General features: G+C 44.4%; 1 protein-coding gene and 1 long non-coding RNA gene across 3 annotated transcripts; both read right to left on the reverse strand.

Annotated features, from left to right (window-relative positions):
* Nucleotides 1–34221: 34221 nt before the first annotated feature.
* LOC310763713 lies at nucleotides 34222–55207 on the reverse strand. 2 transcript variants are annotated; one of them, XR_014548771.1, is made up of 5 exons: nucleotides 53777–55207; nucleotides 53266–53359; nucleotides 51759–51926; nucleotides 38486–40226; nucleotides 34222–36869 (listed from the first exon to the last, which is right to left on the reverse strand). It is a non-coding gene; the product is annotated as an uncharacterized lncRNA (long non-coding RNA). The 2 variants fall into 2 exon arrangements; XR_014548772.1 differs by having other exon boundaries at nucleotides 53266–53339; nucleotides 53758–55207.
* Nucleotides 55208–64908: 9701 nt separating this feature from the next.
* Nucleotides 64909–67661, reverse strand: SOX14 (SRY-box transcription factor 14). Its single transcript, XM_083614965.1, has one exon. The coding sequence runs from the start codon at nucleotides 66913–66915 to the stop codon at nucleotides 66193–66195; it is 723 nt and encodes a 240-aa protein (XP_083471091.1). The 5' UTR covers nucleotides 66916–67661; the 3' UTR covers nucleotides 64909–66192.
* Between the last annotated feature and the right edge of the window lie 4428 nt (nucleotides 67662–72089).

Below are 72089 nucleotides of genomic sequence, written 5' to 3' on the forward strand. Positions count from 1 at the left end.
CTAGGACTGCCAGCTACTTAGCTCCAGTTGAGCAAGTTCCCATTCCTTCAACCTGTGGCAGCCCCACAGACTTCTGATAGATAGCCAGTCAGGCTCATAAACTGTTTTGAGCATGCTCAGAGCTGTCTCCTTGAAGCCCACATCTCCTCACAACTTTTAGGTTATTCTAGGAAGTTTTTGAGTAGCTTCGCCATTTTTTGTTTGCTTAGTATATATTTCCTGACAGACAGAGAGAGAGAGCACACAACAATGCACAAAGTGTGATCCTCTTTCTGCAATAAAGGTATCTTTTAAAAAAAAAGTAACCATTTTGGTTTGCTTAGTGGATTGGGGTATATAGTGAACAATGGCTTGTGTATGTGTTGCAATAAATTTTGTATTAACTATGCCCCTGCAGTCACTCATTAAAGCTGCAATACCTGCTGGGCAGGGCAGGGCAGGGCAGGTTGATTTGAGCCATGTGCAATTCTGCAGTACTTTATGTTATTTATTTAATTTTTATACCCCACTCTTGCTCCCAAAGGGCCCCAGTGCAGCAGAGTATTCTCCAGAGTGTTTCCAGAAAAGATGTGTGGATCTGCTTCCAGCCAACCCCTCCTCTAGCTTCCAATCAGAATATCTTGAACGCTGAAAAGAGGGAGATGTTGCTGCTATTGTTTCTTACTTGCTTTCTTGTGAGTTTGTCATTGAATTTCTAAAATGATAAGTCTGGGCTCTGTGCCTGTCTGGATGTCACACTGACTGACACTGCATCCTTCCCCAAACTTGGAAGATACTCTTCCTAATCTCAGACATAACAGGCTGATTATGATTACTCACTGGTGTGATGCACTCTGCACATGAGCAGAAATCATTCGTTCAGATTTTTCAGGACTGAGCCATGCATTGCAAATGTGTTCTGCTGCGCTCTGATGTGCCCTGGCTCAAATTAAGCAATCATTTTTGTCTGTTGGTTGGAATACTTTGTTCTTTCAATTTAGAGAAAAGGTGTTTTGAATAATGAAAAGTTAAACTGATTTTTTGAGAGAGCTGCATACAACAGGAAGCAAGTGTTTCTCACATTTAAAAAGTTGTGTATTTGTTTAGTTTCTTTGGCAATGGATGTGTAAGTCTAATCAATGCCTGAATTAAAAAACTTAAGTCATGTGATATGACTTAATTTCTAAGTAGCAGGTATGGAGTTAATCTCATCCGCTACAGGAGAGGGACTGTGAACAATATCATGGGACAGGTATTTCTAGGAACAAAGTGGGATGCTACATGTTGTTTATGTACAGTAATCTTGTTATATTTAGAGTACCGAAATGTGGTTTTTTGTATGTCAATATGTTTGCTATTGTTTTGCTGTGTTATAATGAAATTGTTATGATATTATAGTTTTGCTATGTTATTATGAAATTGTTATTATGCTATTGCTCTGTTGTGTTATTATGGAATTGTTTTTGTCGTGTTTGTTTGAAATGCCTTCCTGTTTCCTAGTGTAAGCGACTTTGAGCATGATTTTTGTGTGTGGAAAAGTGGCATACAAATTGAATGAATTAATGACTGAATGAAGTTCTCCCCCTGTTCATAGATATGCAGAGAATAATTGGGTTTGTAGTGAGCAGTCAATGGCATTCTGCACATCTGTAATGGCAGACTTTCCTAAAGAAGTGCTGTACAAGTCCTATTGCAGTGGTGTCCAAACTTTTTTCAGAGAGGGCCAGATTTAATGAAGTGAAGGGCCGTGAGGGCCGACCAAAGTTGTTAACCTAACCTTTTTTTAAGATTGTAGAAGTTGTAAGTTGTTGAGCTTTTTTATGATTTTACCCCAAAGTTCTTGGGATTTTTTAGGATTGAAGTTGTTGAGGTTTTTCTAGGATTTTACCCCAGGAAATGAACTGCCACAGGAGCCAGATTAAAAAGACTGACAGGCCGGATTAGGCCCCTGAAACGGACTGGACATTCCTGTCCTATTGTGATGAAAAGGGCAAGGTTTAAATTGTAGATCCAAACTGCAGACCCAAAATGTTATCAGCCATCACTGCTGTGAGGTCCCCCACCCCAGAACTACACAAATCCAATCCCATTTTTTAAAACGTGGGGTCTTTGAACCCCTTTTGGCCTCCTCAGGTATTCTTCAGACATTTTTGGCTGATGAGGAAACCTGTACTTTAGATGAAATCTGGCATTTAAGAACCCCTTCCCACCACAAGCTTAATTAGATCGAAGTCCTTTTACAGCTGGTAGGATAAGCTGTGATAAAATATTATTACAATTGTTGTTTTTGAGTGCAGGCCAGGTCCCATAATGCGCTTGCTGCTCTTGCGTACAAGGGGAGATGAAAAAGAAATATCTTCCTGCTCTGTCCTATATGGCTACCCTCAAAGCCTTGTCAGCCACTCACTGCATTGTTTCCAGAGCTCTGTGTTGCTGTATTGGAGTTGTTCAAGATCAACAACCTACTATTTGGCAACTTTTTAAAGGCATGGACAATAATGGTGGAGAGTAGTAACAAGGGCAAGCTTTTCTGCTTCCCAAGGTAGGTAAAAGCAGCGCAAGAAACAAAGTGTGCCCTGTCCTCCTATCAACAGCTGCTGTTTCCCCCTCAGAATTACCTTGTTATTCTCACAACAATATTGCGCTACTGCAGTTTAGGTGGAGCGATTGTAACAGGTCCAAGGGTCATCCAATGAGCTTCAAACACCAAGTGGGGATTTCAACCTGGTTCTCCCCAGCTCTGTGACCCTCCAGGTGCGGTTAGACAACAACTCCCATCAGTCCCAGCCAGCATGGCCAGTGGCTGAAAATGAGGGGGAAAGCAATTGAGCAACATCAGTGGGGCCAATTGTTTCCCACCCTTGTTCCAACTACTACAGCACAATGTCTCTCCAATTAATTTTGGATGTTCATTTACCAGTTGATTCATGGGGATGTTTTCGGTCAGGAAACACGGCCATGCAGATGCTGCACCTTCCAATTATTGCAGAAAAGATGGATTGCGGGTTTTTTGTCAGTTTTATGCAGTCCTGAATAATTTAGTTGCCCCTCATCATTGTGTACAAAGTGCAAGATCATTCCCTGCCCCTCATTTCTTTAGAGGATGGGATGCATTTTAAAAAAAACAAGTCTTCCCAAAGCTATTGCACCAATCACCTGAAATATTGGTAGTAAAAACAGTTCCGGAAACATGAATCCTTCTCACTAAGGGTTATGCTCTCTATCAGCCATTTATTTCAGTCCAGAGCTTCTAGTAGTTTGTCCCATTCCGCCCCCCAAAAAAGAAAAAAGTACTATTGTCCCTTGCTTGCTTTTTATCACAAGGGAGATTTTGCTTTCTCCAGTTCTCTAAACCTTCCTAGGCTTCCTCTCACCCACCTGCCTCCACCCCTCTCTCTGTATGTTTCTTCTTTCTCTCCCCTCCACACACTCCTTTCTAAGACTGAAAGCAAGGACAGGTCACTTGGCTTTTTAAACATGCATTTGGGAGAAATGTTCTGATACACACACACGTGCGCACACGCACGGACAAAAGACAAAAACACAAAGGGACATTTTTAATTAGAAGCATTTTGTTGTGGTGAGGGTTTTCCCCCCGCCATTATTATTATTATTCTCCTAGGTTTTTAACTTTAGAGAGAGGCTCACAAATACCTCCTCTGGATTCATGCTGCCGGGCTGCTTTATTCTGCAGCAGGAAGGTTTTCAACATGCCGCACAATAGCTTTTGTTTCAGAAGTATAGGGCAACAAGAACCTTGTATGTCAGAGGTCTGTATTATATCCATAACGATAGATTTGGATGGTGGAACGGAGGTTGGGAGAAAAGTGTGAATGAGCGATTTCTCTATTGTACAGTTGGAGGCCTACCAGCAAACACCGGCACAAAAGAAAGCACATCCTTAAGAGCTGAAGCAGACTCAGGATAAATACCCATTTTGCACATAATGGTCCCTATGATTTAACCTTGCACAGCTTCTATGACACCTGCTTTTCAGAACCATTGTTGAAGAACAAGCTGTGCATTGTCTGCTGTATACATACCGAGCCATGCAAGTTAACATTTCTCTCTTTTTAGTTACTTTTGTTCCTACTCTCTCTCTTTTTTAAAGGCAGAAGCTTTATATGAATGAATAGATTCAAACAAACCTGCAGCCTTGATTGCTACCATGTTGGCTCCTCTTTTAGCTGTTCTGTTTTTTTTTTTTTTTTGGTTTTTTTTTAAAGAAATATTTATTGAAGTTTTACAAAAACATAAATACAAGAACACATAATAAAAGAAAAAAGAAAAATAAAGATACAACATATAAAAACACAGAAAAAATAAGGAAAATTAAAAACAATTCCATTTTTCATAACTTAAAACTCATTTGCTTATTTCTTTGACCTCCTCACACCTCCCCTTCTTGTATTCCCATTTAAATAATCAAATCAGCAAATCCTTACCCTCTTTCATTTATCTTAACTCTATATCTTAACATTTTATAACTCTGTATTTTCATCCATTATCAATTCATTTTTGCATATTCTTATTAACTTTGTTGCTAATACCACTTATTTCCAATCCAACATCATTTTAACATTCATTAATTTTACAATGTTTCTGCAGATAATCTTTAAATTTCTTCCAATCTTCTTCCACCAACTCTTCTCCCAGGTCTCGGATTCTGCCAGTCATTTCTGCCAATTCCATAAAGTCCATCACTTTCATCTGCCACTCTTCCAGGGTGGGTAGATCTTGTGTCTTCCAATACTTTGCAATAAGTATTCTTGCTGCTGTTGTTGCACACATAAAGAACGTTCTATCCTTCTTTGACACCAATTGGCCGACTATGCCCAGGAGAAAGGCCTCTGGCTTCTTCAGAAAGGTATATTTAAATACCTTTTTCATTTCATTATAGATCATCTCCCAGAAAGCCTTAATCTTTGGGCACGTCCACCAAAGGTGAAAGAATGTACCTTCATTCTCTTTACATTTCCAACATTTGTTATCGGGCAGATGATATATTTTTGCAAGCTTGACTGGTGTCATGTACCACCTATATATCATTTTCATAATATTCTCTCTCAAGGCATTACATGCCGTAAATTTCATACCGGTGGTCCACAACTTTTCCCAGTCAGCAAACATAATATTATGACCAATGTCTTGTGCCCATTTAATCATAGCAGATTTAACCGTTTCATCCTGCGTATTCCATTTCAACAGCAAGTTATACATTCTTGAAAGTATCTTAGTTTTGGGATCTAACAGTTCTGTTTCCAATTTTGATTTTTCCACCTGGAAGCCAATTTTTTTTATACAAGTTATAGGCCTCTCTTATTTGATAATAATGCAGCCAATCTCGCACTTTATCTTTTAATTTCTCAAAACTCTGCAATTTCAATTTGTCTCCATCTTGTTCCAATATTTCCCAATATTTCGGCCATTTGGCCTCCATATTGAGCTTTTTCTGAGCCTTAGCTTCCATTGGTGACAACTCTTTTAGCTGTTCTGACACACCGTTGCTGGTGGCACAGGAGACACAGAAGACATGTGCGAAGGGTGAAGGGAAATGGACTGCTCCGTGGGCTGTTGTCAGGAGAGGTTGTGGAGGCAGGGGGTCAAAGTCAGCTGTAGGCCACTCACAAAGGTAAGCAGTGTAAGGTGAGGTACTTCTACAAAGTGAGGCACTTCCACAGCTGTTGTTCAGGGCAGTGTCCTGTGGACTGTTCACATGCCTTTGCTAACAATAAAACACGCTGCTCTTTCGCCCCACAAAAATGGCAAGGTATTTTAGTGAAGTCCTGGGATGGGATTCCAGAGTTCTCAGTTGCTCAGTTTCCTGGAGAGGAATTTGAGGTGCTGGTAATCAAGGCTTTTGATCCCTGTCATTCATTTTAAGTCTACAAGTCTATGACATCAGCAGCCCACACTGGAGGCTTCTAAACAATTGGCAACTGCCTGTTTGCATGCAACTGAGTGTGATGCCCCTCTCCCCCCACTACCTCCAGTCCCCCACTTCTGGGGGAAAGTACAAAAATACACCTCCTTAGGAAACTTGGTTCTAAACCTGGGAACGTTGTTGTTGTTGTTTAGTCGTTTAGTCGTGTCCGACTCTTTGTGACCCCATGGACCAGAGCACGCCAGGCACTCCTGTCTTCCTGGGAACATTAGATTGCTTTTAAAGAGTGCATTTTAGGAGAGATGCATGCTAAAATGCTGATTAATTTTCACAATGACTTTTCTTTTTAAAAAATCACAAACTGATGTGGAAAACCGAATTTAACACTGGAAAACTGAGAAATCGAAGCTGGCATGTTGTCCGTCTTTGGCCAGTCAGCCAGAGGCAGATTTAGGGCAGCACAACCAGTTCCTCTGCACTGTGCGCAGCCTAGGAGGTGCCTCAACTATGACATAGTGAAATGAGCAGCACAAAATGTGAGAGGCGGATGGGGGCTCTTCCCCATAATCTCCACTGTCCCCCTTCTAGTTCTTTCCCCCCAAATCAATTTGTTCTTTCTGTGCTTCTTCCCCTAAATTTCTTTTTCTGGTGCCACCGCTGTATGTTCACTATGTTCTCTCTATGAACACGTCTTCAGATTAAGCTCCAGTGACTTCTAGGATCTCACAGGACCATAAGAAGCCACCTTCTTCCAATGTATCGTCTACATTGACTGGCATTGGTTCTGTCCCAGCCCTACCCAGAAGGGGCCATGGGCTGAACATCCAAAGCATGTCCTCTACCATTGGGCTACGGCCCTTCCTTCCTACTCTCAAAACCCCAATTGTTTTTTCATTCGTATCTATCCTGTGAAACAGTAATTGTTTATTCCTTCAGTAATGTCAGCAGTAAAGTACTTCACTTTTGCATTATCTCTGTACTGCCAATTCAGTTTTCTTCCCCGCTGGGTTAGAAATGAAGACCGAACACACAAGTACAGTACTTTATTGTTGTTTGAAATGATTGCTGTTATAAGACAAAGGTGCATAAGAAGAAAGATTCTGGGTTTTTGTCCCGTATGGTATTTTGAAAGGCGGTCAAGGAAAGAGTAGCTTATATTCTGGAGGCTGTAAGTAGGTGTATCAAGGAGCTAGCCTCTTGCATATGACCTTGGGGCTTTTGGAAGGCATTGTTAAGAGCCAGAATGCTGGGGTGCAGCTGAAGTTAGAGGTAGGTTTGCCATACATCAGAAAATTTCTGACATGTTCTGGTTTTCGGGTGCAAAACCGGTGTCAGGGTGGGGGGAATCGGCAAAATGTCAGGCAACGTGATGGAAAAAGCAGTGGAAACAGCTCCAAAAGCTTAAAATCACTATTTGGGAGCTCAACAATTTTGGGGTCTTCCTAAAAAAAAGCTCAACAACTTTGCGGGTGTCAGGAGTTCCAATTTTTTGAAATACTATATGGCAGCCCTCGTTAGAGGTGGTGAGGTTATTGAGGTTAGAGATCATAACGTTAAAGCAATTGAGTCTGTGATGTAAACACCATAATGGAGAATGGCATGAGAACATCCCAGTACACCAACCCTAGTCTAGCTACTTGCTAATTTCCACTTTGATGGGTTGAAGTGTCCTACCCACCGGGGGTGGGGGGCTCATGCAATTTTGTTCATTTCATGATAATTTTGCAATTTTCATTGACAAACTCCTAGATGTTATCAAATGTCTCTGGCAGTTAAAACTATGATGGTTTTAATAATCAATGGCTGCAGAGCATTAAAAAAAATCCAAGGGCTTAAGACTTATTGCTTCCATTTTCTCAGCTTTCTTAAGAAAGAAGGGGTGTTGCAGAAAATGGTCAAATTTATCATTTATAGCAAAATATTAATGTAGCAGCAGGAGAGTTGATGTGGCCATCTATCTATAAGCATTCAGGCTTCAAAGAAAGCATAAACATGAAATTAATGGTTTGTCTACTGTAAGGGACAAATAAATGCAAATTCAGCCTCATTAATATCAAGTGGGTGACTTCTTGGTTTATGGGGTTTGGATTGATTTTGTCAAAGACCAATAGATTTATTAAAAAATGTCTTTTAAATTTAGCATCCATATACCCATTAGTTGAAAGAAATAAAATTCTCAGCAATTGCTCCCACTTCTCCTCCTCTGCTCCCCCCCTTCCTTAGATGTTGTTTTACTTAAATAAAGTTCATGCATTAGAGCTCACTTTCATGCTGAAATATGTCTCTTATAGGAGCTGCTATAAACGTCAGCATTTTCCACAGCATTAGTTTATGGGCCAAGTGAATTTTAATGGCATCGTAATCTCACTGCAATCAATTGTGGTGCAAGGGGGGAGAGCACTGGGAGTGTCCATTAAACAGAGCTTTGCATCACTTTTAATGTTCAGAGTCCTCACCAGTTTGGGAGGCAGTGAGATGGCAGGAAGGTCTCTCTCTCTCTCTCTCTCTCTCTCTCTCTCTCTCTCTCTCTCTCTCTCTCCTTTCAGATCCATTGCCCTGATTTGCAATTGGCTAAACAACCCAGTTTAAGTTTATCCTCCCAACTTTTTAAAAAGGGTTTTAAACAAATTTGTAAATGAAATAGCCTTGCCAAGTTATCACGTTTCAGAAGAAGAGCGGCGATGGATTCCTTACTACTGTGTTTTCAGCCAGGTGCCATAATCATTCCACAGGTTTTCAGCCTGGAGGTTGGACCAATCAAGATTGTAGGGTGGCTACTGGCCAGATGAAGAAAGAAGGACATGGTTTCTGCACCTAAATAGTTGTGTAGAAAAGGGGATTTCAGTAGATGTAGCTTGCATGACCAACTACACCTGCTGAAAGTTCCTCTTGTACATAACTGTTAAAAGTGTTTTCCTTTTTTCCTGAGCACCCTAATCAAAGAACTGTTACCAGAAAAGCTAGTCACTATGGCAAGGTGCAATACTACTGCTTGGCTTTCTAACTTGCTTAAGGCTATTTGTTATGCTGTTATCTTCCAAAACTTGTTCCAGCCAGGCAGTATTAGAGTGCTGTTAGCTGGCTGTTCCTCTCATCTATGGTAACACTAAATAGAAAGTGGTGGGAATACTCTCCTTGAAAAGCTGGATAGGGTTTGAAACTGGCCACGCTAAGTGTGCCACTTGTACTAGCATGAAATGCTCAGAAGACATCAAGAATTAATGCCCATTACTTGCAAGCTTCAAGATGCAGATATTTGTTACTGATGGACCTTTGCATTTGGGCTGATTGTCATTCGGGTTTCAACCACTCTTTCTGCAACAAATCTGAGGGAGGTGCCAAAGGGTCTAGCCATGCTGGACATGGAATATCTACCTGATATTATGGTCCTGCTGGAAAGAGAGGAAGATGATGGAGAAGAATAGGGAGCCATTCCCAATACCACCTGGGAAACTCACAGAAGATCAAGCAAAGCCCAGAAACACTAGATGGGTGCTGATAAACCTGATATTTCCTTGGCTCCTGGTTGCTCTCTGTTTAACTTTGCATTGCTAAAATTATTTTGTATCTTACTTTATGTTTGTTTATTACTGAAAATATAATAAAAAGAAATTACAAAAAAGAGAATTATCATATTTTAAAGTTCAAGCATTCTATATCAAAAAAAAAATTGAACATTTGCTTGATCTTCATTTTGTAATAAATTCTACTTTGTGAGTACCCTCCAAGCTCTACAGTCTCTTTATCAAATAGCAAAGGGGAAAACTGCTAGTATTTCAGCGTTAAGACTGTGACCTTGGAAAGCTTAGATTTTCCTTCTAAAAGAAGTTCAGCATTGCTGACAAAGGATCTACCTTTGTCCCTATTCTACCTCATGTAGCCTGAAAACCCATTTTTCACCAGGAAGAAAGACCACAGATAAAACACAATAAAAGTTATTGTGATGAATTTATACATCTGTTGAGAGTTCCCCACAATACAGCAATGTGAAAAATCTATCCCCTCATATTTCTTATTACCTAAAAGTTCAAACTACTAAAATGCCTTTTTATCCATGGAATCATAGAATTGTAGAGTTGGGTCACCCAGTCCTGCAATGCAAGAATCCCTACACATTGTCCAACCCTCAGGAATTTCTCTCCATACAACCTCAACCACATCAAAAAGACAGCAGGGCCACACATACAACCTGTACACACCATCATGCCCTGCACCAGTCCCACGCCCAGCACTGCCCATATGTCATCATCTGAATGGAGGAGGCCTACTGAAAACAAGAAGGCCATCTCCATAAACCTGAACTCTATTCCAACTCCCCTGGGCAACCTATATGCATGCCCCCCCTACAGTTCTTTTCCCAACAGGTTGACAGCCTTGGAGAAGGAGCTGTGTTGTGTGGGGCAGTGGGGCAGGGTGAGTGTCTGTGGCCCCACTGTCTCTCTCCACATGACTGGAGAGAAATCCCTCAAGAGGGCTTTTATTACTAGCTATTCTGTCAGAACTAGAGAGAACTGTGGACACTTAATCCAGCCTACATAGACTTCAGCCTGTTCATAACAAGACAAACCTCAAATAAATAACCAAAGAACTATGAGAAGAGTGTTACCACCCAGATTGTTAATTTGACACCGGTGCTTTTGATCTGCTCTTTGAATGACAAACAAGGGGTAAATGTGCTTCCTTTTCATCTTCACTCCTACATTTTAAAGGCCCTCAATAATGTTCCCACCAACCAGATAATTTTCATTTGCAACTCTAATTAATCTGTGAATAAATATGCTTTGAGAGGAGGATAGATTTAAATGAGGGCTGTCTTTCCACCTTTAATCTACACACTCTATTCCTCTTGAGAGAAAATAGCTCTCTGCTTGTTCTGTCTTTCCTGAAGTTCACACATTTCTCTCTTCTCTCTTTCTCTCTCTCTTGTCTCTGTCTCCCTCCCTCCCTCTCCCTTTCTTATTATCATAAAATAATGGCTTTAGTAGGTGAATAAAAGGTTAGGCAAGTTTTACAAAAATGGGCGCCTATTCACCCTTGCTACCTTTAATCTACTGCATTCTCCTTCTAATGAGTGCAAATTACCTCAGCTATTTGACAGAGTCTTTATACTGTACAATACTGCCTAGCAAGCCATTCCCAGAAGAGCGTTTTTATATTATTAGTATGAGTATTATCTTTAATCTTTTGTCGTGTGAAAAATGAGGACAACATGAAGCTCGACACAAAGCAGAAAGCAGCAGAGATGAACCATGTTGGCCTCAGGATATATATATAATGGAATGATTTGCCCTCAAGGACCAATACAGCAGAAAGTTTGACATGTCAGCCCAGCACACGAAAGTGAGGTAAATTTGAATAAATTATAAAATGGCAAGAGGGGTCAAGTTGGAAATCTGCCCTGGTTCAAAATCAGGCTATTCCTGAAGCAGTGGATTTGGGGAAACTGAAGATGAATACAATATATATAATATAAAAGTGACCCAGTTCTGTATTTGGTAATAGTGCTCTGCTTCCATGGGCTTTTTTTGTGTAAAATCTGTGTTTTGTGATGGTACTTACTGGTACAGAGTACAATCACCTTTGTTTGGTTGCTCATGAGATCCATTTTGTGCTGCCACCCACATCAGTATCAAGATATCAGAACCAGCACCTCACTTTTTTAACCGCAACAACAAAACAACAACAACAAAGCAATGTGGAAGAGTCAAGGCAAAGCAGATTCACACATGCATGTTCATCACTTGAGGATGTGGGACAGCCTTTGAAGATGGTTCGGAAACATCAGCCGGTACAGAATTTGGCAGCCAGGTTGCTCACCAGGGCAAGCCAGTTTGAGCAGATAGCCCCAATCCTGGCCCATCTGCACTGGCTGCCAATTAGTTTCCAGACCTAATCCAAAGTGCTGGTTTTGACCTATAAAGCCTTAAACAGCTTAGGAACACAATACCTCAAGGACCACCTCTCCCCATATGAACTGACCCGGACCTTGTGATCATCATCTGAGGTCCTTCTTCATATGCCTCCTCTGTGAGAGGTCGGAAGCGCAGCAACACCAGAACAGGCCTTTTCTGCAGTGGCTGCCCATTTGTGGAATGCTCTTCCCAGAGAGGCTAGCCTGGAGCCTTTGTTGCATATCTAGGGCCTTTTAAACTGGTGTGTGTGTGTGTGTGTGTGTCATTATTGTAGGCATTTTTGCGTTTTTCTATTGTAAACCACCCTGCGATCTTTGAAGGAAGGGTGGTATAAAAATTTTTATTAATGAATTAATAATTTCTCACAAAGTCCCAATCTGTGGAAGATTTAAAATGGCATCTTAAAGCCTCCTGCAGGTAAATTTGTGAGTAGTGCGGCCCCTGAGACAGTGCTCAATGCTCACTTTGCTGAGGGCTCCAGAAAACCTGGAGCTTGCCCTTTGTCTGAATATAAAAATAAGAGAGAGAGTTGTGACAATTATGCCCTCACACCGTGTCCATGGGGAACCTCTGGCCTGCAGGTTTAACTAGGCCTGCCAGACCTCTTGATTTGGCCCACACGGCCATTTTGGACAAGCTATGACCACCCAGTACATCTTAAACATCAGGCACAGGAAGTTTAAGCTGTGGCTGCAAGGGAAGAATTAGGGATGGACTCCAAGGCTTAGATTCGTCCTTTGCAGCCACACCTTGAATTTGGCAGTTTTGGTACTTTTTCTGTTATCCGGCCTTTGACTGGAATTGGATCCACTTGGGAATGATCAGGAGCTCGCAAGTGGATCTGATCCATGTCAAAGGCAGGGCAACAGAAAAGGTGCCAAATTCACAAAGCAGTGAATTCAGGACGCAGTTCCAAAGGCAAAATCAGGAATGGACTCAAATACTTAAGTGTGCACTCCTCATTCTTCCTTTGCAACCATGGCTTGAGGTTTCTCACGCCTAGTGTCATATGACATTAGGTGAGCGGCAGGTGAGCAGCCCTGCCTCCCTGTCAATGTGGCCGGCAGAAGGTTGGACACCTTTGGGTGCAGCCCCAACCCTCAGCTGGAAGACATTCCCTGTCCCTGTCATACACTTTATGAGCAACAAACCCAGGTACAATGGTGTCTAGGTGATACATTTATTTATCACTGCCCATATGCAACTTGTGTTCGTATTTGCATATGACACAATCCAACTTTCTCCTTTTGGCTAAATGAGGCTATATGCCAAGCCACTCCGATCATTCTTCTCTAATAACAAGTTGCTTCGGGCCCTTGCTTTATCCATTATATTATACACCTTCCATTTTCAAAATTTGCCACTTATTATTCTTTGCTCCAAGAATGTCTCATATCCAGAGCTGGCTTTGTTTCATTCTTATTATACACAACATCTATGTTCAAGGTTGCCAGTTATTTCATTATTCAGGCAGGCACTTCCCCCCCATCCTTTTATCTTTTCAAAATAGCCTCGTTCAAGGTCTTATATTCTTTGTTCCCCCCCCCCAAGTTTTGCCATTTCTTTTTCTTAGAAAAACATTTTCCCTTGCTTCACATTCATGTAGAATTGTCATTCAATTCTCTTCCTCAGAGCACCTATCCACAAGGAACGCAGGGCAGCCTCAATGTCCATCCTTTGCTTCTGGTATTTGAAAAGAAACAAAGCTCTTTTTTTCACCCTTTTTGGAGTTGTTAGCAATTTACTGAGTTACAAAACAGATGACAAAACAGTCTTCCAATTAGTGAATTCTTTGTGAAGAATTTAGTCAATGTTAAGAGCAAAGCTCTGCCCGACAGCATGGAAGGTAACAAAAGGAACTGAGAATTTAGACCCCGTATATAGCACTGAAAAGTCCCAATGAATGCAACAATCTTGTTGGGTGGGCAGAATATGCCACTCTAGCTTCTCAACAGGCAGGTTACTGTTGCATACTGGAAGCTAGAGGGTGAGGCACCAGGGAGGTCAGTGCAGTGCAAATGTAGAAGCCTTCCTGCCAGTGTGTTTGCACTGTGCTGACTTCCCCACAGCCTTACCCCTCCTAGTAAGCAAAATAATCCCACCTGCTAGGGAGGCAAGGGAGTGGCTCTGCCCCACCCAGTGAGCCTCATCTGGCAACATGGCTTACTCCTAGGTAAGTGGGAATTTCAGCCTGATTGGATTTTTATATATCAATTTCTTTGCTCATGCGACCCTAACTGACATTTAAGATTTGCATGATCAGAGACCCTGCTCCTGCACAGAGAATGATAATAGTTATAGAATACTTTCCCCAGAGATATTCAGCTGGTACCTTCCTAACTACCTTTGGGGAGCCAGGCTAAGATAATTTTATTCTCTTAAGCTTCTAATGGATAACTGACTAATCTGACTGTTTTTGTGTTCTGTGATTTGTAATATATATATTTTATAGTTGCAATGTAAATATTAATTTTTGAATTTTCTCTTCTATGTGTTAACCATCTTCCAAGCATTAAATCTTGTGTGAAGCTGTATTAATTATAGATGTAAAAAGAAGTAGTAGAGGAAAGAATCTATTATGTATCTTCTCAAACAAGGTGAAACCTTTAAAATCTTGTATGGCAAATTAGATGAGTATATGCAGACACATCCCTTCCTAATTTCAAATCAGTTGAATACAGGCATAGGCAAACTCAGCCCTCTAGATGCTTTAGGACTACAACTCCCATGATCCCTAGCTAACAGGACCAGCAGTCAGGGATGATGGGAATTGTAGTCCCAAAACATCTGGAGGGCTGAGTTTGGCTATGCCTGGTCTAATACCTGCCTAACCTTTCTATATTTTGTTTATTTAGCTTTATGTTATTGGAGACATGCAGTATTTGGATCACAATAAATTTGGATTAATAGGATTTTCTATTGACAAGGGTCAATCCTATTAAATAGGATTTTCTATTGACAAGAGTTTACTGACATAGAACTACACAAGTGTCACATTAAACTCGGGTGACTAAGGGCTTCACTTTCCCCAACAGCAAAGGACTTGAATTTTGTTTGTGTGCCTCCACCTCCCTAGGAGATGGAAGACTTGGAGTGGAAAGTATAGGACACTGCAAGTCCCACCAGCTCCATCCTTGTCACCTGTATGTTCAGGAGAACATCTGCAAAGAGATTGAGCTAGCAGACCACACAACAATAGAGGTGGAGACAATGTGTGTGATACCAGCCTCCCATTGATAAGTTGGTTTTATTCATGAAAAGCACCCTGGGAAACCTACTTATTCTGGCTCTGGAAGGGAGCCATATTCAACTAAGTTAGGCTCAGAGTAGACCCGCTGAAATTAATTGCACCTAAGCTAGTCACGCCCATTAATTTCAATGGGTTGTATCCCATGCTGCACCAGTGGGGTTCTGCTGACACAAGGGGACTTCCATTTCCTCTCCTCTAAATATGCCCCTCCAAATCTTCTCTGGAGGATCCCACAACCTCCCACACCTGATTTTGAGGGTGTGCAAGGGGCTGGGGAGGACAGGAAAGGAAGTTCTGTTGCACACATGGATGTCTATTGTGCCAGCGGAGCTGCGGTGTTGGTTATGGCCCAAGGGATCTGCTCTGAGTAGGACTAGTGTTGTGTTTGAATGCTCCACTTTTTAACTTACTGTTAAAACATCCCTGCATGTAGAATATTAGATGTGAGGGAGAAGGGCTATAGGCTAAGCTTCTGCCTCTGACAGGTTAGTTTTCTATGTTCAGGGATCTTTTGGGAGAGGGCAGCGTGCTGCCTTTGCATTGTGGGGGCCTCATCTACAAGTGGTGCATATGGTTCTCTACTGCTTGTGAGAACTTTGGCCTTTGGATATCAAATAGGTGAAGCAGCTAATGAGGATTCTGTTGCATATGGTGAAATCTTGTTGAAACATCACAGAAAATCATACCAATTTTCAGCGTAAGCCTAGCATAAGCCCTATGGTAGTAAGGGCAAAAAATGACACAAAATTCACAATTGTGCTCTGTATATATCTCTACCCATACATTGTTTTATATGACCAAGAAGAGAATATAGCCAATAACTCTTTCAGGCTGAGACGGCATGTTAGAACCTTGTTCTTTGTTTGAATTTAAGTCCAATATTGTGGAGATTATGCCTCATCCACTTGTTTATGATGGCCCTCATTGCTCTTGCACCCGAATTGGAGTGCTGCCACAGGGAATGTGGCTTGTTTTATTTTTAATCTTTTCTTCCTTTCTCCACCCACCCCCACCCCTTTTAATTTCTGTTTGCCAGGTTTGGTCGTAGCACAAGGACATAGGGAAAGACATTCTTTCAATTCTTTGGGCATTGTGGCCGACTGAAATGGAAAGCAAGACAAAGCCGCAGAAGAAAAGCTTATTATGGGCAGCCTAGTTGGAAGAAAATGAATCACCTAAGCAGATAGATTTCAATGATCTTGGGCAAGCTATGTTCTTTCTTCTGCATCTAATTGTTCAAGAAAATGTTTAGCTACTGCATAATGTGATCCATAATGGAAGTTATATGAAATAACTAAAAAACGTTTATTCAAGGGTCTGCTTCTGAAAGTATAGCCATAATGCACTTCTTCCAGGGGTTTAATAGAATTTCCTCTGATGGAAATTGGATGGATAATAAATTCTCCTAACATGCATTTTAAAAAATGAAATGTATGTTACCTAGAAGGGTTCCCTACTCATTCAGCAGAGGCACAGCTGTAGAGTAAGCAGAAATAGGAAGAAGCTAGCAATTTTTAAGCTAGGCTCCTGGTTAGATTTCTTCCCATAATTTTCAATGTATTATTCGTTATACTAGTTTTGCTAAGATGCAAATCATGTCGCTGGGATCCAGAAATAATACACTGTAGTCTAGACTCAACTAACAGATACTGTCCATGACTTAACTGCACCACTGTCAATCCTATCAATGGTGTGGTGGCAAGTTCTATGCATCGAATAAGCAGATTATCACTGATGATATCAAAGTCATCCTTTTGTCAAACTTTTAACCATCTATAAAAGATCAAAACATAAGCATTATGCTCTGCTATTACAAATGCTTTAAGTAGTGGGAAGTAGAGTACTTAAGCATCGTAATCTACATAATAGTCAACAGAAATCAACAATAACACTCGTTTTGATATGCAGGTTTGCTTGCATTTTGTGTGTTTGTGAAAAACTATTCATAGTAAAATAAAGGCTGATTGTGAAAATATATTTTAATGACAAAAGGAAAGAAAGAATATAAAGCAAGTGCACTCTGCACTGCTTTTCTGTCCTATTACCTCTAGGTTATGTGCTCTCCATTCATAAATGCAGTATCGATGGAGCCAAGGAAGAAAGGAGTGTGATTGTGGAGGTAGAGAAGGCAAATCAGTAGCCCAGTTCAGTTCACAATTTAATCCTCTCTTATAGGTGTTTTGCAAAGGAGAAGGCTCCATTGAAAGAATGTTACACATCACTGCATGGTGTGTCATTGGACCTAACATGGATGCTCCAGGGACACCATCCCTGACTGCTGCATCACAATAGGAATGCCTATGTAGACATCTGTGATTTTTGTTATCTCGTGTTACACTGAAGGAACAAGGAACCTGTGACACTCCAGATGGACTCCAACTCCTATTAGCTCCCACCAGTGTGGTCCAACAACATATGGAGGGCCACAGGTTCCACACCCAACTGAGTTTACGAATGGATGGATTCCTATCTCTGGGGCACATACATGTTTCCTAAGCACCACTTTATGGAGCGTTTCTGCTCTGACTATTTTTCAGTTCAGTTCTCCCTACAAGTTTTATGGGGTAATTGCTATCCACGCTATCAAGGGCAGATGATTAAACTTGCCCTTTAGAAGCACTTTAGAATAAAGTCCTATTGACCTAGTCACATAAGACGAATGGTTGGCTTGATGTCTGAGGGGCAGAGAGACCCCACCAGTGCTGACTTGCATATACATAGTTAATTAAATAAGTGCAAATTTGAAGCCAGATGAGGCGAGCTGATAGAAAGCAAGGGGGAAAGACAAAGAGAGAAACAATAAAAATGTCAATTTAAGGTCTGCCATGTAGAATCTGCACAGCTCCTTAGTTGATCAATCTCCATTAATTTTCAGTAACCAGGTACTTGCACATTTGTTCCCACTTGTAGCATTGATCAATGTTTCTCCATCCCTGGGTGCTGTTTACATGTGCCTTTTTTTTCTTTCTTTTTTTGCATTGTGAACATACGCAACGCACGCTCACCAAAGCAGGCCTCTGCTTGCCATTCAATGGTGCTCTTTTTGTAGGAACTATAGAAACCATTTGAAGGCAAAGTGGTGATTATGGCCTTTGTTTTCCCCCATCTTGTTTCCCTGGAACCTTGGCTTGGCCATTCACTGTCAGCTTCTCCTCAGGTTGCTTCCTCCATTATCTCTTCCCCCGCCTCCCTTCAGAAGGTCAGTTAGAAATGAAGCTTCTATTATCTGCAATCTGCCACCAGCTCTAAGCTGGATCCCCTTCTATGCACTGAGGCCTAGTCAAGCATGAAGGAAAATAATTTTGCCCAATCTCTTTGCTCTAACGCACACCGTCCTTCTTGCTATCTTCCCCACAACTCCCCACCAATCTAAAGGGGGAAAGGCCCATTCCACAATGAAAGCACAACAAGATAAAAATCTGTTAGGTGCTGCTCTAAATGTGATTCCAGCTTTCAATACACCTCCTTTCAAATATCACCATAACCACTGTTTATCCTATTTCTGGGTGTGTGTGTTTTTAAGACTCAAACCTGTTAGTTGATGATTACCCATGTTCAATATAATTGCAATGGGTATAGGAAAGAGGACTTGATTAATTTCTCCCCATGCATTATGCATTGCTTTACTACTCCCCCTTTCTCTGAAGCTTTATTATGTATATTTCTTGAATATTGTCACCTGTCCTCTCATTTCAGGGAAAGCTTTCTCCAATAAGTATCCATTTTAAAAAAAAACTTGATCCTTAATCCGCTGTGAGCACATGAGGGCTTGTTTGTACCAGGAAATAAATGTTCAGAAGATGGGAGAACAAGTATCTATATATTATGAAATGAATATAGCGGTGGCAGCATTTTTTGAACTAGACCAAACTAAGTTGCATTGCTTGCACACTGGGGGAAAAAGCAGAAACAGAGCTTAGGAAGTTCATTTTTAAAAGGAAGTGGTTTCAATTTCAACATGTCCCCAAAAAAGGGATCTAATTCCAGTTCATGCTTTGTCCCTTTACAAAATGAGCTAGTTTGGTTCACCTTCCATTCCCAGTTCAAGTTAATCTAAATGAGCCTCAGCAGAAAACAAAAAAACCTGTCAGCATTCAGAATGTTACAATTTTCAGTGTTAAAGTATAAAACACACTGAAGAAAACATAAAAATCCACACAGCTGAATGTGAGGTGTTTGATTCATTTACTCCAACAATTATGATCTTTAAGCTTAAAGGCTTAAAGGCCCAAGAGGATAAAATGGGGGGAAATGAACTATAAATCATTAAAACTTCTACCCAAAATCAAACTTGATTCATCTTCAAGGCACCTGGCAATTATAGGAAGCATACCTCAGATATTTCTGAACTACTTCAGTGAATTTAGTTAAACCAAACAAGTTCACTCCAAGCACTGAACAGAAGTGACAAGAAGAATCGCTGTTTAAGTGAAGAGTTGTAATGCAATATGATACCCTTTGGGCTTTTAAACACTCCAGAATTAATACGGAACTACTGTTGACGGGCTGCTCAACAGTGAATGAACTATCTCAGAAGGTGGTGGACTCTCCTTCAATGGAGGTTTTTAAACAGAGTTGGGGTGGCCATCTTTAGCTGTAACTCCTGCATTGCAGGGAGCAGGACTAGATAACCCTCAAGATCCCTTCCAGCTCTACAGTTCTTTGATTCTATGGGATGAAATGCCAAAGCTGGAAGGCAAAAGCGGTGATCTACTCCGCACTCTTTCCAGCAGAGCTTCCAAACTGAAGAAGCAACTGAGTCTTCATTTTTAGAATGATACACTGTTTCATGACCTCTTTTAAACAGTTGTAGCACAACAAATATATATATATATGGGGGGAGCAGAGATGGAGCAAATAATTTTCTACATGGTTAAGTTGTGCCCCTCATGTTAAGATCTCAAGGGGGGGGCGAGGATAACAGCATATGTCAGGCATGTCCAAAATCCAGCATATGTATATGAACATGCCCAGAAGATACGCATAAAATCTGTATTGAATGAGTTGCATCTTCAGTATTCATTAACAGAATTAGAACAGATATCATTTAATCTGTGTAGGGTAAGATGCCACTGATTCTCGGGGGGGTTGAATTCTATTCTAAAGTGGTACCGATCAGTCTAATTGGCACTTTATTAATCACACATGACCATGCCTTCTCTGAAATATGTTGGCTAAGATCTATGCCCCATTTCTTTTTAAAAGCAAAGGGTGGATTATTTTGCTTATTTAGTCAGGCAGTTTCATACTGCCTAATCAGCCACGCCCTCTGCGTGGTTTACAATACAAATCAAGAAAATACAAATATGATCAACAGTACTAAAACAATTGATGTATACGAACAATGCCAGCATAAAATTCTCCAATAAAACAGCTTAAAACCATTAAGCAGCATTTTCAAAGCAAGACAAAATCATTCTGAGAACTAAATGCAGGAGAAGCCAACATGATGCCCTCCAGATGTTGAACTACAACTGCCATCATCTCTGACCACCCATATTGGCTGGGGATGATGGGATTTGGAGTCCAATAACATATGGAGGGCATCAACATGTTAGCTATCCCTAACTTAAAACCATGGAATTTAAGAAGCCCAGAAGAGGAGAAAAAAATCTTCACCTGGGCTGTTTTGCATTGGTGCCAGGGAGAACGTTCCATAACTGGTGGTGTGTGACCATAAAAAAGGCTCTCTTCTAAGTAACCAACCATCTCACCTCCTTACATGGGGGAACCTGGAGAACTGCTTCTGGTGGAGATCTCAAAATCCAGGAACGATTCAACAGGAGGATGTACACTTTACTAACACATACGGTAGTTTGTATTTTGATAATTATTGTGTATGTACTGCCTTTATTTTAGTCTGTAAACTGCAGGACGGCTACCTTCATGTGCCACTTGGCCACAAAGCTCACTGGATCACTTTGCGCCAGTTACTGTCTCTCAGCATTGCCTTCCTCACCGGGCTGTTGTAAGGAAAGAGTATGAGGGGGTCATGTGCACTGTCTGAACCACTCTGAGGAAGATCAGGATTAAAATGGAGTAAATAAAGTAAAATATTTAACCCCTAACTAAAGAAGGCTGGGGACACTTTGTCCATTGTGTTCTCCACACTATCTCTGCATAGGATACTTTATATATATTGTAATGTAAAAAGAGATGGTGTAATCAATGGTATCAAATAGTATGGGAAACAGTCTTATTAGAAAAACTAACCAAGAAACTGAAACTGACACGGGGACAAATAGAAGAAGACGCCTTCACCCTGGTATATTTAGCCTTTATCACATACACAACCCAACAAGACAACAACAAGAACTCGCCAACAGCGTATAAATCAATCTGGCTACCATGATCCAAAAACACACACCCACACACCCCACTCACACATAAAAACAAATTTCACTACAGTCAATCAAAGACAACCAGCCACACCCTAGGCCACCCCAACCACACTCACCACCAAAGAAAAATGACAAACAAATAGTAAAGAGAACCCACACAAGTGACGCTGACACAAAACCCCACACATACACTAAGTAGAAGAATAGAAGCATTGCCACCCAACCCCAACCCCACTCAACATTCCCCCCTCCACCTCGTTGCCCTGTTTCTTCCTAAACTAGCATTGTGTGTAACACTAACGTCTCACAACAAATGACATTGAACTGTAGAAAACGCAACTTGAAAAAAGAGACAATGCACGTATTTTTGTAAACTAAGAAATATTTAATAAAAAATATACACTGGGAAAAATAAAAAAGAGATGATGTACGTGCTTCTTAAAAGAAGGTATGATGGTGGTGGTGGTGATGTGAGGTAGTGGGCAGAGAGAAAGTTGTTATTGTTGTTGTTACTCCCATCAACTTATATACAGTGGTACCTTGGGTTACATACGCTTCAGGTTACAGACTCCGCTAACCCAGAAATAGTGCTTCAAGTTAAGAAATTTGCTTCAGGATGAGAACAAAAATCGTGCTGCAGAGGCACAGCAGCAGCAGGAGGCCCCATTAGCTAAAATGGTGCTTCAGGTTAAGAACAGTTTCAGGTTAAGAACAGACCTCCGGAACAAATTAAGTACTTAACCCGAGGTACCACTGTACCACTTAACTTCATGGTCTCTAAGTTGGACTTGGACCAGTGAGTCCTGGGTTCAGATTCCTGCTCACCTATGGAGTTCATAGTATTTTCCTGGGCAAAGCACCATCTCTTAGCCTGCAGCTCTCTTCTAACACCGCAGTCCTTACGCCAGCCCATTTATTGCCAAGTGTTCAAGGGAGCCTGTTGACCTTGCATCACAGCCAGGTATTATTTAAGCTCTTCTGAAGGAGGAGAGCTCTATAAAGCTAGAAGGAGATTATAATATTCCAGAGGGAGTTTCTGTGCATAAAATGAAAATAAACCTAACAGAAGGATTACAAAACCAAACATGGAACATTACATGAAGCAATAATTACCTCCTATTATTTCTCCGCACTCACCAAAACAGCTATTTAGGCAAACAAAGGAGCAAAGAAAGGAAGAAACCAGCATTGAAAGTTGTTTTATCTCAATTAATCCAGGCTTCTTTGATAAGTCTGTAATAGGATCAAAAATTTGGCATCAAAAAAGGGCAGAATGTCTGTGGAAAAACCTTTTTGCATAAAGGGTTTGGGTGTTTTGCTTTTTTGCATAGGTCTCCAAGATGATGGCTTGGCTACCTATCAAGTGATATCCTAACTTGGTTGCAAATATGGGGGGGGGGGGAGCGAAGAAGAAGAAGAAGAAGAAGAAGAAGAAGAAGAAGAAGAAGAAGAAGATGGTGATACAGTGCTTTTTGCAGAGAGCTAACTTAATGGATATTCAAAATACTCATGGTGTTATGGCTACAAAATTTGGACACACAAGCCTTTTTGCAGGTCTGAGGGCACAGACTGACTGCTTACTGCCATTTAAGCCATTCCAGGAGCCATTTTCGGCTAAAAAGCAGAGTGCAAATACTAAAGAAATAAATAAACATTATCAAAAGAAAGAAATATTAGTGGGAGTATCTTTCATATGAACCTTTCTGAGCATTGAGGTCTGCAGCCATTGGTGTGGCTTGCTCACAATTATTTCTTTTTTACAATGGGGTGGTGGCACCTCACTCTGCCTCACTCTGCCTCATCTTAGGGCCGGCCTGGTAAAGGCCGAGGGACTGCCATTTGTTAAGGGTGCTGAGAGTTGTTAGGAGACCCATATTGTCCTCACAGTTACAATCTGCAGAGATCACAGAGAAAAGGGGTGGATTGTTAAACTGAGCATTAGGGGTATAGGGGTCTTTGGGTCTTCTAACAACTCCCAGCTCCTAACAACTCAAGCACTGTGAACCTGGCTGTTAGAAAATTGGCAACCAGTGCATCTCGCTCAGCTGTGGAGTAACATGCTGCCAATAATCTGCACCTGTGAGCTGAGCTGTCTGGCTGCTGTGTGTTGCAATAGTTGAAGCTTCCACACCAGACACAAGGGCAGCCCCATATAAAGCACATTACAGTACTAAAATATTGAGGTTATGGGCCACAGTGGTCAGGCTGCTGCTGTCCAGTAACAGTCACAGCTTGCATACCAGCCAGAGGTGGTAAAAAAAAATACTCCTGGCCACAGTGGTCACTTGGGCCTCTACTGACATAGATGGAGCTAGGAGCACCCCCATATTGCTTGCATGCTCCTTCATTCTGGGATTGAATCAGGAGCTGGGATGGCTTTTGTAATTCTGGGACTGTCTCTGGAAAACTGGGACACTTGGAAGGCCTGTATAGAGGAGGGGGTGGCAGGCAGGCACATTTGCCCTGGGCCTCGGAGGGCTAAGCCAGCCAGGGGACCTTGCCTGGAACTGGCTGCTTTTTTGTTTGAGTTTATAACTTTACTGGGTGCCAAATGCAGAGGCAGGAAGGGTCATGACCAGCCCATGTGACCCTGCAGACTCCCTCACATGTATGGGGAGGGTCATCTGAATCCTCTGTTGTACTGCAGAGTGTTTTCTGCAGTATTTGCTTCTGTACAGTGTACACTAATCAAGTGTCCCTGTTGCTCTCAATATAGCACAGTAACTGTAGTGCAGTAGTGTTATTGTATGTTTATAGCTGGCGGGTGGTTGAACCTCTCTTTCTTTTTCCAGTAGCTGGCTGAGTTGTTCCCAAGAATGTATTCCCTGTGGAGATCTCACAGTTATATGCCAGCGACTCTTCCTATTCTTAGCAATAATATGAATTGAAATGAAATATCGGCAGCCCATCTTATCCGGCATATCTGTATTTCAGATCTGTATTTTTGAAAAGAATATTGAAAAACATAATACCAAGCCTTCGGTAACCTGCTCCACTTTATTATACAGACCGCACGAGTTTTCCATTTTTTATTGAATTGGCCACTCAGTCATACTAAACATGGCAGGAAAATAAAGAAAATAAAATGAACCAATAAATAAAGTCAGAGTGCCCAGGGCTTTCGTACACTGAAGCTCAGTGGAGTGATCTTCAAAGTTTATCAGAGAGCAGATTAAAATAACACTGTGCAATGAGACAGAAAATAAGATGTTAAAGCAAGCACACTATGGACATTCAGAGCAAAGCCCAGCCTGTCCTCGTGCGAGGAGACTAGGGTCCACCCAACAGCACACCTTTTCCCTAAGAGAGTAATAGCCTATCTACAAGTGATTTGTTATGTTCCCCTAAATGGTCAGCTGGGTCCTGTGGCCAGGTATAAATACAAACTAAATAATGAAATCACCTCAGAGAGGTAGATGAGTCTGTTGCCTTCAGCTCTCACCAGAAGGCTGTTTAGTATGTTGCAAAAGTGGAAGAGTTTAGCTTGCCGTGACATCTTATTTTCTGTTCTACTGCACAGTGTTATTTTAACAAGGACACTGTGCTCTCTGATAAACCTAAAGGGACCTAATACTTACTAATATCTTGCATTTAAATGTGTGGGTGGGTTGAAGAGAAGCAGAGAGGGTAAGGTGCAGCTGCTTATTACTAAACTAACTTTGACTCCTAAGGACTTTGATTTGCAGTTTGTGCTGTTCTTCGACGTTTAAGAACCAGGGACAGCTCCAGGATTAGGGAATGGAAAGGGAGAAAGAGAAAGCCTTGGCAAAGGCCATTCTGTGTGTCCCTCCTGTACCGTTGGTTCATGGGGGTTCGACCAGGAGGGACTTACTTTGTCAAGACTGTTGAGCATGCTACCTGACACCAAGTGACTTCCGCTGCCATCTTTGTTTCCCACATGAATCAATTCCAATTCCAATTCCAATTAAACTTTTTATTGCACTAGCCATAGGCTATGGCATCATTCAGAAGGAGAATAAAAGAAAAAAAAGAAACCAACAATAACCATAAAAATTATCTGGCACAAACATACAATAAAACCACGGTAAAGGTAAAGCTAAAGGGACCCCTGACATTTAGGTCCAGTCGTGGCCAACTCTGGGGTTGCAGCGCTCATCTCACTTTATTGGCTGAGGGAGCCGGCGTACAGCTTCCGGGTCATGTGGCCAGCATGACTAAGCCGCTTCTGGCAAACCAGAGCAGCGCACGGAAACGCCATTTACCTTCCCGCCGGAGCGGTACCTATTTATCTACTTGCACTTTGACGTGCTTTCAAACTGCTAGGTGGGCAGGAGCAGGGACCGAGTAACAGGAGCAGGGATTCGAACCGCCTACCTTCTGATTGGCAAGTCCTAGGCTCTGTGTTTTAACCCACAGTGCCACCCGCGTCCCTCAAAACCATGGTCACAGCTACTAAAATTATTTGTTGCATTAAATAGAATAGCAGAAGATTCTCAGGTAAGATGTGCCAAATTAAATATCCAAATCCCCTTTGCAGTTGACCACTATTTTGTCTAGTTCCTTCCTCCTTATCTTCTTAGCTGCCAGCGCATAGAGTGCTACTTTATAAGTAACAAAGTCGTCGGTGTCACTCAGCAGCCATTTCACCCTTTCCACCCTATTCAAATGTGTTCCATTCATAAACAGGGGTTTTATAAATCAGTCTCTTGGGTCTATATATAACGGGCACTGCAATAAATAATGGCACAGGTCCTCGACACAGGGTTGTCCCCACAGACAGTGTCTCTCTTCGTAATATACTTTGCTGTACCGTCCATCCAACACCACCAAGGGCATCGACTGGAGTCGTAGTTCTGTAAAAGCGATTCTTAGTACAACAAGTGGGAGCTTTGTCAGGTATCTGGCTCGGGCATACTCCGTTTTGATAAGTGGGAACCATGGTGAGTTCTTGGTAGAAGCAATCATGGTTAGATCCCTTTCTGCATCAGACCTAAAGAGACAGTCTCTTAAGTGCCTCTTATCCACCTTCATGGTCACCTGAAGATCTTGTAATTGCCATGAATCAATGAGTTATTCCAGAACACTGACTAAAAATGGCTACCATCACAAAACCATAGTAGACCTCATTGGTGACCACCATGTTTTTTTGTGGCAGCAGTCATTTTACTTACCTATTGATTGATTTAGCCACAATGTCTACAGAACAACTTGACTTGCAGTGCATTGGGGAGCAATGAAGGTTTTGGTCAGAAACTGCTTGGTGCCAGAGTACTGTAAAAAATGTATTTTGGTTTTTTTTAAAGATCCCAATCCAAAAGATCATTTGTGGCTTATAGGCGAGACAGAGCCTGTAGAAGAGTGGGCAAGCATAGGGTTGCTCTTAAAAGTGATGGCTGGCATATGTGGCCAAGGGCCAGTCGGGGAGCAGATTCTATATTGTATTTGTTTTGGCCTTTAGATCAGGCATATCCAACATGGTGCCCTCTATATGGTGTTGGGCTACATCTCCCATCAACTCTGACCATTGGACATGCTGGCTGGGGCTGGTGGGAACTGAATTCCAACAGCATCTGAAGGGCACCAGATTTGCTACCCCTATCTTAAGCAATAACTGGTAAGATCTAATGGATAGCCTGAGTGAAGAAAAAGAAGGGGGGGAAGCACCCACCCTCTTTCATAATATTTTTATTTAATTTCATGGTACAGGAGATAAATTTGAGAAAACAATTATTACAACAGTAAACAACAAATAACTTGTCCTGATAAAATTGCAGACTATTATCATGCCATGGACCTCTTTCATGATGCTTGGATTTCTGTCATGTGAAGCAAAGGTGTGTCGTTCACTGGGTCATACAGAGATGTGACAAGAAGATTTCACACCAGTCTACCGTCATCTCATCCTGCAGTTCTGTCTGACCACACATTCTGCCAAGAATGTTTGCTTCCCATTTTCCAGCTCATTCTGGAATAACTTCCATTTTCCACTTTGAAATGCTTATGCAAAGGAGTATGTTGAAATGTTGGTGGTAATTTGGAAGCTGAATGCAACAGTTTGGCATGTCAAAATGCAAGAGGGTTTGTCTGTCAGTAAAAATACCTTCAACCCTCTGTTGTGGATGGTTTACAAAGGACAGGTAGATTATCAGAAGCATAACTGAGGGGGTCTATGCTGTGTCACATGGTTTCACTCTGTGCCTCTGTAAGATGAATCTATCTGTAGGAGAAAGGAAGGAGTAGGTCTCCCCAGGTTCACTCCAATACAGCATGCCTGTGGAACTTCTTCACCCATCACCTTAGTGAGGAATACGGGATGCTATTGCATTTATTATAATAACCCTACAGGAAACATGTTTGTGTGTTTTTCCCTCAAAAGCTAAATGCTAGCCAGTCACAGACTGATAGTATATGGCAATCTCTTTAAGTGTCCATCAAAGAAAAAAAATTAATATTAATGACAAATCAAATAGCATCAGTGAGAATCACTCTGGTGTGACAAGCTCAATTTCTAGCCTATGGTGTCTTCCAGTTCAACATATTAAAATTGGGCTGACCTTCCTAACCCTATCTGTGAGATCTGCCTGGTGGGATGAATAATAGAAAAGCATTAGGGTCACCCAGATTTTAGGGGTCACCAATCCAGTGTGACTAGCAGCTTTTAAGAGGGGCATTGGTTCCTGTATGCACTGTGCAGACTCACTGGATCCCATCACAAATCTTGAGCTATTTCTAAACCTCAATTTCCCCAAAGGATAACCCAAAGGATAGCCAAGGTGCAGGCCTTCTTTGACTTGTCCAAGGAGAACTGCCCTATTTCCCTCTCCCATGACCAGTCCTTCACATGATCAAAAATCCCATGGTGATTTTACGGTATTGTGATACACACACACCAAGTTACACAACACCTTTGAGCAAGACAAAATGCTGGCTTTCCCTATCACAAATTCCTGGGTGATAAGATGATTCTGTGTGACACTTTTCTCACTCATTCCTAATTCCCTAATCATATGATTCTTAATGGCACCCAGTTAATAATAATAATAATAATAATAATAATAATAATAATAATAATAATTTACTTTGGAGAAGTCACATAGAGCATCTCTGTAACAGCTTCAGGGTAGCTAATTTATGGATGACAGCCATAATTTTCCATTAACATCACAATCCTGTTCACTTTTATTCAGGAGCAGAGCTGTCTTTCCCATTGGGTTTACTGGCGTGTTGCGCCAGGGCGCCAACCTCTCAGGGGCACCCCAGTGAGTGGGGGAGCTGCACTGCTTTGCCAGCCCCCTCCCCTTTCCCTCCTGCATGCCCGCCAGCTGCGCCAACCATATGGCTGGCAGGCGTGCAGCTTGCCTCCCAAGCCTCTGCGGGAGGAGAGCAATCTCCGCAGAGGCTTAGGAAAAGGTTGACAACTCTGGGAAATGGGGGTGGAGTGCCGTATGGATCTTTGCACCACGGCACCGGATATGCTTAAGACGGCCCTGTTTGGGAAGAAAACCCTTTTTATATAGTGGGGTTTACTCCATATTACCTGTGCATAGGATTGCAGACTTAGGAAGCTACCAGGAAATGACCTTGATCATTTTTGGGCCATGGACTACATACTAGAGGAGTCACCAATGCTTACCAATTCTCTAATGACTAGTGAACCAGTTTGCAAACACAGTATCTTAAAGGTTATAGTCCCTTGCTGCTTTGAGTATAAAAATTATTGAACATAATTTTTCTGTGGCTTTTCTACGTGATTCACATCTGAAGTCTATTCCTTTGAATAAAATCTTCTCAGGGTTCCCTTATCCCTTATTTGAAGCTCCATTTCAAAGCAACAAGAGTTTTGCTGGCGTCCATATCTAGTGGGATGAAAAGCAGTTCAAAGTCATTTCCCCGTCTTTCCTCCGCCACCCCCCTTACGCAACTGGCAGAATCATGTATCATAATAGCACAGCACTAGATTTAAACTGGCCTCTGAGCTGTAGCAAAGTCAGGGCACAATCCACCCAACGTTAAGCACTTTTCAGTTTCATGGGTTTCCGTGGGACTTAAAAGCTCTTCAACTTTGGCTCTGTATTTCTTGTTGTAGGCAAAGCCCTAGGCTGTGGCACTTATTTTATTGAGAGCATGTACTGCTAGTGAAAGGCAGCAGTATCTTCATTATGGTAACTGCTGAGGGACCTTACAGAGCATGTTAGGCAAGGAATCCAAATTGCTATTGTGTGTTAAACAGGTAACGTATGTTCCCCTTGTTGCAAATAATGGTCTAAAATGTGGTTATATTCCTGTTTTGAGCAGCTGAAAGGCCTAGATACCCATGTTTCAATGCTTTAGTAAATCTTATGTTCTGTTTTTAAATATAGTTATCAGGATGCATTGTTTCTTCCTATAACTAATGCATTCTTTGTTTCATTAGATGGAGCAACACTTTGTTACTCCATCCTACATTGTACCTCAAACATATGTACATACCCACTGAGTTCAGACCCTCCAAGTGCCCCTATTTTCCAGGGACAGTCCCAGATTTACGGAAGCAGTTTTGGTTTCTGATTTGATCCCAGAATGGCCCACTTTTCCTTAGGACATCCTTATTTTCATCAGAGAAATATTGAAGTGTATGCAGTTATGTGCCCCCCTGAGTCAAGGAGATAAGTAACTATAAAACCTTTAGAAGACATCTGGAGGCAGCCCTGTATAGGGAAGTTTTTTAATGTTTAATGTTTTATTACGTTTTTATATATGTTGGAAGCCACCCAGAGTGGCTGGGGAAACCTGGTCAAATGGGTTGAATAATAATAATAATCATCATCATCATCATCATCATTATAATCATAATCATAATCATAATAATAGAAGAAGAACAGGACTCCCAGTTTTCATTGGAGAAATGTTGGAGGGTATGTGAGTCTGTTGCATGCATTTGATGAAGCAGCGTATTGCCGAAGAAAGCTCAACCCACAGTAATCTTTATTTGTCTATTTCAGGGCATGTTTTCTCCAGACCTGGCATTAGCTCCCAACATACTGGGGTGTTTGATACTGGCCCACACACCCTGGCAAGGCCCTACAAGATTCAGGCTATGACTGGCCAACCAGTCTCTGTTATGACATATGCCCCCTGGCTTCTGTCACTGCTCAGTCTCATGAGCAAGTCTCATGAGCAAGCCAGCTTTCCTAGCAGTAGGACTCTGATGGACCAGGAGCTGCTCAGTGCCTCAGTTACCCAGGTGACACTCTAGTCCCTGTCAAGGGACAGGGAAGGGCTGGCCGTCACCCCACTCCTTCACACTCACCAGTGACAGGGCTCCTCAGCCCATTGTAGCCCTAGCACCACCACACCAGGGTAAGTCTGTTTGTACATGTGGGGAGAGGGAGGCTGGTGATTGTAGTAGTGTCATCACCAATGGGAGACCTAAATGGTTGGTGGGGGGGGCTATAGGGTCAGCCTGATTAGGAGCCTTTTCTCACCCTCTCCTCCTCACCCCATCCACTGACTGAAGATATAGCAAGACTCAGTCAGACCAAAATCTGACTATCTAGACTAGTATCCCCAAGTAAATGCCTCCAGGCACCCCACAAACACCGACATCATCAAGCCACAATGGGCAACCTTACAGATCAGGGCCAATTCAGTGAGTCTGGTGCCCTCATTGTGGATTTACCTCCCAAAAACAGTTTGTAAGGCCCATTCTGTCTTGAGTGTCAGGAAAAAAATGGTGAAACATCAGTGTCAGGGAACTGCCATCGGAGCCAAGAGTGGAGGTAAGGCTCCCCAACGATGCAGGAGAAGGGACCAGCAGGGAGAGAGAGAACACTTCCTTTGGGGAAGGAAATCGGCGTGACACCAGGAAGAAAGAGGAGCAGGGAAGGACTTCGGAGACATGGCTCCAAGACTCTTCCACAGAGGCCAGCGGGGAGAGCCCAGGACCTCCGCTGGCCACGCCCACTCTGCGCAGAAGACTTCCATGCAGGGAAGCTAGGCGGAGACTTGACGTCAAGCAGCTTTTATGTTGGAAGAAGTTCAGGAAACACCCACTGACGGATTCTGCCAGTGACTGACACAGCCACGGAGAAAGGGCTGTCCAGCCAGGGAAAGGTTTAGCCAGACAACATTGCCTAGAGCAGCAGCCCCCTTACGCACGAGCAACCCCAATTCCCTTTACAATCAGCATCATGGTTGTTGTTGTATATTGGCAATAACCAAGCCCTTCAGCTGTAGTTTTGACCTCAATTGTAACTTTGCTTGTTTTTTTAAGCTATTCATCTTTGTTGATCAATGTCACTCTGTGTTCCCTTTTTAGTGTTTTGTGCCGTTTAATAATAATCGAAGGAAATAATGACAACAGTTTTTAATGACTTCAGGCTCTCCAGAGAAGGGTTTTGTTCAGCCATGTAACAGGGTTAAAGTTTCCAAATTAAACAAATAAATACAGCTTTTCAAGTCTGACGATTTGCTCTTAATGCAGGACTTCTGGGGCTCACAATGAACAACAGGGCTCAAAGAAGACGTGTTTGAGAGTTAAGGTCAGCGCAGTACTCAACTCAGTGATAGATGTGGCAGGGTTTTGTTTTGTTTTTTCCCTTCTGGACTTCCACAATTCCTTATTAACACTGGTATGTTCCTGCCAGATTTCACCACCAGCTCCCATATTTACAAAGAGGACACAAGTAAAATGCGTACAGTTCTATACATCTCTTTGTGTGGGGAACAGGAACTCATTTAAAAATTATGATTTCACTATATGATTGGGATCTGCAAGAAAATGTTGTAGCATGGAATGATGGTGTTCAGTGTTCCTGCCAGCTAGACAACCATGTCCTTTTCCAGGATACACCATTCCATTCTCCCCAACTCATCCCAACCCATTCCAGGAGTCATTCAGTATTCATGGAACAGAGGGACCATCAGAAATAGAGGGAATGTTTGTGTTCCCTGGATTTTAGCAATGTTACAAAGCTGTGATTGAGCTAATCTTCTCCCTGTATTCCTGTACACCCAGTGAATGAGCTAATCTTCTATTCTGTTTCTGCACACCTTGCACTGGAGGTAAACTGAAACCTGTAAAGCAAGAGCCAGGATGCAGCATGTCATCCATTTTAGCACAATCTGGGCTGGGCTGAAAGTGAAAAAGCTCTTGTGATGTCATGATTACATTTGCCAGCCTTTCATGCCCCTCAGGAAGAAGGCAAAAGCATTGAGGCTGGAACCAGCCCAAATTAACATGGGTATCTTGAGATGAACTAAAAGCCCCTCATCTTTCAATTACAAGGGGCTGTTTATCCTCACTGAATGAAGCAAATAGGATGCAGGTACACTTAGGGCAATGGGTAGCGCAAGCACATACATCCTTAGGACAATGGACCTCCTTGGCAACAAAGGGGAAGCAGTTGCTAGGGGCACTAAAACCTTACAAGTTGATCTCCACTTTCTCTCTTCTCTGTAGTGGTCTCCTCCCAGAGAGTGTCCCTCCTGAGCAACAGTGCATGAGCTACGACTCGCCCCCCCCCAACCCACTGCAAACAGAAGAAACAGAAGACAGATAATGCTCGATAAACCACTAGGAGGGAGTGAGGAGGGAACTTAATGTGAAACGGCCTCCCAAGAGCTGCTTTCCCTGCGTAGGGAAGCACCAGGTGGATTAACCTTTCGTATATGCAGAAATAAGGGATGAATAATTGAGCAGCTCTTCAGAAGCGTCAAGTCCCCCATGCCACCATCCTGTATCATCCCAGTGCATGCAGCTCAGTTTATGAAACCCCTTCAGCGACACCTTTTCATTGGAGCGCATGCAGGGTGGGGAAGGAGTAGGGCAAGCACTGCTCCCTTGACCTGTCGTACCTATCAATATGCACGACCCGATACTTCGGTTTCACATTGCCATTTTTTTTAAAACAGACCAGCGCTCTGGGTTAGGCGTGCCACAGCTCATTTCACTGCAGCCAGCTATAGAACTGTGGGATTTTTGAACACTCAGCTTTCCTGTAGCTGAGCAATCACATCAAAACCGAGGTAGGGAACTTTTTTTATCCCAACCCAAGGTCCACTTTCTCTCGTAGAGAACATCCCAGGAGCCACATGTCTGTGCTAAAAAAAAAGGTGGCAAAACTGAATGGAGTAATAGATGTGATTCTTACAGTATAAACTTACATGTTTGTGCACAGCCCTCTCTCCATCTAGGCATGCTAGAGGCATCATCACAGTTCAAGAACACATCTGAGAGGCCTGGCAAAAGCACTCAATAATGGTGTGTAGCAGAGTTGTCCTGGAAAGGGGCATGGCCTAGCAAGAGTTCTGGGGGCCACAGAGAGACTTGGAGGGCCACATTTAACCACTAGACCCGAGGTTCCCCACCCCTGCATTATGTCATGTGAGGTCTGTATTTGGTATCTTAGAGATCTGCTGGTTTAATCACCGCATGATCTTTCATAGGTAACAGGCTCCTTCATCAAGCCACCTTGGAGTGACATAAATACTCATGCATGGATGTTTATGGAAGTATATCTTTATTTATCAAGGTGAAATAAAGAAGATACAGTGGTACCTCGGGTTAAGTACTTAATTCGTTCCGGAGTTCCGTACTTAACCTGAAACTGTTCTTAACCTGAAGCACCACTTTAGCTAATGGGGCCTCCTGCTGCTGCCGCGCCGCCGGAGCACAAGTTCTGTTCTCATCCTGAAGCAAAGTTCTTAACTTGAAGCACTATTTCTGGGTTAGCGGAGTCTGTAACCTGAAGCGTATGTAACCTGAAGCGTATGTAACCCGAGGTACCACTGTATATGAAAAGAGTACACATCTAAATGGGAGACAACTGGCTTTTGCTGGTGACCATGACCAGTAGTCCTCATTTGAGTGAGCATATTTGTTAAATAATTTCAGAGTTGAAGCCTCTTGCAGCAATTTATTTATTTACTTATATTAAATTCCTATACCTCTTTATGATGAAGTTTGCCATCTGCCATTTCTAAAACTTTGATTATTATTATTATTTAAAAAACCTGCTAGCCAATTAACTGGGTCCCCCCTTTTAGTTGATCAAAAGTTTAAAATTTAACCAGTTAAACATTGCAGCTGCTATTGTCCAACTAGACTATTTGGCAGGGGTGGAATTGGGAGGAAGAGTTTTGCTACACTTCTGGTCCTTCCTTGAAGATTAGTTCCACAAGGTTGTGTTGGGGAACTTGTGCTCAAGCACTTTGGCCATTAGCTTTCTGCTGGTCCGTAGCAATAACTTGTCCCCCCTGTTATTAAACATCTGCATGGAACCACTGAAATTGATCATCCAAGGATTTAAAGTGCATTTTCACTAACATGCAAATGGCACACAACTCTCTCTCTTGGTTTTTCTAATACCAAGGAAGGTGCTGATGTTCTGGATCAATGCTTGGAGGTAGTAGTGGGCTAACAAACGAAGGGTTCATCCAGATAAGAAAGAGATGCTCCTGATAAGGAAGGGGGGACTGTAGAACAACATTATTTTAGAAGGGATATTACTCCCCTTACAGAAGGAGGTTCACACTGTGGGATCGCTTCTGGACTTGGCTTGGCATGTCTGCAGTGGCCACTGTGTCCAGGAATGCCTTTGTCAACTGTGCCCATTCCGGAGGAGGTTAGATATGGCCATTGTAACACATACCTTCATTACATCCATGTTGGATTATTGCAGCACACACACTTTTGAAAACTCTCCAGACATTCCAGCCAGTCCAGAATAGATGTTGGTGCATGGGGCCATGTTACACTACTCCTGCAATAGCCACACAATTCAGAGCATTAAAGCCTTGCATGACTTAGATCCAGAATATTGCCTCCTTTATATAATTTGTCCACTCCCTGAGATAAGAAGTCCCACTTAGAGCAGAAGCACATTTAGAATGGGTTGAGGGCAGGGGTGCTAACTTGTATAAAAAAATTGGGGGGCCCAGCTAAGCCACACCCCGCATAATTGAATAGCAATGACCTTCCACTTTGCAGATCCTCGGCTCCCTGAAATATCTTATTGGGGGGCAAAGGAACCTTGGCCCCTAGGAGTTGGCTCCTATGGTTGAGGGGGCGAGCCTTCTTAGTGACTGCCCCCAGATTATGGAACGCTTAGCCCCATAAAGTATGGTTGACTCCCTGCCTCATTGTTTTTCATTGGATGTCCACTTTATTCTATTAGGCTTTTATGGTAATGGGAGGTATTCAACTAGTTTTATTTAGAACAGACCCACTGAAACTAATGAACATGTTTAAGACTATATATTTCTGTGGGTCTGAGTAAAACCTAATTGAATTCCAGTTTTATGCTGGCTTTTAACCACTGATCCTGTCTCCTTGGTTGACTGTTAAGTAATGCTTTAATTCAATTGTATTTGTAAAATTAAATTTTGAAAGGTGCCTTGAGTGGTACTTTTGAACCGTAAGTGGGGCAGGGAATCAAATAAATGTGTTTTTTTTATTTAAAAAAAGCACCATTGTATTCTTGTTGTAGTGGTGGTGATGTCTATTGGTATAATAATGGGAAGTCATAAAACATCCGAGGCCATTTCCCACCAGCCACAGCACGTTCCATTATGACTCTCACTGCAGACACAGATATGCAAACATGGGCAGCTCCTGTCTGGAAGGCAGGATGGCCTGTTTATAAGGAGTGGGTACATAATGTGATATTTGCTGCTTGACTGAACTCTGCATAACCACATGCCTTTTCATTGAGATTTGAATAAAGCTGCAGCCATTTTTTCAATCCAAAACTTTTTTAAAAAAAATCTCAAAGCTAAAATTTGCCTTGCCTCTATAATCCCAAATCCGCACGAGACTGACTATCCCCACAATAGTAGGAATTCTCAGAGATAAGGGCAGAGAAAAGCTGTCCCAAGCATGGTGCGGCGCTGGAGAGCTATATTTCATGAACCAGCCCAGAGTTCTGAAACTGATGTCCTGCACTATACTGTATTTGTTTTATTTGCTTCTGGGCAAATAGATGATTGAAAATGTAGAGTGCCATGTGATTTAATGTAGTGTAATCCCCCTTCAGCAACCTCATGGCATGAAAAAAAACAACAACAGAAGGCAGTAATGAGGTAGAGGCTTCTAAAGTGCAAACATCCCACCTCTCTATTGGAATATGCATCCATCTTTTCATTTCAAAATTTGTGCATACAAATATTAAAGCAACAGGACATCAATTAATCAGGCAGATGACAAGATCGCCGGGCTATTGACATCACCTTTGCAAAAACATTAAACTTGTTCATTGTCATGAACATTTCACCAATTGTTCCCCAGCAGATCTTGTTGCTCTTTTGTCAGATTTGGTTTCTCTTCATCAGTCAGAAATGTGTCCTTTGTGATGCAGCTGCCACATGTTTCAGGCGGACACGTCCAATGTTATGGAAGACAGTTTTTATGTGACTCTCTCAAGCGGCATTGCTGTTAATGCCCCTACTTGCTATGGCCACGAGATGGCACCATAATACTGTTGTGTCTCCTCCAGCGGAGTAGGGGTTAGGAGCAATAGAGCATCCCCCACCACCACCAAGTCAAGCAGAGAGGGAGGGTGTTCCTGTAACAAGAAACATGGTGTTACTGAGGCATAAGGGGCAAAGGAACTAGCCTGTTGTCCTGGTGCAGTACACACTGGTGCAGCCGCACATTTCACATGAGCACCTTGCCATGCGGAGCAATCCCCAGTTGGTAGCATGCAATCCTGTCCACCATTCATTCATCCACATCAGGGAAAGTGTCTCCAATTGGGATAGCCAGATGCAGAAGTCCCTACATTTTCAATAATTGTGTAGAAGAGAGAATTGCAGCAAGCGCAGCCTGCAAGTGATACCTACTGCAGTAGGTCTCAAATTTCAGTGGCGTCCCTGTGGGGTGCCAGAATCTGATGCCCACCCTGCCTCTTGTCTTCCATTCTACATCATAGTTGTGGCATCCCCAAAGCTCCACGCCCAGTACAACCAAACTGGTTGTATTACCCCTAAATCCACCTCTGGCTACTGCAAGGAGCTGAGTATGTTTAGCCTGGAAAAGAGGAGACTAAGAGGAGATGTGATAGCCATCTTTAAATATCTAAGGGGCTGTCACATGGAAGAGGGAACAAGCTTGCTTTCTCCTGCTCTGGAGGGTAGGACTCGAACCAATGGCTTCAAGTTACAAGAAAGGAGATTCTGACTGAACATCAGGAAAATCTTTCGAAGAGCTGTTCAACAGTTGAACAGACTCCCACAAGGGGTGGTCGTCTCTCCTTCCTTGGAGGTTTTTAAGCAGAGGTTGGATGGCCACCTGTCATGGATGCTTTAGCTGAGATTCCTGCATTGCAGGGGGTTGGACTAGATGGCCCCTGGAGCTCATTCTATGGTTCTATGACTCCCATCCTCCCTGACCATTGGGCTGTACTGGCTGGGACTGATGGGAGTTAGACCAGCAACAACAGGAGGGCAGCACATTGGGTGCCCTGCCCCTTCATCTGGAGGGCGCCATGTTGGTGAAAGCTGCATCAGGACCTAAGGTTGTGCTGGGTCAAACGATGACCAGCCTTGCCTTTGCAACAGCAGCCACACATTGCCCACTGGTAAGAACGGTCTTCCATTCTAGTTTGTCCTCACAATCAAGGCTTATTCATAGGTAGCCCACCTCTGAATTTCCATTTAGCTACCATGGCTAATAAGAGGGCCTTCCATGGAAGTGGCTGAGATGCAGCAGATAGGAGGAGCTCATGATGGGTGGAAGCAAGTGAAGATGTGGGAGAAACAGCTTGACAGGGTGGGTGGGACTTGCAGCATCTACACCTTTTGGAACAGCAGTCGGACTAGGGATAGAAACACCTGGCAGGTTTGTTTCTCTCAGTTTCTCATTTCTTCCAGCCTTAAATTCAGTTCTCCACATTTCTGCAGCAATTTATGGATTATTATTTTTATTGTCATGAAAATTATTCAGCATTTTAATGTGAATTTCTCCTAATAAGCACAGTTTATTACTGTGTTTTGACTGGTGTGAAGGTTTTTACAAGCAATTTCTCCCAATGCTATGCATACTTCTATGTTAATTTCATACAACCATATCATACATCAATAATACATCGATTTCTATGCTTATTTTCCAAAAAAAAATACGCAACTTTGTACATGTTGTTTGCATGGAGAACATTGCACTGCACGATTCGGATATACGTACGAATTTGGACGGATGCCTGAAATAAGTTTTTCAGAAGGCAATGTGATCCTTGGGCTGAAACAGGCTCCCCACTGCTGCTCTACAGAAATAAAGAAAAGTATTAGCCCATCTCGTGCATACATCCAACCTGAAGAGGATGGATCTGCTCCTTGCACTCACACACGTGCCAGTTGCCAAATTACAGCTTGATAGTGGCTCTCTCCATGCTTGGTGTGGTCATGTTCCTGTGCCTTGTAAATAATGATGTGCAGAAGCAAGAGACTGGAATTACATTCCTCCAGACACCCATTCAACAAGGGAAAGAATAAGGCACACTCGCTGTAATGCTATGCATTAAAAAGCACTTAGGCTGCTCAAACCAGAATTAGAATAGCACATAAACACTGTTGCCAGAGTCTCAATGGGACTCTGGAGTTCAAATGGGAGCTCTAGCATATCCACAGGGACTACATCAGGTGACAAGCGGAGTGGGGAATAGAGACCTTGGTGTATAATGATGTATTTGATACATGCAGAATCACCCTTCTGCTGTCATAATGGTTACAGGGAGACATGCTCAACTGTCATTGACTGGCCGGATGCCAAGGAGCAGTGGGAGGTGCCAGCTGGGGAACACCTCCCCCCAAGGGAATCCCCAGGGAAGAAGGCTCCGAGTTAGGGGATTGGTGGTGGGATGACTGGTTGGGGGAGAAGAGGGGGCAGACTGGAAGGAGGAGGTGTTGGAAGCTGAAGACGCAACAGGGTATAGTGAGCAGGAAGAGTATGTGCTAGACAGCAGTCCAGAATCAGAGGCAGAAGCAGAGGCTGCAAAGGGGGACCAAGAGGCAGAGATGAGTCAGGCTGATGAAGAAGCCAGAGGGTTCTCCCCCTCCTGCTGTGACCAGCTCCCCTCTCCCCTGGTCTCCCAGAACCAGAAGAGGTATGAAGAGATGGGAGCAGGGACAGGCACAGCGGCGGAGTCTCTGATTACTTGGGAAGAACCTGGGAGAGGAGGAGACTTACCGGTAAGCAACTGTTGGGAAGGCAGAGATCTTCAGTCTCCACAACTTCCTGATTGGGGCAAGATCTACCAGGACAAATTGCTGTGCTCTCTAGGCTTAGCCTCCTGAGCTGACCATGTTTCCTTCTTTAAAGAGGTTAACTTCACTGACTCTGTGTGATTTATTGCCAGCCTGCTCCTGACTCCCACTCCTGACATCAACTGTATATGTTCTCCATAAACCAGACTCTTTCCCACTGGCCCTGCTCACCCAGGTAAATAGAAGCAGGCATGCAGACGCCCAGAGAGATGGAAAAGGGCTATAGCTCAGCAGCAGAGCATTTCCCTCTCTCCCATTTCACTCCCCAGCCATTGCAGGTAGTACTGGGAATGAAGCTTCTGTCTGAAACTCTCCAGAGAGCCACTGCTAACTGGGGTTGCTAGCCTCTGACCCTCCACATGTTGCTGACCATTGGTCATACTACCTGGGGCTAGAGGGGGTTGTATTCCAACAATGCCTGGAGGGCCACAGGCTGGCAACTTCCGGTATTGATGGTATTGAACTGGATGAACGAGGGGACTGATTCCGCTCACCTTTCCTTTCATCCGATAATCCCACACCGAGAGTCAACTACAGCATAGGCAGACTGCTAACAAAGCTGCTTGAGTTGAGCAGGCTACTGAGTAGAGCTGCTCCACCTCTCTTGGAGAGCAGCCAGTTCTTCTGCAGAATGAACTCTTTCTAGGTACATTTATTTTAAGCTGAAGACAAAAACAGAAAGGAAAAAAAAACAAAAGCAGAAAATACTGGAAAATGTACAGGAAAAAAGGAATGTGCATTTCTAAACTTGAAGAATCATAGAATTGTAGAGTTGGAGAAACCCCAGGGATCTTCTGCTCCGAGCCACTGCAATACAGGGATCTCAGCTGAAGCATCCATGACAGATGGCCAGCCAACCTCTGCTTAAAAACCTCCAAGGAAGGAAAGTCCACAACCTCCCAAGGGAGACCGTTCCACTGTCAAACAGTTCTTACTTAGAAGAAACTGGAAAGCAGTTGAAAATCCTCCATCACCCTATTCGTCCCTCGATAGCTGTATTTTCTTAGATGGTTAGACATTTGTCAGTCAATTTGAAGAATATCGCTTTAAAAAATAGACACTTCTATACTTGGTTCCTACTTTTCCAAGCCCACTCACCTGCTGATTCATTTAAAGAAACTGGGCACAAGACTCCATGCAGATGACCAGGGCAACGATGGACATTGATTTGTTTGTCCATGATGACACTGGGACCTGGCGGTATGGTCAACAAGCTGAAATGTTGCACAAGTTCAAATTTGGGGGAGAGAATCAGGATTCAACTTTGAAATTTTAAAACATTCCAGTTTTGTTTTTGAAATACAGATCTTAAGGAAAACCTGAAGGCTTTGTTGATAAGTTTTAAGACCGCAACATTAAAATGTCAGCTTCCCAAATTCAGGGCTTGTACTCCAGCCATCAACTATGATTTCAGAGAATATCAGACATTCATTGCTGGATGACATGCACAGTGTGTGGTGGGCTATGAACATGCTGCTTGTATCGCTAATGAAGTAAGAATCCAGCATGCTAATGCAAAAAAACAACAACAGAGGGCCATCAAAATGTCTGCATCACACACAGGCCTGTAAGAGAGGTGATGAAAAAGCAGGACATGCAGAGTTCTTGAACAAATGCAGCTGGCTGGATGAACACTGCTTTAAACTGGCTGCTGCAAAGCCAAATCCTAAGGATTTGCATACAGAAAATGGATCTAAATAAAGCCATTAAATGAGAGCATTACCCAACAACTAAGGCAGTCATAGCTAGATTCAGCACACTTGGTTTTATTTTTAGAGGAAAAGGAAAAGCTGTGGGGGTCCACCTTGCCACAGAAAGTTAAACTGCAGAAACCATCAATATTAATAAGGCATCTGTTAATGAGATGTTACTACAGGATGTCTTTAGCTCATGAGGTGTATGGAAGCAAAAAGGCAGATAATATTACTGATTGCATGTGTACGGTTGAAGTATCCTACAAACTGGGGTGCATAAAACTGTTTCCCCCAAAAGTACAGGACAAAGGGGGACTAAATCATGGGCTGATTTTCAAGATCCCCTTTTTGATTGATATTACTGCTTTGTTGTCATTGTATTCCACCACATCCCTCACAAAAAAAGTTTAACCCTGCTGCACTTTTATATATATATATTGTTTGAAGGCTGCTTACACATATAATTTGGTCCATTGGGAATACATAGTGGGTGTAACAACATATACTCAATGAACAGCTCTTAGCAAGGGGCTTCGTAAGACCCAATGATCAGTGGTTTGTATGCTCAAGTGGTCTGGACTTCCATTAAAAATAAAATCAGTGACTCCACTGATCTCTGGTGCTTGGGGAAGGCCTCCCAGGCTTCAAACAAAGCTTGGGGGAAGACATCATTAAGTAACTTCTCCCATGGGGCATATTCAGATTAGGAAGCCCTGGCAGCCAGGGAGGCTGCAGAGGGCTCAGAAAAATGTTCCATGAATAGAAAAACTCCCATGTGAACCTGCCCTGTGAACATAACTTTGGCCAACAAGATGGTGCCAACACCTTAATAGAGGGAGGAATCCTACTGAATTAAGTCTCCATTCAGCCCTACCTGCCAATCAACCGATCTTTTCAACTGAACTGTATAGATGCCATGAAATGTTGTATGTTCAGTAAAGCCCAAATATGATCAATCCATGGGGTGTGGGTGTGGGGAGAAAAACAGACACACACCCCACAGCCACTTCACAAGAATAAAGTAGGCCCAACCCAACACTCACCAAAATCCTAAAGGAATTCTAAAGTGCCCTGTGAAAGAGGCAGGGAAATGGAAGTTGTTTTTTTGCAGTGGAATTTTAAAAACTGAGAAAACAGAGGACAGATTTCAGCACAGCGCTGCTAGTATTCTTGTCTATGAACATCTCTTTAACTTCCCTCCATTTAAGACTGAAAACATTTTCCAGCAGTTTCCAGAGAAAGTTCCAGCTTCCTGAGGATTTGCATTTGATTCCTGCTTTGTATAAATTTTGATGACACAGAGATGAAAAGACTGCTTAAGCTCTGGGGTTAAGAGAGTGGATGAAGCAGAGTTATGTTATCTGGGGTCAATTTATTAATCTACAGTTAACATGCTCTGATGTCCCAATGCTAAGCGCAGTTAGTTTGAAAGCCTTCCTCGTTTTAATTAAACACACTTGAAATATAAGTGTACTATAAGCCTTGGATGAAGTATTATAAACAGTGCCATTTTTCTAGAAAAAGAGGTGCCGGAAATCACCATGAACGTCTCCCTTGTTCTCTTATAATGGCAATGGGGCCAGAACTGAGTTCCAGTCAGTTCTGGCTGGAGGAAAAGCCCTGATTATAAATGATCTACAAAGCAATCAGGTGGCATTCAGCAGTATTGGAAATCAAAACACATTGTAGCTCTTCAGAAGTTGTTAGATTCCAATTCCCATCATCTATGACCATTGGCCCTGCTGTCTGAGGCTCTTGTGAGCTCCCCCCTCCCTCTCTCACACACACAAACACTCTTCCCAAACTGCATCCTATCAAGTTCTTATTCTGGAAAGGGAGATGATTCCTTCTATCATCAAGTTAGCACTTGCATCTTTCGGGTATGTAATGGAATGATGTGGAAAGAAGAAATGTGAGGCTGAGACAGCTGCCAGTAACATGAAGCAACTGAAGAAAAGGAGATAAAACTATAGAACCATCGCCTAGCTATGCCAATCATTTGCCACCAGGCATTTGGAGTATGGACCAAATATTGTGCCCATTATGATCTGCAGCTGTGAAGCCCTATTGGCAACAGGGTTGTGTAGTGGTAAGTGTCAGAAAAGGACCTGGGAGACCAGGGTTCAAAATCCCACTTGGCCATGAAGCTCACTGGGTGACCTTGGGCCAGTCGCTGCCTCTCAGCCAAACCCACCTCACAGCCAGATGCACTGACCACTTAGACCTTCTCATGAGCATGGGCTGGCCCAGTATTTTCTGTGCTGCAGCATGCTCCACTTGTGCACTGAGGTTGTGTGACTGGAGCATTCCCCAGCAGTGATAGGAGCAAGGCAGCCTGTACAATTCTTTGTTTGCCCTCAAATAAAATGACTGGGGGAGAATATCTGCTACATCCAATTCAATGAAAGAATACGCTTGCAATTATTTCCAAACTGTGGAAGAGGGAGAGAGGATACATTCCACCCGCTTGGCAAGAAAAAGAGCATTATTACCATCGCCCACCCTGATCCTTTATAACAGAAGAAACAGGCTGAATTGTTATCACTGAAGAAGTCCACATATGTTCACACAAGGGACAAAAAGCCATCCTGAAGATAGATCATGTAGCAAAAAATGAAGGTCAGCAAAATTAGAAATGTCCTCAGCTTGAGGCCATGGTTGTCCTCACTGCTCTCTCAGAATCTGCATCTGATCACTGAGGAAGTTAAAAAGAGAGAGAAATGGGACTCAATTGTCACAGCCATTTGTCTAGGTTAGGGTCTCTCAGACTGATGAGCCTGCTTTTCAAACTTCCCCAAGGGCTTGTCGTATTCCATTTTACGTTAATGCAGTTTTGACTCCCAAAGTTTATTTATTTGTTTGTTTGTTTATGAATTTATATACCGCCCTATACCCAGAGGTCTCAGGGCAGTTCACAGAATAAAATCAATAAATAAAACCACAAAATGCATAATCAAAATAAAAACAACAACCCAATAATCACCCCTCTCAGGCAGTTGTCTTTCCATCTCTGTGAAATACCACATCTAGGGGGCAGCGCATTCCAGTCTACTCCTCCTGCTTTAAGAAGAGCACTTCTGCATCAGACCAAAGGCCTATCTAGCTCAGCATGCGGTCCAAAGTGGGCCAACCAGATGCCTATGAGAAGCCAGCAGGCAGGGCATGAGCTCTCAACTCCCATAACGTGGCCAATGGTCAGGGATGCTGGGAGACATGGTCCACACACATCTGGAGAGCCAAAGGTTCCCCATCTCTGAGATAGAGCAGTGACCAACATTGGGTGAAATCCCATTTGGGCATTCTATTTATTTGGTGGGCTTCAACTTTAATTCATCCACATTCATCGTTCTGTAAAGGGAGAACATCCAGGCCCTGCAGTGATATCATAATGAGAGGTCCCCAAAGTGTCCCGGCTCCCAAACTCCCTGAAAAAGTATTAACAAACCAGGAAATTATCCCCAGCTCTGCAATTAAACTGTATCTCTCCAAGAAATCTCAGTTCCCATTTGGTATTCAGAGTGAGAAAAGAGAGTAACATTGCCTTTTGTTCCCCTCAGAAAAGGTAAATTGGACAAACTAAAGTGTGCTTCCTGACAACCTTTTTGTTGAGCGTTCATCCTGAAAGGACATTATTAGATGACATTGGCAGTTTTGTGAGTATTCCTCCTGATTAGTTTGTGAGGAGGTTAGACAATTTTGTGTCGAGCCAGTCTCATCCCACACTTCACAGCACCATTTGCTCATCCCTTTCCCTTTTGCAAAAAGTTTAATATGTGGGGGGAAGGAGGTTTCTTGGATAAGACCACCAGATCAAGTCTAATTGTGTATCTTGAATTTGCCAGTATGTGACAGAATCCCACAGCAAAACTGCTTTTTTAAAGAGGCTTATACAAATTTAATAAATAATAATAAAAGAGAAGTTTGTGGAGGAGAGAGCTGGTAGATGATTATAGACCATGACAGCTATGCTGTGCCTTCACAGCTGCAGACAGCATTGTTTCTGAATACCAGTTGCTGGAAACCACAGGAGGAGAGTCCTCTTATGCTCAAATCCTGCTTGTAGGGTTTCCACAGGCATCTGGTGGGCCACTGTGAGAACAGGATGATGATGAAGAAGAAGAGTTTGGATTTGATATCCCGCTTTATCACTACCCAAAGGAGTCTCAAAGCAGCTCACAATCTCCTTTCCCTTCCTCCCCCGCAACAAACACTCTGTGAGGTGAGTGGGGCTGAGAGACTTCAGAAAAGTGTGACTAGCCCAAGGTCACCCAGCAACTGCATGTGGAGGAGCGGAGACGCGAACCCGGTTCACCAGATTATGAGTCTACTGCTCTTAACCACTACACCACACTGGCTCTCAACCTGTTTGTTGAGATGCTGGACTAGATGGGCCATTGGCCTGATCCAGCAGGCTTTTCTGTTCTTGGCAGTGGAAATGTCCTAAATCAATGGTGAAGTCCCAGATGGAATCAGTCCAAAGATTTGTAGGGAACAGATGACCATTTCGCCTGGAATGGAAGTACAGAGTAGGTGCTATAAACTGCTGAGGAGGCTGGCCAACTCAAGCCTCTTGCTTTCTTTTCCTCCTTCTTGTTCCTTGTAATTACTTTCCATAATAAAATCACCCTTTGATGTAATATAATTGCCTTAAAGTGTTGCTAGTTAATGGAGTGAGGAATTGAGAGAGACCGGTCAACTTGGGGGGGCGGAATCTCACTCTCTGTAAAGATGGCATTTGTTTGCTTTCTGATTCTTCTTGTGCACCTCAGGTTGGGGGGCAGAACAGTTGTGGAAAGACCAAGCCGATGAAGGCTCCTGTGTGGGGAGCCACTGTGCCAATCTGGGAACCATCAAGTTCAGGGATTGCTTCACAAAACTGCTGCAAGGATATTGAATCATAAATGTGGGGACTTCTATATATTAAGGCTGGTGTGTGACTGTTGTTGTTTTTTGTTTCGCTTTTTAAGAGAGGGAAAATCATGTGAAGGGGTGGTTAAGATGGTGATCATTTCTTCCTACGCTAGTATTGCTGCTGCTCATAGTGGGGGCGATGGGCTGGATCCAGAACTGTCCTTCTGCAAATGTCCTTTCTTCCATTCACGGAAGGGACTGGGATCTAGTGAGGGCTGCCACTGGTGGAAGGAGAAGGTAGCCATTTTCATTTGATTTGCTTCCCTCCTGCGCAACCACCGACACAACTCCTCCCACACGGTTTTTGGAGAATCCTCCAGTTCTCCAGAGGAGATTTTGAGGGAGGTCCAGGGGCTGCAGGAAGAAGGCAGAAGCAGCAAATATTGCTTCTCCCTCCCAGAGCAGAGTTCCACACATGGGAACTTTGGATCCGCCATCACAACAATAGCAGCAGCAGAAAGCCATTAACGGGTGCACACTTTACAGGTGTGTCTTACAAAAAGACACATCACTGCCCTGAGGAGTTTACACTCTTAAAAAAAAATGCCAGTTCATTTTTATTTACAGTCTAAAATTCAACACAAGTGAGGGAACAGAAGAAGAGGTTGGGGAAACAGGGGAAAAGTGCATGAGCACTTCAGTTACATAAACTTGGGCTTAGCAAGGCATTTGCCACACAGAGATGGTTCTGTGTGTCATTGAAAGGGCAGAAATTTGTTAGCAATGTTAGTTATTATCTGTGTAGATTTATTCCCAAGAGGGCAATAAAACCATTAACATCTCAGTGATTTGGAATAGTACGACAAATATCACTCCTTTTTCCTTCCTCTTTTCTAGTGAACCTCAGAGCCAGACATCCCTGACATTGTATTGATTGCTATCAACAAACAAAGAGTCTCTCTAATACATATGAAGTCCAAGGTAATAATCTTCTTTTGATACTTGACAGCATACCTACTCACTGGAAAAGGCACACACACACTGAGCTATGCCATAAGTTTCATTCAAAATTCCCCTTTGGGATTCTCTGCCTTAGTTGCCAGAATTACTTGGAGGACTGCTGCTCCGGTTTGGGCCAGTTCTGATAACCACCAAGTCCCGGTGACAATTTTAACAATCATGGAACTTCAAAATGATTTGCTCACTTTTACCCTCCCTGGCCTTCTCCTCGCCTGTCTCTCTTTTACAATCTGACTTAAACATTGAGAAATGCATTAAATGAACAGAAACTACAGAAGAGGAAAGCAGAAAACATATTGTCCTAGTGTATGGTCTGAAGGTACATGAGGCTACCACTGAACCGCTCAGTGCCTGTATGGGCAGCCACCCAGGAACCCCCTGTACACTGTCTCAGGTCAGACAAGTCCCATGTTGAAAGAAAGGAGGGGTATAAATAAAATTAAGCTGCCTTAGACTGAGTCAAACCATTGGTTCATTGAGTGCAGTGCAATCTAATCTGAGTGCAGTAGCTGTCTGGGTCTCAGTAACTCAGTAACTGGGTCTCAGTAACTCAGTCCTGCTACCTGAGATCCAATCTCAAAATACTAGGGAGTGAACCTGGAGCTTCCTAATTGCAAGGCACATATTATACCACTAAGCTTTGGCTCTTTCCCTGCAAATGCATGCTTTGACATCCTCAAATGAAGAATACACCAACAGGCTCTGCCAAAAAACATCACTCCATTGTTCCCTATCTCCATCAATCAATACAAGTAGAAGGGCAGACATCATCTCCAGTTATATTGATTGGGCTACAGGTAAGAAAAGTCCCTCTCCATGTTCTAGAGCAGGCGTCACCAACATGGAGCCCTTGAGTACAGATGTTCCCCCAAGAGACCTTCCCTGGTGCTCACAGGGTCCCCTCCCCCTTCCTTCGCCTTGTAGCCAATCAAATAGGTTTGGGGAAATGATTGGTTGTTGAGGATGCCTGTCGACAACAGTTTCTCTGGTTTGCAAATGGGTCCAAGAGCCCAAAAAGGTTGGTGATTCCAGTTCTGGAATAATCAAAGCCTTAGTTAAGACGGAGATCATTATTATACCTCCTCTAGCAACTACTCACGGGTCTACAGGGAGAGCTGCCTTGCCATTTCAGCGCCCTGACAAAAAGAGGAAAAATATAGCCTACAATTCGTCATGTTTTCCTGTCTAGGCAACCCACAAAAATGAGATCAAGTATACGTTGGCTGTCGCTGAGCACATCTGGAGAACAAAAACTATCTGACATTCCACACAAAGGCCCCTACTGCTCACTTTGCCAATGTGACCATGCAAATTCAGCTGAGCAAAAGGCCATTTATCAAACAAAGCAAAACCTATACCATTGGAAACAGGTTTGTTCAAGAAGCCAGCCCAGAAAATGCACCACTAAAATGTTCCCATTCTACAGGACGTTTGCTCAGAAACATTTGCCTCCTCGCATGTGCCCAATTAATGCTTCCATTTCTCTCCCTGATTTTGAATCTTGTTTCTGTAATTATTTTTGGCTAATTTAGATGTTACTACTGACAATCAGATTAGCTTGGCCAGAGGCTGTTGGATTTAATTGTGGTGAGGTTATTACCAGTTTGGATTATTTTGGAAACCAAATCTGAATAAGAAAAACTTGAATAGCTTCGGGGATAGGCAGGTGCAAAGACAGACACAGTAACATAAATCATGTATTCTTCTGAAGTTGGTCTTCTGCGCTAACATTGCTTTCATTACAATACTTGAAATCTCATTTCTAAAAAAATTTTAAAGCTGCAGAAAAAACCTGCAATCAAAACTTCAATAATATTTTAACAATCAATTCCATAATTCTGCTGTAACCCATATAAGTGTCTTAAAGAAATACGGTAAGTCTGACTGGATGCAAAGGGGTTTACTTCTGACTAGATACATATAATGATTTCACTGTTAATGAAGCTTTTGTTCAAATGATTGATCACTTGGAAGAATAATCCAGTTCCCTCTCACATACTCCCCTCCCTTGCCCATTTGTGGGTGCCCTTCATCACTAACGCATGTTCCCCATCAATGGCCATCCTACATGCAGAGAACTGCACCCAAGGGAAGATTGCATGTACCCGATAGCACAAGTACACAGGGCTAGCCCTAACATTAGGCAAAGTGAAGCAGCTGCAAATGCTGCAGGGTGAGGGGAGTTGAAATCTGTAGAAAGGGTCCCCGTGTTCGATAAAACGTTGACTTAGCACATCTCGTGTTCCTAGCACCACCACTCTCCGAGGATGCAGAAATGAGGAATGAGAAAACATTGGCATGGTGAGGCTCTCTATTCATAGTAGACTCCCCTGATGAATAAAAGCAAGGAACAGATCAACCCCCACTGCCCCCCACGCCTGTTGCTGTGGAACCAGGCTTGTACCCATGAGCTATCATTTCAAAATCCCTGTCAACAGAGAGCAGCAATCAGGCACCATCCTCCGTCACCAGATGTCAAAGATGATATGGCTGAAGGGAAGCAAGAGGCCTGTCAAGCACCATAGGATGGATTCTGAAATCTCAAAAGCTCATCAACATTGTCATGGATTCAGAGGCTGAAAGTCGTTTGCCCTCCGCTGTCCCAAGACAAACTCCTGCAATGGCACTGGGACTGGAGAGAAGAGAGTAGAAGCTCGCACCACACCTTCCAGTCCTGAACTACTCATGGAAGATGAGGGAACACTGAGGAAGCCTTGACACCAGACTCCATGGATCAGGTAAAGGAACTGTATGCTGGTGCCAGATCCTGAGAGCTCTCAGAAGCAGGACCGGCCTCTGCAGGGTCCCCTCGCTCATTGGATGAGGAACTCAGGGGCCGGGAGCTCTGTCCTCTGTTTTCCTTCCTTTTCTCATCCACACACATGTACAAGTTTACTTCGTGGGCTAATAACAACTGCTACTGCTGCTATAACCAGGGTGCAAAAATCCAGGTTCTCCATTGGCACTAGTACCTCCTTTATTTAAAATATTTTTATGCAAGGTCCTTTCACCATGGCTTACAGTCAAAACCATAACAAAATACAGCAAAACAGCATTATCAATGAAACCAGATTAAAAAGAAAAGAAACAAAACAAAAAAAAATCAGCCTGGCAACTGACAACTGGGATGCTGTAGCGTTTAGGAAGCAAGTTACTCCCCCTCCCTGGCTCCATGACAAACAGTCACTAGCTCTTACATTTTGCAAAATAAAAAAATCATTCCTGATATTAAAAACAAACAAGCATCTTGACAGTAAAACCTTCTTATGATCACAAAGTGCTGCCTTCCTTTGCCTCCTATGTATTTTTTGAAACCATTTCAACCTATTCTATCCCTTGTTTGTGAAATGCATACATCTAAGATTTCCCTTAAGAAGCACTTGAATCAATAAGGATGCCAATACTGTTTTGATTTTCTGGATGAAACCTCTACTGGTGGGGCAGCCTCAGACTTCATGCCTTTCCCAAATGTCCACCGTTCATGAGAATTTCAGAAGTGGTGGGAGTGATCACAGCAAAGGGTACAGTATAAATTCTGAACAAATACAAAGGGTTGTGATATGTCATTTGCTCTCCAAAGGTCAATCTTCCCTTGCTGGGTTGGCTCAGGAGAGAAAAGCAATTGTCATTGTCATTCATTTTTGTTCACTGACCATTTGATGGGCATGTCGCAGACAATCTCTGCCAGATTAGGAATAGTTCTTTGCTCTCTAATATCTTCTATGCCCCTGTGAACTAATTCCTCATTAATCATAGGAGGTATCAGGGTACCAGTCAGACTGCAGGGACACGTTTATTTGGGCATGTGTGATGCTATATTATACATTCCTGAATAAATAATGCTTTGGTTCAATAGTTTCATTGTTTGTCCTTGAACAGATCAAAATTCTGGCCAAGCCAAATGCCTTGCCAGGATGTTCAGTATAACACTGAAGAGAATAAGTAATGATGGACTGTCCTAAAGTGACCTTTAATAGCAAGAAGGGTGTGCACAGGTCCACATCATATAACCTTTCGGGAGGACCCCAAGAAACCCCAGTCACCAAATGATAAAGTTAGGCCCCAAAAGAGCAGCAGGTTGGCCTAGTTTTACTCACGGGTGCTAAAAGGGCAGGGCAGGATGATCTGGAGAGTGAAAAGTAACAGGAAGTCACCCAAAGCACTCTTTAATCTAAAGAGGATGGAAGAGTCAGGGGCGGGAGAAAGAGAGAGAGAGCATGAGGAGGGGAAGTTTTTCTCCATTCCACACAATTTCCCTCCTCCAGCTGTTCAGGAAACAGCTGAGCAGTGGTTTCAAGTGAGAGCTAGTAGGAAATGCACCAGGGGCCAAATTTGGCCTGCAAACCATCACTTCTGCACCCCTGCTTAGGCAGTGATATTCTACTGCACAATATTTCCCCTCACACTAGTGAGAAAGAAGGCATGAGACTTTAAGGTTTTCTTATCTTGCAAGTATCATTTCTTTGCTCTAAGCCAGCAAGGCATATCAAGACTTTTCAAGGAAGAAGACTAAAAATCAGAATCATTTTCAGATTCTGGAGTGATGTACAAGACGAGACAAGGTGTCAAACTGGCCATAATGGGAACAGTCTATAACAACTTACTAAATTAATGATTTCTAGTGCTTACCTTTCCTGGTAAAATTCCAGAGTTCAAGATGGGCTCCCAGGGTTGAAGCTTTAGAGGCATCAGGACAAGACAAGGAGACGTAAGAAGGTTCTCCAGAAAGGAGGGTCCCAGAGGTTAGTTCTCATACAGCTAAGACAAGCAGGAGTTGACAAGGGATGAGATGCAGGGCTGAGACAGAGAGCAAGGGAACAACAACCCAGGTTAAAAAGAAAGCAAGAACATATGTGTATAGCCAGTGAGATGCATGATTCCTACATCCAGCAGACACTTATGACCCATAGCAGCTCACCAGAGAAGGCAACTTGAACTAGCCAGTAAGGAATGTGGTCAAACCCAACAAGAATCAATTGCCATAAACTAGGTCACTTGCATAAAACAACTGTAAGGGACCAGTAACCTGACAAACAATATGCAGATGGCTTCAAGAACACCCAGTTTATACAGAATTGAAAGAACCCACAAACATTGTGACTGGGATCTTCAACCCACAGAGTCTCCATTTGCAATGTTGAATTTACTTGGAGGTCTAAGGCTGCAACTTATGGAAAGAATCTCATGTGAGAAGCATGTGTGCAAGTGTGATACAAACACTCTGATTTAACTATTCATTTGTTTTGTGCTGCCCTCACGTTGATCCTTCATGTATACAGTATCCATGTACGGGTCTCAATAAGCTGACAGGGCCCTTCTCACATTACCCAGTGGTTGCCACTGGATGTGCATAAAGCTTTGAGCTGTGGCCAAAGCTTTGAGCTGTGGTCTCACTGGTGTGCCTACGTACATATTTCTGCATGTTCCCATTTAACTTTCTCGAGAGGAAACAAACATTTCACATGCACATCTGAAGTGTAGGGCTCAATCCAGCCAAAGTTAGGTCCCTCTGATTTCAAAGAGAGAGATTTAAGCAGGTGCATAACTCTCTCATCAACCTCCATGTACACTCAATACATATAAAGCACATGGCTTCCCCCAAAGAACCCTGGGAACTGTAGTTTGTTAAGATTGCTGGGAATTGTAGCTCTGCAAGGGGGACGCGGGTGGCACTGTGGGTTAAACCACAGAGCCTAGGACTTGCCGATCAGAAGGTCGGTGGTTCGAATCCCCATGACAGGGTGAGCTCCCGTTGCTTGGTCCCTGCTCCTGCCAACCTAGCAGTTCGAAAGCACGTCAAAGTGCAAGTAGATGGTGAGAAGGTAAACGAAGTTTCCATGTGCTGCTCTGGTTTGCCAGAAGCAGCTTAGTCATGCTGGCCACATGACCCGGAAGCTGTACGTCGGCTCCCTCGGCCAATAAAGCGAGATGAGCGCTGCAACCCCAGAGTCGGGCACGACTGGACCCAACAGTCAGGGCTCCCTTTACCCTTACCTTTAAGGGGTAAACTACAGTTTCTGGGATTCTTTGGGGGTGCTTTAAGTGTACAGTATGAACACGGTCTCAGTGTATTATAAAAGTGCTTAATTTGGGCAGGTTTGTATCTGTGATGTGTGAAGCAGCTCTGTTACAATACCTTCAGGTGGATTCCCAAGCAAAATTCAGGACAGGCAATCTGATGAAGCTGGCTTTGCAGTGTTTTGTGTGGCTCTGCAAATGGAATAAGTGAACTGGCTTTGCAGTGTTTTGTGTGGCTCTGCAAATGGAATAAGTGAAGTGATTACATGACCAGTCCAAAGCATTTTGCTGCCTGCACCAAGTCACCAAATGGCTGGCGCACACACACACATACACCTCATGCTCGGACAAACACTTTGAAAAATCTTGCTGCCCTGTTCAGTCATCGATTCCTGCTTTCAGCTGTGCCCCCTCAATTTCACCCCCAAAGCAGCCTGCTTCACCTTGCCACACTGCAGGGCCAGCCCTGTGTGATCATAACGAAAGGAAACACATCAAATAAAGAAGCATATACCCTGCACTGGAGCAACTTCTAGATATTCTGGGACAAATGCAGCAGAGAAACAGCCAGAGGGAAAGCATTTGAAAGATGCTAGAATGATTTACTCACCAGTCCTGGGAGCTGGCACAGTTCTGCGTGACCAAAGCTTCTTGTGGCAAGGCAGAGAATTCCAAAAGCGTCTCGGGGGGGGGGGGAGAACTCAAGACAGAGAGAGGCCGGACTCAGTTTCAGCAAATTGAGCACTTCCACGCAACCCAAGATAATAATAATAATAAAAATTAAGAATCAACTCAAATGCGACTGAAACGTGTAATTATGCAAAACTGCTTTAAATGGGCATTTGTTCAAAAGCGGTGGGCTTTAAAAGATTAATAAAATTAAAGACTCTGCAGCAGCGTTTCAGTTCCCAACCCAAATGGGTCTCTGGAGCCCCTCTGGGAGCTCATGGCAATGGATGGGCAAACTCCCACTGATTGAAATGAGGCTGGTTAGGAAGGGCAAGGCTTTTGTGTGCTCATGCGCTTGCTTTAGAAACCCTCTGCCAAAGTCAAGCACAAAACCCACATTTTGATAATACCATTTAAGAAAAAGAACTATAGTTTGCTGGTGCCAATCTTTCTGATTTCTACTGCTGCTTGCCTTCCAAATGCATTAACTTCCAGCATTTTGGGGTTTCTTCTTTTGCTAACCTTAGTATTGTATGAAATGATCGTGCACAGGGGAGGTGCATGGATGGGCTCAAACCACTACATGCAGCTCCCATTCAGACCCTGATCTCTTTCTGGGTATACATTTCAACAAGAACAATCTCTGTCACGTTGCTCATGTCATGGTTTTAAGAATATTTAGAGCATTTTACAAGTATGTTATTTAGATGTATATTTCTGAAAGACCGAAAAGGAAACATAAGTTGTGAAATAGACACTCTTTTGCTGGAAGTAAAAAAATATATGGAGACACAAGCTGGGCACAATCACTTAAAATTAATCAAACCTAAAGATTTAATCCTGTGACGACTTACCTGGGAGTAAGTCACAGTGGATACAGTGGAACTTATTTCTGAGTGTACATCCAAACAGTGGGACTTATTTACAAGTAAAATGGAACTTTGTGTAAATGGGTTTTTTTAAAAAAGTATTTTGTAAACCACCCAGAAGCCTGTCCTGGCAGGAAGTCATATATGCATTAATAATGATGGGAGTATTTAGTTTTGTGCCACAATTCTATAAGCGCTTACCTGGGAGTAAGTGTCTCTGATTTTGATAGGGCTTACTTCTGACATAGATAGGATTGCACTGTAAGTTTCCTTGATTCCATTGAGACACAGAGCCCAAGTCTATACAGCTTGACTCAGAAGTAAATCCTACTGAGTTGAATGGGACTTAGTCATACTTAAGGGTACACAGGATTGTACACTTAATTATCGCTAGCTTTTTTCTGGGTTTTACCCTGTTTGTTTTTGTCCAATTTAAAACGTCTAGTTTTCCTACTCCCCATTTCCCCCCCCCCAGCTTTTAAAATATATTTATACACATACAAGAACAACCCATTAATTACAAGTAGCCTGAATTCGTAACTCCCCCCATCCCCACCCCTGCTGGTGAATAATCCCACTTCCTTTCCTGAAACCTCTCACCTGAGTAAGCCTGCCAGAGTCAAACACTGGAGAAAAGCCCTTTAAAGCACTCCATATCTTGACCAAATGTGCAGACGCTAAAGATAAGAATGAGCTTTTCTATAATGGTCTTGCTTGACTTTAATGTTAGGATGTTCCGCTGATGGGAAGAAAGGGGTTGGCCTTGCATTCTTTAATACTATTTACAAAGAGCAAAGTGTCTCTCTCTTTCTCAATTCCTCCCACCCTAACCCAGCTAAAATCTCTTACCGATTTTAAAACCAGATGGGACTATTCTTATGAGACTCTAATCTGATCTTTTCTTTCTAAATGGAAAAAAAATACTTTCGTTTCTTTCATTAACGATTAAATATGCACATTTACATTGTGTTGACTGCAGTATAGATGTTGTGTTTAATGATGAAAATAAACACAATATAAATATACTGGGTGATTATTCAGAGTTAGTCACACTCAGAGTTGACTCACTGGCATGAATGGACACTCAAGTTCACTGATTTTAATGTCAGGATATGCATAACACCGGATATCACCCAATGTATATGCGTATAAAATGGTTGTGCAAATATAAACAACGCAATCCCATTGTGTGTGTGTATAATACTGTACTGTACTATATATTTGAATACTAATCTTACATTTACAATATAAATGCATGATGCATATTAATCAAGTCTATTATCAACAAAACGAATGTTATGGGGTGCTTATACCATACATATTTCTATATTGAGAATGAGTATTGGTAAATGTGAATCAGTTCCATAAACAGTATATGAATGAATGCAACTGATTCAATTTCAGCCTTGCTCATTCTCTCTAGAGGGGGGAATGTGTGTTTGTGTGTGTTAGTTTCCCCTAGGGTGGAAATGGTCTCATCTTTACCTACTTCAGCCCATGATTTTTATTTTTTTTTAAGTGGGAACTTCATTGTATATTCTGGAAAAGTATATTGGTTGGGAAGCTTTAACAGAGCTAAGGAGTATGTGCAAGGAGTGAGAAACTAAATTGATGGATGGATGGTTAAATGAATATAAATGAACTGATACCTTTACAGGAAAATAACATTTCTTTTCTTTTTTTTATTCTATAGATCAGTGGGTTTTGTATCTGTAATTCTTTCATATCAGCAAAGAGGAAATAAACTCCCATGTAAATCATTTCCCCCCACCTGGAAGCATATTAAAACCGTGCCATTTTTTTTTCTTTTAAGCAGTGGCCCCCTCCCCCACCATTTGCTTATCAGTTCATCCACCATTACATTTTAAATGAAATTGCAAGGAACCCCCCTCCCTTTCCCTCCCCTAAATTCTAGGCTGATGTAGGAAAGTCACAAGCATACTTTTCTTGCTTTAGAATACTGACCTAGATTCAATTACAGATAGACCAGGAAGGGAGGGTGACACCTTACCGTTCCTCTTTTAAAAATTAGAGGTGGGGGGGTGGGAAGGGAAATGCCTCTTCCGCCTATACCACATACGACAATTCCCCACCCTGCAAAACGCACCCCAAATGGAGAAGCAATCTGTTTATTTCGTGACAGGGGCTTGGTCCAAACCGGGGTGAAACACACCGCGGTGTTCCTATGCGGGAATCCTGGGGAAGGAGCGATTCTATCATCCTATCGTGCGCTTCGCTCTCCGACTCTCGCGGTGGGTCCTGCCGGAGCGTCGTGGGGAGGGAGATGCAAGCGGTGCCTACAAGAAAAGAGCCACACTGGCTTGACAGCTACCGCCAAACAAATATCAGCCTCATTACACTAAAAAAAAAAACCTCTTTTTTTGAGCAGCCAGAAGGACGCTTTGAAGCCCAGGATTTGGAAACTGCTTTTCCTCTCACTGTCTCCCCACCCGCGCTCCGCCCGAGCCTCGCTTCCTCTGAAATACTTACAAGGAGGGGACAACGCTGTGATCCTTGCTTATTGACTTTTATCACTAAATTAGGCATATAAATGACCTGAAAGCGGTGGCTGCCGTATTAAATTAAAAGGGGAGGGGGGAATAAAGAACAATTACCCCCCTCTCTCTTCTTTTTTTTCTTTCCCCCCCTCCCCTCCCCACCCCCTCCATCCTCCCTGCTCTGATCTCAGCCTGAAAGGAGGCCTGGGCGAGATAAGGAGAGATTGGATTCCTCTTCCAGAGCAGCTCTGCTGCTTAAATAAAATAGACCAGAGAGAGAGAGAGGGAGAGGTTTTGCATCTCCGGTCCATCCGGATGAGATACAGCGGCGCGGGGGGGGGGCGGATCTAAATGAAATGTCTGGCGGTTTGTTAGAACGCTTTTTAAACTTCTTTTTAAAATTAATAAAAATAAAAGCAATGAAGTGGGGGAAGCATTTTGGGCGGTGAAGCCAACGCTTCTCCCGTCGAAATATATCCGCCTTTTTGCACGTTTTTTAAAGAAGCGCATCTCCGTTTGAAGGCACACAAATGATCCAGAGCTTCTCAGCATCAAGAGCCGCTCCAGGCATCCGGGACTTCCTCTTCCACCTTCTCTGCATGGCCAAAGAGAGGTGATGGGAGTCTGTCTGCCATGGGGTACCCCCTGGCTGCTAAGCAAGGTAGGATTGCTGGAAGGGGGACTGAGAGAGAGAGAGAGAGAGAATGAGAGAGGCAGGCTTGGTTATTTCAAAGAGCCAGAGATCTGGCCAGCTTTAGGAAGCGATGTTCAGGGGCGCGGGAATTGGGGGTGAGAGAGAATATAATCTTAATATTCAGCTCAATGGAGTATCCTTATAATTTATAGCCACCAAGATAAGGCTGGAGGATATAATAATAATAATAATACAGTAATAATAAATCGGAAGGCGTCTCTTCTCTTTCTCCTCCGCTCTCCCCCTCCCCACCAGCCCCACAACCCCACTCCCAACCCTCGGTATTGAATTGCACCTTGGGCAACAGTGCAGAGTCCAGAATCTTAACTTCGCTCAACATATGTTTCCAGCAGATAAGTAAACAATCTGGACGTGAAATGAAAATTTTAATTAATGCAGTAATGCTATTACACCTCAAGTGTGCAAATCCCATTGCATTGCAGTGTGACAATGGGCTGGGCGGGGGGGAGGGGGCGGACCACAAAGCCCAGACAAGGGAGCGCACGCGAGCCCCATCCGGAGATGAGCGCTCGACGCTTTTGCGCCGGAGTGCCAGTTGGGTGCAGACGACGACGCTGGAATCCGGCGTGCACGTTCGTTCCTCTTTCCCTCTCCTTGGCGCCGCCTGATCCCTTTCTTTCTCTCTCTCTCTCTCCTTCCACGCCCGTTAGGAGCTTCTCTTTCCGTGCGCGGGTTTAAAATTTGGCAACAGCAGCAGTCTTTCATTCCCGGCCCCTTTTAGTCTCTCAAACTTTTTGGAATGTGATCTTCCCCTCCTCGGAACTTGCACGTTATTTCTTGCTTAGCTGGTTCAAAGGAGGCGTGCTCGGCCCTAATGAAGTATATTGGGTGATTTGTCCTAATAAAAAAAAATTAAGAAAAATAAAAAGAAGAAAGCACGATTGGCTCTTGCCTTTGATGTGCTTATAAAACAGACCGAACCGAAGCCGAAGCGTGTGAAAGAAGAAAGAAAGGAAGATGCTATTAAAACACAAACGTTTTAAAAGGCAGATGAAGACCTAGCAGGAGAAACCGTAAACTCCAGAGAGATCAAACGCCTCTGCAGCTTGCGTGGGGACCGCATCGCTCCCGAATTGAAAAGTAAACGACTGGCCGGCAAGGCTTAACCGATTCCCACGGGATCTGCGGGGAAGGGCCTCCACCCACCCACCCCAGGGCCCCAGTCTGAGAATCTCCTCCATCCCGGCTACGGGGTCGCCTCTGCGTCCCCTTCCCTCATTTTCGCGCCCATCCCCTTCGAGGACTGGAAGCTGTGCCACTAAAACTTTGCTTCTCCATTCTCCACCCGCTTCTCAACCCATCTGTCTCCCTTGCTGTTATTTTTCTCTTCCTCAACCATCTCCTCCGTCCCAACAATCTCCCCTCTCGAGTGGTAGGAAGGCCACCAGTCTGGCCTTCTTGAAACCGACGGCCAAGGACTTGAACCCATTTCAATCTCCTGACCTTTGCGATTAACTAGCCCACTTCCGTTGGTCTAGTCAATTTCACAAACCCAGAATTTCACACACACACACCAACTTTTCCCTTGCATTTCTTTTTTAAGAAATCCCAAAGGGAGCCTAACGAAGCCAGCTTGGCGCATCGCCTCGCCAAGGAAAGGCCTTGGAGGAGTTGTGGGCCAGAGTTCCTCCTTGGGCTGAAGGGTCCCTGGTGCTCCTGGGAGGTTGCGCTGCTTTGGCGCAGCTCGTCCACGTCGCCAGGCGTCGCTTTCCACCCCACACATCCTCCTCCACCCCAGCCCTCCCCACGAGACTCCTGCAGGCAGCATGCGAGCTCCCACTTAGCTCGGAGGCAGCAGCTGCCCGGAATCTGCGTCGATCGCGGTCTGGCGATGCGGCGGAGAACGTGTTCTTACCTGCGCAACTTTTCCTCCGCCGCTTTGAAGCTGCTCCGCCAGATGTTCCGTACAAGATGCAGCTCGATAAGCGACGGCTCGCTGAGTCTGCCGAGCTGACAGCTCCAAATCGAGAGCCCCTTTCGGCAAGGAGGGGCGGCGGCGCGGGTGCATTCGTTTTGGGGTTATTTCTCGGAGTCTCGTTTCCAGAAGAGTCTCCATCTTCTTCCTCCTCCCCCCACCTTTTTTTTTTTTTTTTTTGTTCTAGACATTGACGTTGCTTACAAAATACTTTCATGGGCTAGAGAATGAAGATGATGTTACTGATTTCCCGGTTCCCTTTTTTAAAAAAACAACAGCAAGCAAAAACCCAGTACAATGAAGGAAATTTAGCCAGAAGGAGACGGAGGGAGGGGGGCAGGGATTAAAAAATATATTTTAAAAACCGCACTGTCAAATCACAACCTGGGATCTGTTTGATCTCCCAGAGTCCCTTTGAATGGCTTTGATAGTCCTCGGCGGCGAATTTCCGCCCTTATTATCACCAATCAGCAGAAATCAGTAATAGCTCTCCGAGACTTCTTAATGTGTCCTTTCAAAGGAAACTTTCCAGCACGTCCGTGGCCTTGCTCGTTTAATCCCCTCCGCAGCAAAGTTGGCCAAGAATCCAGCGTTTCCATCTGCAACTAAATGAGGGGGCGCTTCTTTTACGCGCGCGCACCCCCCCCCCCACTTTCCCCCTGGCTGGAGTTTGAGAGGGGTGGCCTTTGGAGAGGATTAGGAAAAAGTATAAATAGTGGGAGTCAGTGAAGTTTACAGCTAGCTAAGAATAGCTTCTTTCCTTCCTGAAAGGAGGGAAATGGATTAAGAACTTCCAGCCCCGCCCGCCTTCAAAGGGGAGCTTATTTGAAATCAATGATTTGTGGACGAAGAAGACCAGATCCTCAGTCCACTTCATCAAGGTTGCTTGAATATATAGCGCGATCTTCTAACACCGCAATCCATAATCGTTGAGACCTAGAGAGGATTTTGCTGCCCGTTAGAATGGGCTGCGCATTGGACCTTGACGGTGTAACCCTAAACGTGTTTACTCGGGAGTAAATCCCGCTGCGTTCAAGCGGATTTGCTCCCAGGTTCGCGTCCATTGGCAGCCTATTTCCGCTCAGCCAGATTGCTCGCAAGCAAACAGGTTTGAGGATCGGGTGCCACTCCCCCTGCTGTCAATCGGGCTGGCCTTTCACTCCTCAACTCCCTTACTGGGAAGGGAGGGCCCGTTGGTTTCAGCGGGACTGCCTTCCAAAGAATCACACTGAGATCTCTTTGGGAAGACAGGGGAGGGTGTACCAATCGGCTTAAGCGTAGCGTGTCCACTTGTTGAGCGACCTCATTGTTCCCAAACCCCAAAGTTGAGTAGCGGTTCAAAACTCCAGCACCAGCAAGGTATGCGCACCTTCGCCCAGCAGAATCCTAGGCCGATCATTAAAAATGAAATAAAATCTCTCCGCATGATTCCCCAATCTCCCTCCTCTCCAGCTGTGTGGGTCCATCTCCATCATCTCTCCAGCTGACCAGTAGGGGCTGGGCACGCTGAGCACCCCAGACAACCCAATCTGAGAGAGAGAGAGAGAGAGAGAGAGAGAGAGAGGGAAACTGAGGGGTAAATGGGATCCTCTTGCCTTCCCCTGCTCTTTGGGAAGCGCACGGAAGGCGTGGTGTCTCCTAACCCCCGCAGCCTTTTGTTTAATGATTTTATTGAGAGAAGGAGACAGTTGTGGCGAAACAGGTTTGACAAGGAGTTCGTTCTTTCGCTTTAGGGAATAGTTCTGGCGCGCTCTCTCTCGCCTTCTTTTGCAATTCTTTTGACATCAAAGTCGGTAATCGGTTCATTTCGGTGTCATGGCGATTATTTAATATTTTTATCTCTGCACGCATAAAAATAGCTACACGCACCTGCAAACGAAGGAGCCGGATAGAGGTGGTAATTTGGCGGAGGAATGAGGAAATGTTGCAAGGGGCGGGGCGAGGGAGACAAGCGATGAAGTTTCAAGACAGTCCTAAAGTTTTGCCCTGTTGGCATTCGTCTGGATTTCTGTTGAGAGGAAAGTAATCACACAAACTTCCGCGAGTCGATTTCTGTGGCGTCTAGAACACAAATAAGGATAACAATGCGCAAACTTTCGAATCACACAGGACTCTTCGTAGAGCAGAGTGGAAACTATCCAGCATCAACTCGGCAAAATCGTTAGATTGCAGTAAATATGGGCAGGAGCTGTATATTCCGTGGAGCTCCTGGTGTTGGGTTAACCTTAAAAATACATAATAAAATAGAAGGGGTGACCTGGGGTGCTGAAGTATTTAGCAGCTCTAGCTCCGTGTGGGCATGACATCCTCACATCTATTGTTGAAATCAAAACAGAATTTCGCAAAATGAATATGTTTAAATGGCGAGTTTGAGCAGTGGAATATGTAACCTTGCTCAATCGGCACCCTTTTCCATTCCCCTTGACGAAGAGTCCTGTGTGACCCAAAAGTTCCAGGGGAAAGATCCTGCGAGAAGAAAAATCGGTCCCTCCCCTCTCCTGCTTTGCATTCCCTTGAGGCGGCGCGGCAACAACTAGGTAAATCTCAGCTTCACATATCGACTACACGATGACCACAGTAACGACAGCATTTTACAAAGCTAACCAACCTATTTATTTGAGAGGCCGCGTTGGTGGTGATGGTGCAATATAACCTATCTATCTATCTATCTATCTATCTATCTATCTATCTATTTATTTTCTAGAGAAGCACAAATCCACACACACGCAACTCCATTTTGCCAAACAGCCAAGCTGCCCCTGGGACCATCACCTCCTAATGTCCTCTCCATCTCGCACTTTCAAGTCAACGCTGTAACCAAACGGAGGAGTCCAGCCAGCCCGTTGCGTTAGCGCCCAGGAAGGGAACCCAGGAGACCGAGTCTCCAGCGCACCGCCCCCCCCCCGCCCAGGCCTTTCTCCGTGGGGCTTCTGGCGCTCCTGTCCCAGCCCTCCGGACTCTCTTCCCCAAATCTCCAGAGGAGGAGACAGCTGACGGCAGCCCTCCCGCCTGTACCTGTGAGGGCAGCGTTAAGACTAATCTAGCTAGATGTTAAAGGACGCTGAGCTATGAGTGTTATCACAGGGCCTGACAGCAACTGTCAACTGGGGTTAAATCAGCCCGGCGCGCAGCTCCTCCGCCTCCGCTGTGGGGTCCATTCATTGCGGCTTGCCTCGGAGTGTCCCCTCGCAACTGTGCCTCTGATTGTCGCCTCCGAGTCAAGCCAGGTCTTAATTGTGCCCATTTGTAAGTGGGCTCTCTCTCTCTCTCTCTTTTTGTCATGCTAAACAAGCGTGGTTCAGCCATTCTAACCTCGCCTTTCAAAGCTTTTCTCCTCGGCTCTTTTGTTTACCTTCGCCTGATCTCTCATTTATTTATCTATCTATTCTTCCTCTGCTTACCCTGCCATTCAGGTCCCGTGTATGTTAATTGTGTTATGCCATTTAATTCTAACAGCGGTCTCCAAAGAGCACTTAATGAGAAAAACATCTACAACATGGATCACGTTGGCTATTCAGCTTAGCCAGATGGACAACTGCTACTTCTTCTCTCTCTCTCGCCCTCCCCACCTCACGCCCCCCCATCTTTTCTTTCTATCCTCCCCTCCTTCCCCCTTTAATGAAAAATCCTTTCCAGGACAAAAGGAGAGACCTGATGAATAGGGGCGCCAAACACTGTTAATTGTTTGGGACAAGATGCTAATCTGCCCTGCTCCAGCCTCCCTTCCGAGATGTTCCTTCCTCTTTCCAGGCCTGCGCCCTCTGATTTGGGATATTGGGGAGGGGGAGTGAAATGTGGAAACGTGGGCAAGGAAGGTGGTGGAAACTGGGAGTGGGGGCGCTTTTGAGGCACTCCTGGACCCCCACTCAGCAGAGGGACCAAGAGGGACCCTAGGGCAAGAGAGCTGTCTCGCCACATTTGGAAAGAAGTGAAGTCCTACATTTTGCCATCGAAAGAGCGGAGGTCATCAAATCATCAGGTCTGTAGTCTACATTAAATGATCCTGGGACCTGGGAAATGAGGGCGAAGTGGGCGGTGGTTGCAATACGTGCAGAGGGACGAGGAAACGGAATTTCTAGAGGTCGAGAAGCCCCACAAACTGCCGTTAGTTCAGCCAGAAGGGATTCTGCACATTCTCAGAAGCGCTCTTCTCTTCCTACATTTTACTTGGCAGGGAGACGGGGCTAAGGCGAATTCCTTCGGGCTATCCCAGCCCTTCGGAGCTTTTTTTGCGCTGCCTCGCTTCTGGAAAGCTAGAGCTCCGCCAAGACATACCGTAATCGCTTAGCTGCTTAAGTTTGGGGTCAATATTTGGGTACCGCCAACTGTACCTGAAACATTTCGAGAACTTGATCAGTTCTTTTCAGCCCTGAAGCAAAATATGGACCACTCCGTCTAATTAAGTTTCACTGTTCCTTTTTCCTCCTGCACCTCCCTTCAAATCTCTTTCCTTCCTGATCCTAAACAAGGTGAGACTTATTCCTTTGCCACTCAACCAGATTGCAAATCCTATGCCTGAGAATGGGCCCCACCGAACACAACGGGACTTAACTGCTGAGAAAACGGTAAACCTGTAACCGATTGCCCTGTTTTAAACCGGTTCAGTCTCTTAGAACACTGCTGCAAGGCAGGCTGTGCTTCGACACGCACTTAATTAGGAGTAAGCCCACTGAATGCATGGGAGATCATTCGCAGTAAATATGCAAACAGAGTGTCATTAAAGACTCCCCTTAGCACAAGCATTTACGTGTTTACTCAAAAGTCGCCCCCACTCTGTGTTCGATGGAGCTTACACTAAGGTTGCGGCCTCAGAGAGGCCCAGAGGACAGATCGCTAGCTGGGGACCTCGCTGAGTGGCCGAGAGCCAGTCATTGTCTCTGACTCAACCTCAGTTTCCCAATCTGTAAAATAGGAAGAGTTGGTTTAGAGAGAGAGAGAGAGAGAGAGAGAGAGAATGTAGCATCATACACGCCCCTAGGCCTTAGAAGCAAAGGAACCCAGAAATCGAAATAAATAAATGGATGGGATGGATGGATGGATGGATGGATGGGAAAGGAGTTTGACAAGCTATGGGCAAGATCTCCCTGGAAGTTCGTCCGCGGCAGGAAAGATTGAGCAACTGCTTTCCTTACCCACAAAAACCCAGTTCATTTTAATAGAGCGTAAGCAGGATAATTTCCCGGAAGATTGTGCCCAGATCTATAAAAATCTTCGAGCTTGCAGGACGATATTAGAAATGGTTTGTATCCTGACCCTACTTTCTGCAGCATTTGCAGGCCCTACCACACCGCCAAGGCGCAGGTAGACTTGGCCAGCTTCCTCGCTGTCTAGAAGGTTTTGTTTTGTGTGGATCGAGACTGGATTCACAAGCACATAACTGACGTGTTCGACGACAGATTGTCTTTATTCAAAATGTCTTTGTTCAGGAAATGAACAGAATTAACGAGGTAAAATCCTTCTGGATACAATTCTTCCCCCAATACATTGTTAAAACATATTTAAATTACCACCGTGTTATTCATTTTTTTAAATTTTATTTTCCATTAAAAAAACAATTCTACTGCCTGACTTCATATCTGACATTCTGTCTAAAAGTAAACTTAGGTCTACTTGCACTGATTCACACAAATTGAAGGACTATCTGTTTTAAATTAAGCAAACACTATCATACCATGTTTGAAATATAAACGTTTTTCACCCTTTTTTAATATCTCTGAAGAGCTTCTTTTTTAATCTTTTTGACATGAAAAGCAATTTTAGCTATTAGTGCTGGATGGTAAAATATAGATATATAGATATATATAACACAGCTAACTCTTGTTTTTTAATGTGCAAAAAAAGGAAATCGTTAAGTCAGAATACTTCCGGGATTTTAGGAATTCAAGTCCGATTCACATCCGATCATATAAACTCATAGACATTGAGATAATAAATAAAAAAGAAAATCATCATCATCAAAGATGTTTTGGCCTTTCGGCCAAAAAGGGCAATTAAAAGTTTGACACATTTACAATTCTTACAAGTTTCGGGGCCCCTCGGAGCCCCAAGTGCAGAAAGAAAAATACCTTTTGTGTGTTTGTTTTTGGATTCGACTACAAAGTCTCGGAGTCTCCCCATCCCCGCCCTCCCACCCTCGGAAAAAGTCGAGTCTTAAAAGTCTTTCCCCAGGTGAAATCAGGTCTCCGGGACATCTCTCCCGCGCTCAGGTGGCTTTCGCTTAGGCTCTTAAAATATCTTTGTTTCTGAAGTCTCGTCAAATATCACATGCACCACGGAGGGGTTCCGATTCCACCGGCAAGCCAAGGCTATGGCGACTTGGGGGTTTCCAGGCCGCCTGCCCTATGTGGGGCTGTCAATGATGGGAGCTTGCCGGGGGGGGTTACATGGCTGCGGCGTGCGCTGACGAGTAGGGGTCTATTCCAGTCTTGGTCATGCCTGGGAATAATATGTAGGCCACGGGAGGCTGCAAACTGGACGCCGACCAAGCCGTACAGTTACAGGGCACCACGTAGCCGGGGTTGGTGGGCGACGGGTGGGTGTGGGTGTGCTGGCTGGGGCAACTCAAGGTGCCAAAGGCCCCGTTCTGGTATCCCAAGGTGGAGGCGTAGGGCAGGGTGCTGGTGGCCAAGGTGTGGGGCACCTCGGTCATCTTCTGGATGGCGCTGGAGCTGAACTGGCTGGGGTCAAGTAAGGAGTAGGGCGCGGAGGTGGGGGGCAGGAAAGCCCTCGCCTTCTCCGGGGAGCCGAGCAGAGAGTCCGTGGCTGCCACGGGGAGCCCGGCCGCCTTGAGGGGGTCAGTGTCTCCGAGGTAAGGCAAAGGGAAGACATACCTGTCCTTCTTGAGGAGGTTCTTGGGCTTGCGACGGGGCCGGTACTTGTAGTCGGGGTGCTCCTTCATGTGCTGGGCGCGCAACCTCTTGGCTTCGTCGATGTAAGGGCGCTTCTCGGCTTCCGACAGCAGCTTCCACTCGGCGCCCAGGCGCTTGCTAATCTCCGAGTTGTGCATTTTAGGGTTTTCCTGGGCCATCTTCCGACGCTGGCCCCGGGACCACACCATGAAGGCGTTCATGGGGCGCTTGATGTGGTCGGAAGGTTTGGACATGGTGGTGTGCCGGACGGACGCCTCGTCGAGCAGCCCAACCGCCGCCAGCTGTCCCCAACCCCGCGCACCTGGCTCCGCTTCGCCGCCTCCTCCTGCCTTCCAGCCAAGGCGACCCCCCACCACGCTCAGCTGATCATACCAGTTCTCCGGGCGATCCAGTCCCCGCCGAGGTACCCCGATGGATGGCTGGGGAGCGGGGAGGGGAGGAGAGGAGAGAAGCGGAGCGAGCGAGCAAGCAGCAGGAAGAGGAGGAGGCAGCCGCAGGGCGAAGGAGCCCGAGGAGCGAGGCCAAAGGCAATCCAGGGGCGCCTAGTCCGCCGGCGAGCGAGCGCTCTCTCTCCCTCTCTCCAGAGGATTGACAGGGGGGTCCCCTCGACGGCCCTGGAACCGGGGATCGGCGGCGACGCGGAGGGTGTCTGGCTCGGCTGGCAAGGGACTGAGGACAAGGAGCGGACTCGGAGCCAAAAGCGGGGAAGTTCAAAGGCGAGGCTGTTCGGGACGGCGCGCAAGCTTGACGGAGCGGCGAGTAGGGCGTTCACTCCCTTCACCTGATCGCCCAATCAGCGGCCAGAGAAAGAGCGAGCGAGAGAGAACGAATACCTTCGGAAGAGAGAGAGCGGGAGAAAGAGGAAAAAAGAGGAGGGGGAGAAGGAGGGGAGAGGGCAGAAATCACTAAAGACACAGGATTAAAGGGGCCGCTTTTGTTAGACGGCGCGCTAATAGCAGCAGCCAATAAAACTCCGCCCATCCCCTCGTTTTAGGGCGGAGTGGGTGAAAAGAGCTCTTTTGAGCAGGGAGGGGGGCATGGCAGAGTGGTGGCAATCCTCCCCCTAATTTGGGGAGTGGGGTCTAAACAAACGGAGTAAATTTGTCAATGGGGCAAGAGCACGAGCCAAGGACAAGGGCGTCCTTGTTAATGTTTCCCCCCTTGTGTTCGACCCCACCAGAAAAGCACCAGGTCTGGCTGGAGAGAGAGATGGGGGCGCGCGGAGGGAGAGAGAAATGACAAGCGACTGGGGGGGGGGGGGGCGTGCGATTGTTTGAAAAGCAAAAGTGAGCAGAGCCGCGCGAAGGTAGCCACGCGTTTTTCTCCAGCTTCCTCTCTTGCCCCGCAAGGAGTTGGGCCGAGCCGGGGAGAGCCTGGCAAAAGCCGACCTGGAGAAACGGGGCTGAGCTGTGAGGCGGGGGGGGGGGGGAGTGGAAGGACGAAGCTGGATCCATATGCATTAAGGGGGTCTGGCACTTCGATGGGGTGGACGGGAGTGGAACAGGATAGACCTAAACTTCCAGCGCTATTTGGAGTTCATTTTTATACTAAAAGTCAATACGTACTTTATGGAGGCGAAAATCTACAGAGCCTCAAAGAGCACGAGTTCTGCCCGACTTAAGTGAACTGGGCTAGGAGGGGACGCTGGACGGGGCGGGCGCGGCGAGGAAGACATTTGTCCCCTGCGCTTTGGTGACGATGCCCTTTTGTGATGCGCTCTCTCATTCTTCTCCTCTGCTTTAAATCTAAGCCTTTCTCTGTCCTGGGGTTTTTGTTGTTGCATTTGGGGGGGGGGGTAACTATTAAAAGATTGGCTTCTAAAGAGAACAAAATACCCACAGGAGCTCTCCCTCCCTCCCTCCTCTCTCCCCTCCACGCCTGTTTTCTTTGAATAATTGCTGCCTAACGCAAAATGCCCTTGGGGAAAATATTTATTAAATGGAAACCATTTCCCTCGAATCCCCAAAGAGCTCGGGTTCTTGAAGGGCCTATTGGCTCTCTGCACCTGCCGAGTTTAAAACTGGTCCAACATCAGCCTTCCCTCTCTTGCTCCACACCCCCGCCCCGCCCCTCGACCCTCTTCCATAGTTTCCCATCGCCTCCTTTCGCTCTGTAGCTGCTCTCGTTCGAAAGGCGCGTCAGAGTTAACAGGAGTTGGGTTACCTTCCCTTCTTTTGTAGATCCGGATCTTTGATGATGCCTTTTCCGCGTCTCGAGGTGGGGGGGTGAGGAGAGAGGGTGTTTTAAAATATAGGAATTCTGAGGCTCATTTAGCCAACTGCATGGTTCAAATTTGATTTTGATTTTTACAAAAAAAGGAAAAAGAGCACGCCAGGTAATTTTACACCCGTGATTTCAAAGCTGTCAGGATGTAAATGTAGGCGCCTCCTCCATTTGTTTTATTCCAATCAAGTACATAATAATAATAATAATAATAATAATAATAATAATAATAATATCATCCACTATGCCCCGTGGTGTTAAACATTCTTACAAATATAAAACCATATGATTTGCAGCACTGTCTAAGGGGCGGGGCGGGAACCTGTCATTTTCTTTCCTCTCCGTTGTTAGGGGGGCCCCTGCAGAATAATGCTTACCAATTAGCCCCCCTTCTCCCAACCTCCACTGACGATCTGATTTTACACAACTTCCTATTTAAAGCAATGGAAGGCCAGTTTCAGTCCTTACACCTGTACAGAGAGGCGTCTTAAACCGCTCTCCGCAGGCAACACCTGCTGCCGACCTCATCCACACACACACACACACACACACACACACACACACACACACACACACACAAACACACGGGACACAGAAGCGCGCACACAAATATTCCCCGTGCCGCCTGCTTTCTCTCTCTCGAAATCAGTGCCGTTGCATGCCGAGAGTCCAAACCATAGTTTTGTTTTGTTGTTGTTGTTTTTCAAGCTTGGGAAGAAACAGCGGCGACCAGCTCTCCCCGCGCTTGGCAACGGCGTAGGTAATAGATCGCAAATATTTTCAGAACACCAATCATTTTTCAGCCAGAGACATTCTCCCCCCTCCCTCTGCGCCCAGGGCCCTTTGCGTTTTGCTCCCCAAGGTATATTTAGAGGTTACATGCCCCATACGAGCGGCTGGTTCATGCATATGTAACGCATCGGTGCTGTGCTGCGTGTGTATTGGTATGTCTTTTTCGAACGGAATCCTCCATCCGACCGCCCCCGCTTCTCAGTTCTGCCACACTTTTATCCAAAGGAAGGTTTCTAATATATCAGCGTCTAGAGCAAAAAAACCACAACACCCACTGTTGGTGTGTTGTTGTTTTTTTAATGCAGGGCAAAGAGTGGCCTTTGATTCCTGAATTGCATGTGCATGTGCGTAATATATATGAAGTGATCTCCTGAATAGAAAACTACACTAACAGTAGAGAGAGAGAAAACCCATGCCATTTCAAATGCTCAGGAGGATATACGTGGATTTCGTTAGCTGCCACGATTTAAATAGCTGAAGTCTGGGACTTTGGCTTCTGCCTGTGGCGATGCACGTCCATACGTCCCTTTTTGAGACAACATCAGACATCTTCTCCCACCCTCCCCAACTCCCACCACCGTCGTAAATTGATGGCGCCTGCGAATATGGCTGTATAAAGCTTATTCCTCCCGCACTCGCCGGCGTGCTCCGGTCCTGTGGGCTCAGCTCAAGTAATGGCCGCGCGCGCCTGCTATTTCTGAGCCCGGCGCGGTGCTCAGCAAGCAAACCCTGGCGCAGGCCGGCCCCGCTCGACATGCGCTTTTACGCGGCAAGAATGGCATCATTGCAAGGGCCCGCGTAGACGGCTTGAACGCAATATGTAACTTAAGTAAACCGGCGTGATTAAAGAGGGGTTTTCCTCCGCTGTCGATTTTTATACTTCCAGATTTAAGATGACCAATAGTGATAATCTATGAGCTCGCTCCCCTCCCTCCCCGGCAGAAGTTGAAGGCGGCGGTGGCACCAAAACACCGACGAGAGAGCTGATGGCGCGCGGCACGGCGCTAAACATACACATAAGCAGTGTTTTTGTGGGGGTACGCGGGGGTACGCACAAAGAAACATTTTGTGAATCAAAGTTTGGCCTCATTGAGGGCAGCATTTCAGTATGAGTCGGAAAATGAGAGTACCCCTAAACATATATATATATATATATATATATATATATATATATATACATTTAGAAAAAAATCACTGCACATAAGATACATAATTCACCAGGTGGGAGGAAAGAGCCGCAGTCCCTTGCCCTCATGTCCTATCCCCGGGGGAATTGGAATATGATTCAAAGGCGGCAACAGACGTTCCTTAGTAAATTTCGTTGGCTATTTGGAGGCGAGGACCCTGGGAACAGGTGAGCGCTCCCTCTCTCGCATCACGCACCCGCAGTGGCAAGGGCGCGCGCGCAAGCGCGCGCACACTACTTTTTCCTCGGTCAGAAAACTCCTGGAGAAATCACTTCACACCGTTTGCCTGCTTGTATTAGGGCGTTGGGAAGTGGGGACTGGGAAAGAAACTATGGTGACTATCAGGCCAGGAGGAGACCCCAACCAGGCGGGCAAAGAGAAGCGGGGTGGGGAAGCGCTCGACGTGTTGTTGCTTAGTCAGGGCTACAGATGCTGTTTGTCTCCGGGTGAACAAAAGTCCTCTCCAAAATACTCGTAAAGCGCTCTCTTGAACCGAGTTTGCGCCCTGTTTTAGAACACAGCTCACGATCCTGACTGATTTTTTTCTCGCAACTTCCACATTCTCTCCTCAACTGCGAAAATAATCCCAGGTCTAAATCGGGTCTCTGTAAGGGGCTACCCAAAGCAGCTCCCCTCTTGCCCGTTCGCCCCCTCCGACTTCTTGGGAAAGCTCCGAGACAGCTCAGGCGCAGCGCTGTGCGAGGGATCCTCCTGCTTAGCCTAAGTGGACAGGGGTCATTCGTCAGCTGGGACTTCAAGTCTCAAACTAAAATGATTGTTTAGCCTCGGGGCAGGTTCCCTCTCTGCCTCAATTCCCCACCAGCAACTAAAAAAAGCTGGGGAGGGTAGAATCGGAGGACCAATAGGAGAGAAACTGCCACCCAGAGTCCTTTGCCAAGGCAAACGTCTCTCCCGCGGCTCATGGCCGTAGTCTGGGATTTGTCAGCAGCCAGATGCGCCTTGCGCGGGGCAGCCAGTTTCCTAATACGATCCCTTCTTCGGGCGCGCGGATTACTCGCAATCGCATTCCCAAAGAGCACTGGGATCTTTCCAGCCGGGGTTGCTGCGAGGGTCTGGCTGGGAAGCGCTGTCTCCCGACTGTAGCGCAAGGTCGGGAGCTCACATGGACCAAGGTGTGCAGAGCCACGAGGCAAAGACCCGCGCTTGATAAAAAATCACATTACAGACCTGAGCTTGGGTGTGCG

The sequence above is a fragment of the Podarcis filfolensis genome, assembly GCF_964270895.1.
Source record: "Podarcis filfolensis genome assembly, chromosome: 5".
NCBI classification, from domain to species: Eukaryota; Metazoa; Chordata; class Lepidosauria; order Squamata; family Lacertidae; genus Podarcis; species Podarcis filfolensis.

Excerpts from the sequence above, each read along its gene's own strand:
- SOX14 (XM_083614965.1), bottom strand. The coding sequence starts at position 66,915 with ATGTCCAAACCTTCCGACCACATCAAGCGCCCCATGAACGCCTTCATG.